The sequence below is a fragment of the Mangifera indica genome, chromosome 13, assembly GCF_011075055.1.
Source record: "Mangifera indica cultivar Alphonso chromosome 13, CATAS_Mindica_2.1, whole genome shotgun sequence".
Lineage (NCBI taxonomy): Eukaryota > Viridiplantae > Streptophyta > Magnoliopsida > Sapindales > Anacardiaceae > Mangifera > Mangifera indica.
This window is the reverse complement of record NC_058149.1, coordinates 6,016,017-6,088,105: the sequence shown is the minus strand read 5'-3', so window position 1 is coordinate 6,088,105 and position 72,089 is coordinate 6,016,017. Positions and strand designations below refer to the sequence as shown.

Below are 72,089 nucleotides of genomic sequence, written 5' to 3'. Positions count from 1 at the left end.
CCTAAACCGGTTGATGATTTAATTCAACTCAAACTTAACTTATAATTTGATTTGAATTATATCAAACAATTATCAAAGTGATATTATTTTGCCCATTCTTGGATAAAATAACATTGTTTCGTCATTGAGTTGCAAACTTGAGCCACGAATTCGAGTCACACTTTTGAATCATAAACTCAAACTAAACCATTTTTATTTAAACCGAACATTAAGTACCAATAATTTTGGGGAAATTAAATTGAATTCTCCCCAAACATAATGTTAAGCAAAAATGTCCTCTTTTCAAAGGTTTAAGCAAAAATGCCTCAAATTTTTAAAAATATCAATAATACCCTTCATCATTTCTATATAAACTCTCACCTTCATACCTTCCTCACACCATTTAAATTTTCATTTTTACTCTATATCTGACACTGTGGGTTTATTCAAAAAGAAACAAATTCATGCTTTTTAATTCGAATTAAAAAAATTGGTTTGTGATAATGAAGTATTTATACGAATCTTAATCTAAAACTTAATTTCTTCATTAAATCAAATATGTATATTTTATTTAAATAATGACATAGGAAGGATATTTGACAATATATAAGGGGGTTAAATATATGTTAGAAAAATATAGGGATATTTTGATATTAGATAATGTATAAAGGTTTTAAATGAAAAATGTTAGAAAAATGTAAAAACTTTTCAAGATCTGACCATGTATGAGGGTGGTAAATGAAATTTCAGATAAAAATAAAGCGTATTTTAAAATTAGACAAAATATGAGGATGCTAAATGAAGTAGTCCAAAATTATGGGGGCATTTTGATATTACAAGAATATCAAGTTCGTATACGTTAGAAAAATATAGAGGCATTTTGATTTTTGTTAATATAGGAGAGAATTAAATGAAATATAAGAAAAAAGTATTTTGATAGTAGGCAAAATATGAGAGTGGTAAATGAAATACACCAAAATAAGGGGCATTTAAATATTATAAAAACATCAAGTTCGTATATGTAAGGAAAATATAGAAGGTATTTTGATCTTTAATAATATACACAGGTTAAATAAAATACAAGAAAAAATGTAGGGGGTATTTTAAAGTTAGACAAAATATGAGGATGCTAAAAAATACACCAAAATTAGAAGGCATTTAGATATTATAAGAATATCAACTTCGCATATGTTAGAAAAATATAGAAGGTATTTTAATTTTTAATAATATATGAAGGGATTAAACAAAATGTAAGAAAAATATAGGGATCATTTTGTTATATTGGTAAAGTTTAATGTGAATTTTTCTAATAATTTTTTTTAATCAATATTGTTTATTGTAGGATTGATTATTGAAATGATGAGTTTAACATGATCGGAATATAATAAAATACACTCGAAGTTATAAACTAGTGGTTAAAATTCCATTACAAGCAACACTTGAGAGATTTATCTAGTTGTTGAGTTAAAAAAATGGTATCGATCCAATCCAAAATAGCATTTAGCTATGCATGAAACCAAAACATATCGAGCTAGACTCCCTTCTAAAAATAAAAAATGATAAATATGTCGAAGGTCTTATTGACATGGCAAAATATGTCAAAAAATGTGTTCTAGTTTTTGTTACATGTTTTGTCATTGAAGCATAAGGAGAAGAAGGAATAAGTGACAATAATGATGGTGAACTGAAAAAGGAATCCAATGAGGAAGAGTTGATAGATTTTCGTAATGATGCATTATATATTGCTACAAAATGGGTTCATTGAGACAATGAGAAGGTTTCAGATTAGGGTGACTTTGATGATAATGGAATGGTTAATGTTTCTTTTGATAAGTCAGACTTAAATGATACATTACCTATTAACTATAATATAAGTAGTCTCTAACTTGATATCATTTTCAAGGTGGCGAGAATTATGTTGGTCCATTTTTTGATAATGTTCCCACTAATTCATTTAATTGGCTACCCAATTTTTCTCTTCAACCTTTAACAACATCAAGTAGTGTAGAATCAGTGCGAAAGGGGATGATGTCAAAAATGGTGACATTTTTAGGGATCAAAACCACTTAAAAGATGTAATGACTCAATTTGCGTCAGAGAAAGGACTCTAATACAAAGTGGCCAAGTTAAACCCAAAAAGATGGAAGACTAAGTGCATTAATGAGAAATGTGAATGGTATCTATCAGGAAAAAGAATAAAACCAAGTGACATATGTCAAATCTATAATATGAATCATATGCACACATGTTTAAGAGATTAGATAAAACCACATCATAGACAAACTGGGGCTTGAGTTTTAGGTCAATTAATGAAATTGAAGTTTGTATTGATTGATCATATTTATTAGTCTAAAGAGATCATTATCAACATTACCAATATATAAAATTGATATATCTGGCAAGCAAAGAAACAGGCAATGCAGTTATTAAAAGGCTTACTGGAATACTCATTTATACTCTTAGTAGATTATTGATACAATTTAAAGCGTGATAATCTAAGTACCATGATGCATATACAAACAAACAAGGATTATCACTTTCAATACTTTTCATGGCATTGGGTTGTTCCTTCTATGCATTTCAACGATATCTTCAAGTAGTTATTTGTATTAATGCTACTTTCTTAAATCTTGGACTTTTATTTCTTGTTTTGGCCTTAGATGATAATGACCAAATCTATTTAATAGCTTTTGGTGTGAGAAAAAAGGAAGATCATCCAACATGGTGTCGGTTTTAATAAAGCATAAAGATTACATCTAGTAAAGTACCAAGGTTGGCAATAATCTCAAATCAATATCACATTATATACTCTACGATGACTAAGTTATATTCATATATACACCATGGATGTTATTGTCATCACCTTCTTTGTAACATGTGATCGAAGTACACGTGTAACTCACAGGTCATATGTTTATGCTAGAAAGTAGTGAAGGCCTATACAGAGGCACATGTTGAGGTCATGATGAGAACTATTGATGAGGTACATCTTGAAAAGGGGGATTACCTACATAAGGTAAGGTATCAATGATAGAGCAAGACACATTTTCCAGGCAACAGGTATAACATAATAGTAACTAATATCACAAAGCCATTTAATGCACTTGTCAGACACGCATAAGGTTTACCTATTACGATGCCAGCTGAGTTCATTCAAGACACCTTACAACAATAGTTTTATAAGAGGAGAAACCATGCAGTACGTATAGTGTTAATATTAATTATCTAATTGACTATTAATATTTACACGTACGTTTATTTAGTAACAGATGTGTTAATGCTTTTTCAAAATTACAGATGAATGCCCCCATTAGGTTACACCATGGATAAAGGAAAAGTTTGACCACCATGTGTTGAAGTCTATAAATTTTGAGGTTTATTTAATTACAAATTTTGGTATCAAGATATAGGTAAGGGCAGATACATGAGTATTGCGGACTTTCATGAGCAGACATATACGTGCATGAAGTTTCAGCATTCATGCATTCTATTTATACATGTCATTGTTGTCACAAGACATATGAGGCTCACCAATGTCTATACATGGGTTTATCCTTTCTACATTACCAAATTCTACCATGTAATGTATGCGAAAGTTGTCAATCCATTGAGGGATCAATCAGAATAGTTACATATCGAGGATGAAAGACTTATCCTGCCATCGTTTCTCAATTATCATTGACCAAGTATCTTTCAAATAAGAATCGATCTCTTTCATAAGGTGAGATCATTATACCAAAGTTTTACTATCGATGTAATCAATTTGGACATATACGATCACATTACAAAAGTCTAACAATGGTTTCAAGCTCCGTGTCATTAGATTCATTGAAAAGAAATGAAAGAAAAAGATCTTCACAATCTAAATCTTTTGTTTAGTTTAATTTATGTACTTGTTGAAATGAGATGTAATCATTGAAATCTTGCATCAATATTATTTATGTTTCAGATGTCTATTAATTAGTTTTACGTTTGATTTATGTTTGATTTACTCATGCATTAAAATTACTTATGAACTTCTAGTATACTCGTTTCAGACACCTCATAAAATAGATAAAACATGAAATCATATACATAAATAATAAAATATTGAAAAAAAATATACATACATAACAATTATGAAATCATATGAATAATAAAGGATAACTAAACACAATCTATTCGATGTAATGGAAATACAACTTTGAGGCCAAACACCTGTGCATTGAGGTGGAAAACTTGGGGGGAAATCTAAACTCTGCTCGAGTGTTAGACATTCTATGAAGTGCAACATGAAAACACCACAATCACCAAATCCTACACCTTACTGGAAGACACCCTTCGTTTGGCACAATGCTAAGTGATCTTGTTGTGTTGTATGACTTGCAATGGACTAAAAACTCATGGACACTAGTAATTCCGAGATAAAGGTGGTGTATAGATGCATCTGATGAGCAAACCCCTCATGGCTGCTTGTAAAAGTGATATAGGAGTCATATACAGTAATACTCTAATGGGCACAACCAAAGTTTATAAGTATGAAAACCTGCAAAAATTGAATAATTATAATGGAGACATGTGTTATATATAAATAGTTATAATGGAAACACGTATATACAATAAATACCCTATCGATTACCCTCTAAGGTTTGTAAAATAAACCCAACATATAATTTACCTTTACCATCTTCATGAAGAGCTCTGCCCACTTGTAGTCAACTTGTAGGGTGGCATTAATTACCTTATGTCATGCTGATAATGTGTGGGTTGTTGTCTAACTCTGTGGGATGACGACTTGGTGCTCGTGTTGATGTTGACATAGGAAGAACAATCATTCATCCTGAAAATACAAAAAATAAAAAGTTATCACCCTATTAGGAATGACTTCATTTAACTGACTTCATAATAACAATATACATACCTTCACGTTGGGGAATGGTGTATGTGGAGAATCATGAATCGATACTCCCTCAAAGATAGAACCTTGTACATAATGTAACAAAAAATTGTTTAGTAACATTTCATATAAAATGTCGTAAAAAACAATTACCAACCTCGATTGGGGAAGGAGTAAATGGAATCATAGCGTGTACGGGAGAGGGTTTACCATATGTTAAGGTAGATGCCCTAGAGTTAATCGAATTTGGCGTTTATAGATGTAATTTTATCTTAATAATTAATAAAGAATTTATTATTATTCAATCATATATTGTCTATTTACATGATTGTGCCAATAACATACCCTTATAATGGTAGAACTATTATGAGGGAATTAGATGACTAATCATGAGAACTCTATATACACTTTTAATGGTCATTCTAAAAACGTTCGTAATCCCAATATTACAATGAATTAAGGCATGCGTAATGATGATAGGATTATTATAGTGTTGAACAACCCAATCGAAAGTGGAGACAATTCTCACGTGTCGAAGCTGTTATAAACAGTTTGATGTAATACATGGTATACATTATAGACATATTCATCAGACTGATTCGACTAGAAGATATCCATATGGATGATTGTTTCAATGTCTATGGAATAAATCTTCTCAATATCACAGGTGTATATGATCCTTTGACCATCTCGTATAAAAATCAATATGGTTTGACACTACCTAATATGCTGCCATAATTGGGGTAATTATAAAGGTAGTAATTGATATCTCATGAGATATATGGAGGTTATAGTTAATCTATAAATGACCCATCATTTTTTAGCACAATAGAAGATATTTCACAAGAAAATATTGAATGACATCTATGATTGCTTAAATTTGTGGCCACATTGGGATAAAGTTGTAAACAAATCCATATTAGTTATTTATGCATATCAGTTCATACAAAGGAATTACTAAGATAGACACTTTTATATGTTTTAACCTTGAGAGATATTAGTTGACAAAATGATTAAATTGCAAGTAACTGTGATGTTGTAAAAGTTTAAGAGATGTTCGTTGACACTCTGTCATCTAGGTGGCCAAGATGCTTTGCTAGAGGCCAATTCTTGTTGACCATGCTTTGACCATGCCAAATTTTGTGTGCAAGTACTAGGTGGCAGCAAGCAATATAATAAAAGCATTTTGTCCAGTTGTGCAAGACTTTAATTAAATAAAAAGTGAAACATGCGCTAAAATTAAAATAAAACAAGAACACATACATAACAAAACTCTAGTTGCAAGTTTTATGTTTTTTATTTTTCTTTCGATGAACACAAAAACTCTAATAACCTTTTTTTGGATTGCCTCTTACTTGTTCGTGCTCTATATGGATACCAAGGCACCACCTCTCGAGGGTTGGATAATATTCAGTCTCAAGCTATTTGAAGGTTTGAAGAAGCCACCAATATAGGTACAAACCTAAAGCACCCTATAAGTGTTTTGTATGTTCATAAATATATGTTCTAAAACAGATATCTGGTTAGAGTTTTTAGGATTCTTTGCTTTTAAATTTTTTTAATTCCATTGTACTGTCAATTACCAAAGCCCTAAAAACCCCAATAATGGTATCAAAGCTATCATTTAGCATATTTTTATAAGAATATATACTTGTTGGTTTGTTTTGATTAATTTTATATGTTAATTAAATGTAATCAGATTAACAAAGACTAAAATTGGTAAAGATGATTTGTAATCGTATTGTTGTATGATTTGTTGAATATCATGTATTAAATAAATTGTGTTAAACTATTGAGTGATAATATCTGAATTTTTGTTTAAGTTTTTATTAAAATTTGCAAGTTGAATTTTGGTTGAAAATTATAGGTTTCATGTCATTGCATGAAATTTTCTTTGAATCTTGTTGACTGCATAATTTAAGGGTTGCCATTGGTGTGAGTACAGTTTAAATTTTATATTCACTCCCCAATGATTGGCCTACTGAAAACGGGAGTCTTCTGGATTTTTCGTCGTCGAAAAACTTGGAAGACTGAGTCTGGAAAACCATCTATGCACGACATAATCCAAACCATGAATGGAAGTGCTAAATGGAATGGTCATGCACCATGAGAAGTGCATGGCTAGACCAAGTTGGTACAATCATGATTATATCTTGGTACAAGCATGGTTGGACAAATTTTGGTCCAATGTGCCTCTTTATGTATCCTTACCCTAGTTGCAATCTAATCGTGCCTAAACAGTGACTTTAGTCGTGCAGTATTCTAAAATTTTGTTAAATTCTAGATATACAGCTAGACAACACACATGCATGTGTGGCAAAGTTAAAATTATGATCTAGTCATGTTTTGTTGAATTTGGACTAAATTGAGATTTTTTTGGAGCTTTGAGGGTTCAATTGTAATTATGTAAAACTTTAGAGACCAAAGAATTTAACACTTAAGATACTAATAATTGAAATCTAATTATTTAATTCATATGTATATGTATGGATGTATGTACGCATGATGCCCAGTATACAACCAGAGAATCTTTGTGAATGTTTTTAATTTTTGCCTTTATCCCCTTTTCTCTTTTTAAATTAGGTCATTTTTATTTTCTTAGAATCCTATAGTTAGGAAATAAAACCATATAATAATTGAAGATTGGAGATAAAAAGACAAGCACAAAGACTTAAAGATGAAGATTCACCTAGGTTAGCCAATCAAACTCCTTTTGGCTCGAGGGCTTGACATTAGTTACGATTGTGTATTAGCATATTTTTATTTTACTTTGTAGAATGTATGTGTAGGTTTTATTTTACAAATATCACCTAACACGTAGCTTAAAACCTTATGAGACTAAATAATAAAACTTTCAACTTAAATATTAAGTCTAAGATTTAATTAATGTCTTTCAACATGACCTCCTAATTAAGTCTCTATTCGTTGTAACCTTGTTTGTCAAAGCAAAGTGTACACTTCTACCAAGTGGATATTAGGTGATGAAATATTGGGTCTAACTTAATTAACATAATTTGCTTGCTTGTCAAAGCGAAGGTGAAATATGTTAGAGGCATGAGTAGGGAATGCATTTGTTGATGCAAGAAGATATGTAATATCCACCTTATTAATACCGAGAGTCACATTTGAGGTTGCATGATTTGTTGGGATAACACATGGCTTGAGATCATGGATTTTTTGTGATCAATTTAAAATTTACTTATTCAATTAATTCGAATTTATTTACCAAAGCGAAGAAAATAATTAATACGGTGAGATCTCGGTTCACTAGAAAGTTCACCGGAACTTCCTAAGTTCAAAATAAGGGCTATTCACTTGAGAAAAATAATAAGAGTATTTTAATTATTAAATCCATAATTAAAATGAATATTAATAAATTAGATAAAATTACTAATTCTTTTATCCTTAAATTGTAGATTACTTAATCACCATGTTAAATCCAACGTATCGATCAATTCTCAAAAAAGAAAATAAGCTCACTGGAACTAACTTTATTGATTATTACAAAAATCTACAGATTATTTTGTGTTAGAAGAAGATGTTGTATATCCTTAAGGGATCATTGCCTCCTAAGTCTGGTCTCGGTTCCATCTAAGAGTAAAATGATACTTTTAACAAATATCTTAATGACTTTGTGGAAGTTTAGTACCTTATGTTGACTTCTATGTCACTTGAGCTATAAAAACAACATGAGGAATGGATGTGCAATCCATGCTTACACACCTTTGAAAGTTGTATGACACTTGTACGAGGGTTGAATGATATAAGGTGTCAAATATTCTGTTTGATTATAAACTCTTTGAGGGAGGACAAGTTAGCCTTCAAGTAGTTAAGATGATTGGTTACATTAAACGGTTGGTAAGCTTGGGCTTTATCATGAACAATGAGTTTGTTATTGACCATGTGTTGAAATCCCTTCCCAAATATGGGTTAATTTCATCATGAATTCTAACTTAAACGAAAATGAGAAAACCCATGAAGAGTTATTATATATACTCAGACAGGCTAAACAAAAGGTATGAAAGGTAGCTTCGACTAATATATTTATGGTTGAAGCCTAAACATCAAAACTCAAGGCTAAAGGCAAAGGTAAGAAGTAACTTGATACTACTATTCAGCCTACAGGTGGTGTAGGAAAGAGAAAGGTTGTTTGCTTTTATTATGACAAGACAAGTCACTAAAGAAGACATTGCAAGGTTTTTCTAGAGAACAAGAAGAAGAAGGCAGCTAAAGCTTTTACTTTAGGTATGTTTGTCATGGAGATAGACTATTCTCCTTGTTCATCCTAGGTTATAGACATAGGATGTAGTTCTTATATTTGTTCTGATATATAAAGACTGCAATAGAGCAGATTACTCACCAAAAGAGAGGTTGACCTACATGTTGGAAATAGAACACGTGTTATTGCATTAACCGTAGTGTTTATTATCTTAGGTTGTCCACTGGGTTAGTTTTAGAATTAAAACATTGTTATTATATTTCTCCTATTTCTAGAAACTTAGTTTTTGTGTTTATTTTAGACAAAGAGAGATATTCATTTTTTATTACTGGTAGTATTATAACAGATGAATTGCATAATAGTTTATATATTTTAAAACTGAATAATGAAATTCTTAATATGTAAAATAATAAATAATTGAAATCAAATCATCTAAATACCATATATCTATGACATTGCAGATTAGGTCACATAGGATAGAAATGTATATTAAGACTTTTTGAACAAAGAGTCTTGTAATTATTTGACTTCCAAACATATGATGAATGAGAACCGTGTATATGGGGTAAGATAGTCAAAGCACCCTTCACTAGATATAATGAAAGGGTGACTAAACTGTTATGGATCATTCACAGTGATGTGTGTATGCTTATGATAATGTATAACAGTTATGGGAAAACTTACTTTGTCGTATTTACTGATGACTTCAATAGATATAATTGTGTTTTTTATGATACACAAGTTTAAATGCTTTGAAAAATTCAAAGAATTTAAAAATGAAGTAGAAAAACAACTTAGAAAACAGATTAAAATCCTCTAAAGTGATCACTAAGTTTAAAAAGTATATTTTTGTGGAGTACAAAAAAGTTACTATAGGATATTGCTTCTAACACTCAGAGAAGCAAAAGGTCTTTGTTGCTCTTATCGACGTGTTCTTGAGAGAGAATTTATTCTCAAGAGAACAAGTAAGAGGAAGGTGAAGCTTGATGAAGTTCCTATACAACAAGATCCATAGATTTTAAACAGGATAATGTGTTATCACATATGGTTGATTATGATAAGAAAGTTGCTTCACTTCAGGTGGAACAACCTCAATGTACACAAAAGCTACGTAGTTCTATACAATTATATCACAACCTAGAGTGTTTGTTTTTCTCATAAGTGAACACAGTGGCGTACTAGTCATCAATGGTGATGAACTTAAGACCTACGATAAGATTGTTTTAAGTCTGTATTTTATTAAATGGTTGGATGCTATGAAATCCAAAATAGACCTCATGTACCAGAATCAAGTATAGACTCTGGTGGATGCACTTGAAGGGGTAAAACCTGTAGGGTGCAAATGGGTTTTCAAAAAGAAACTACATACCTATAAAGTAAGATTGGTTGTCAAAGGTTTTAGTTAGAAATATAACATCAACTATAATGAAACCATTTCGTTGGTTGTTATGTTTAAGTTTATTAGAATTATATTTGTTATAGTTGTATACTATGATTATGAAATCTTTCAGTTAAAGGACATTTATATAGCGCAACCTGTGGTCGTTCTTGCTGAATAGGTAGACAAAGTATGCAAGATGGAAAAGTTATTTATAGACTTAAGCAAGTTTCAAGAAACTAAAATATTTGTTTTGATAAAGCTATTCGTGAGTTCTGATTCATCAATGTTAAACACTTTTGTAATAGTTAATATGAACCTAGAGGAGGATGAATATGTTCTTAAAAAAAATTAAAGGAAACATTTTCTTAGCAACCAAGTTTATGCAAAGTAATAATAAATACCACAACAAATTTTACAGAGCACACAACAACAATAAAATAGCAAGAATATAGTAAGATTTTACAAAAACATAACAGCAATAAATAACAATAACAACAACAATAATTTAAGCAATAAATGAACAAACACTAGACAAAAATTAAAGAGTTTGAGTTGTAAAAAAAGCTCAATTTAAAGGGGTTCAGAGTTTTCTCTTGCATGCCTCTTGCGTCCACTTTTCCAAGCAAATCACCTTGGAGTTCCATTATCTCTTGAAAATTTTTTACGTATAGTATATCTAGAATTATGTTTACTACACTAGTTAATATGAGATTATGCCTAAAGGTTTGATTACAAAAATATAAGAATATTAACTGTTTCTCTAAGACTGTAAATACAAGATGAGTGCACTAATTCTCTCAATAAATAAAATGAACACTTGGTAAGAGTGACAGAAAGAAAACATAGTCTTTTAGGTTTTTCTTTTTCGCTTTGTAAGAGGTCTTACCTTTTGCTCTTCAATCCAAACTCAATTTATAAGGCTAGTTTGCATTCCATTTGGATTGAGTTGTCATTGAGAACCAATTGAAAAATTCAGCAAAAAAGATAGACCTCAATCAAAGTTGCAACAAATAGCTTTAAAGGCTCAATAGATAGTTTTAAATACATTTAGCACGAGCGGCAAATCCTTGTAACGGGTGGCTTACTTCATTGCTATGCTTATTAAAAAAAATCCAAAAGCTTGAAAGGGTGTATGCCAGCTTGTGCATGGTTGAAATACGTGTTTGATTTTAAGAGGTGCACGGTTGCTGCAAGGTTGGAAGGTTTTGAAAAACCACATAACTGGGAAGATTTTATATATGTCACAATTTGATTGAATTATGTATAATGACTAGGAGGTTTTCAAAAACTACACAACAGGAATGAATTTACATGTGTCACACCTGGATTGGTATTCTATGTCAGGGCTGTGATAATTTTGAGAGTGTCACAAATAGAACACATGGCAAGCTGGAAATGTTAGCAATGCATATGGCTTGGACACGTGGTGTGGTTGGAGTGCAAAGTGTCATAGTTGGGACATTTAAGGCTTTGGACACATGGTAGCAATAGACAACTTGGACAAATTTGCTTGGACACATGACAATGATCCATTGGAAGAAACTATCAGGGGTGGGACACTTTTTAAGTGTCATGGTTGAGACATTTAAATGTTATGACACATAGCAGCGATGCAATGGCTTAGACATTTGTTTGGACCTTGCTTGGACATGTGGCAGTAATACATGAGCCTTGGACAAAATTGCTTAGACATATGGCACCAATGCATAAGAATATTTAATGGTTATGACTAGGACATATTTCTCATAGTTGGGACATTAAATGCATGAGTTAAAAAGATTTAATAGTCATGGTTAGGACATTAAATGTATTAGTTAAAAATATTTAGTGGTCATGGTTGGGACATTAAATGAATGACAATGGCATGAGTTGAAAGACTTTAATTTGTGTCATAGTTGGAACATATTTGTCATGGTTAACAACGTTAATTAAAATGAATGACATGGTTGGACCTTTGTTCTCCATGTCGCATGGTGTATATCTTTCGAAAAAGATGTATCCATGTACACAATCTGAAAGAGAAAAAATGAGTACGATCAATATGTTTTGGTTATAGGATCAGTTATACATGTCATGTTATGTACAAGGATTGACGTCTCATACACTTTGAGCATTTGTAGTAGATATTGATCTGATCTAGGTGAAAAACATTAGATGGTTATCAAAAACAACCTAAAGCACCTGAGAATGACTAAGGATGTTTTTTTAGTTTACATAAGAGAATCTAAACTCATTATAAAAAGCTACAGTGACGCTAGTTTCCAAACTGATTAAGATGATTACAAATCCCAATCAAAGTTTGTGTTTTGTTTGAATGATGATACAGTTAGTTAGCTCTAAGCAAAGTACAGTGATTGATTCTACAATAGAGTCTAAGCACATTACTCTTTCAAAAATGAGAAAAAAGATTGTATGGATCAAGAAATTCATAACTAAACTTAGAGTGGTTTCGAGTATAGCCAAGTCGATTAAGCTCATTGCGACAACAATTGAGCGATTACTTAGGGAAAAGAGCCACGATCTCATCAGAGGTCCAAACATATACTCAGATGATATCAGCTGATCAAGAGATTATACAATCATATGGCATACATATAACAAGAATTGATACATATGACAATTTGGTTGACTTACTAACAGAACCTCTGTCATAGCAGAAACATGATAGACATGTAACCAACTCAACATTAGATATATAACCAATTAGTTATAGTGCAAGTAGAATATTGTCAGAGAAAATGCCCTTGAGCCAATCGAATTTGACATATATGGATGTAATTTTATATTAATAATTAATAAATGGTTTATTGTTATTCAATTCAAACGTTGTCAGTTTATATGATTATGTAAATAATATGCCCTTAGAATGGTAGAATTGTGTGAGGGGATCAGATGACTAGTCGTGGGAACCCTATGTACACTTTTAGTGTCTATTCTAGAAACGTTCATAATCTCGACATTACAATGAATAAAGGCACGTGTAATGATGATTGAACTATCATAGTGTTGAGCAATCCCACCAAAAATGGTGATAGTTCTCAAGTATCAAAATTGTTATAGATAGTTTAATGTAACACATGAGTGTATATTATAGACTTGTTCATCAGACTGACCTGACTAGAAGATATCTATATGGATGATTGTTTCAGTGTCTATAGAATAAATCCTCTGAACACCATAGGTATATGTGATCTTTTGACTTAAAGTTGTCAAACCGTCTTGTGTAAGGATTGATATGGTTTGACGTTATCTAATGTGCTACCATAATTAGGGTAACTATAAAAGTAGTAATAAGTCATATCGTGAGATATATGGAGGCTATGGTTGATTAATAAAATATTAGTTACTCTTAAGTGTAAAAGAAGATATTTCACATGAAAATACTAAATGACATTCATGGTTACTTGAATTCGTGACCATAATAGGATGAGGTTGTAGCGTAATCCATGTTAGTCATTGATGTATATTAGTTCATAGAAGGAACTATTGAAAAAACATTTTTTTATGTCTCAACCTCGAGAAATATTGGTTAAAGAAATGATTGAATTACATGTAATTGTGATGTAAAAGCTTAAGGGATATCCGTTAACACTCTATCATCTGGAGGACTATGATGTTTTACAAGAGCCCAACTTGGCATGTGTTTGAATTCAACTCAAATTTAAACACTACTAGTTCGACAGAGAGGTTATGGGTCATACGTATATAGGGGGTTAATTTGAACCTAGAGGTAAATTTGGTGATAATATCGATGTTTAGAGAATGAGAGAATCCAGTTGACCATACTTTGACAAAGTCAAACTTGGTGTGCATAATGTTTGGTGGCACCATGCAATATAATAAAAGCATGGCACGACTAGACAAGACCATGTCTAATCGTACAAGGCTTTAATTAAATAAAAAGGTGGCACGACTGCACAAAAATTTGTCCAATCGTGCAAGATTCGAAAACTTGTTATGCGACACATTTATGTGCAACCCGTGCAAGTTATGAAACATGACTGTTGTGCATGTTCACATGTTAGTCGTGTATGTGTGTGAGAATGCCGAGTTTGGATGAAATCCTTGCTATAATCAGACACTTACACATATTTAAAGCATGTATTAAAATTAAAATAAAACAAGAAGAACACATGGATAGCAAGGCGCTGACTTTTGAGAGTTAGATAACGTTTAGTCTCAAGTCATGTGAAGGTTTGGAGAAGCCACCAATGCATGTATAAACTTATAACATCTTAAGAGTGTTTTGCATGTTCAAGAATATATGTTTTAAAATGAATATCTTGATTATGGTTTTTAGGATTTTTTGTTTTTAAATTTTTTAATTCCATTACATTACTAGTTACCAGTAACCTAAAAACCAACATCACAACTATCGGGAGAACCTTGTATGAAATTTAATAACAAATTATTCAATAATATTTCATATAAAATGTCATAACAAATAAATAACTACTAACCTCGGCTAGGAGAGGAGATGAAATCACAGTGTACAGGTGTGGCCCTACCAAAACCATCATGAGTATCCTATACAAATATATATATGTCAGACTAATAGGTAGAAAAATATTTAATAACGAATAAATAAACGTCAATATATATACACACACACACACACACATATACATACATACATATGACATTTTCACCTAAATAACTGTATCTAGTTAGATCCGTGTCACGATGTCTTTTAAATGACTCATCCAAGCCTTTAACAAGACATTTGACCAAACATCTCCTTCCGCAAAAGAGACATCTCATGCTATATCCTGTCCAATATAAGATTGCCCTATTTCATCAATGCAACATCAAATGTGGACTCCATAGGGGCCACGCCAATAGACACGGGCAAAATATGCTCCGCCATAAGGGCCACATTGATGGGTGAAAGGTGTTATGTCGTGATGGCTACATCGGTAGGCTATAGGCACTTTATCGTAAAAGACACACAAGAGTCACTGACAGTAGTCGACTCAACAATAAAGCACTCAACCAATGGACAAATAGAAGCGAACTCAACGAATGGAGAAATAAGAACGAGCTCAACGACAGGTGACATAAGAGGAGTAGGATCAATGAGTAGAAAAGCACCAACTGTAAGAGTCGATGATGATGTTGGTGGAGAAAAAGGATGTAGACCCGCTAGTCTAAAGTAGCCAACGACATCGATATACCATAACAACTACTCCTCGGTTGGGGAAGTATCCAATGGAAAGTTTACATCATCTTACTTATTAAAATATAACAATTAGCATTTTGTTAATCAATTAATTAATTTAAAGTTACTGACTTTATTTCCATTGAATAAATATCCTATATCACCTATCCCAAAAGGCCTTTCGACTTCCACTTGAACATGCACAAAAATGCAAAACAATCAACCAAATCCACCCACTTAGACATAGACTTGAGCGTCTCGTATATTCAAAACTGTAATAACAAAATAAAAGTTTAGATTCCATCAATTTACTGACAATTAAAAAAGATTATTTACTCTGATCCACTTACTTGAAAAGCCTACGATAACCCCATGATACCATGTTTTCTCTTGCTTGTGTTGGTTGGGTCCAATGATAACCTTGTAATGGCTTTGCTTATGGATCAGTACAACGTGTCCCATGTCTATTTGCCCTATGAGTAAACATTGAATCTATTAAGATGATCAACCAATTAGAGAAACCACATATCAACCTGTTTTCACTAGTCATTCCCTAGTAACATCACATAGAGACAATATAATAGAGCCAATTTAACTGCATCCTCATCATCAACCTCATGGCCTCGCGGTAAATACCTTTTCTACATCACTATGGGTCACAGGTTTAACACCCCTAAAATATGTGTCTCTGATCCTATTTTCGGGATCTTATGTCATAAACATCACAATGTTAGTAAACATGGAGAAATGAAAGCTAGCAATAAGAGGAAACTCACATAGGTTGAACCTCATATCAACTGCATTGATCTAAAACCATAACTAGGCTCTCATGTCACATCTGATACATAACTAAGTTGAATCTCATGTCTTTAAACCATAGAAAATATCCAAAGAACATCCTCTCAAACATTTCTAATTATGTCTGGGTTAAGGTAGACACGATTAGGGCCATGGGTTTTCGCTTTAGCAGGGTTGTTATCTTCATTGGGAAGTATAGACTCTTATCTGGAAATCTCAGTTTGCTCTTTTACTCCCCCCAATAAAAAAAGAAGTGTTATCATGATAATTTTCATAATATTATTATAATAATTTGAAAAAACAGATTAAGAACTCAAAATCTACAAATAAAAATACCTTAAGAAAAATCTATTGATTATTACAATAATTCGAAAAAACAGATTAGAAATTTGAAAACTATACGTCAAAAAACCCTAAGATAGCAAAATTTTAATTTACCCCTTAATCATAACAAATTTCAGTTTGCCTTCTCAAAAACCTCATAATTCAAAAAATTTGATAGAAAATTCAAAAAACTACATATCCAAAAACCTTAATATGAAATGTACATATCTCCTAAATAAGTAAAATTTATCAATTATTACAACAATTCAAAAAAATAGACTGAGAATTTAAAAACTACATATAAAAAAATCCTAGGATAGCAAACATTTCAATTTGCCTCTTAAATCATGACAAATTTTAGTTTGCCCCTCTTGTGCAAAACAATTTCAATTTGTCTCTCATAAACCTTATAATTCAAGAAAACCAATAGGAAATTCAAAAATTACATGTCCAAAAACTATAATATGAAATATACATATCCCCTAAATGAGTAAAATCTGCCAATTATTGCAATAATATGAAAAACAGATTAGAAATTTGATGACTGCACATTGAAAAACCTTGAACTAGCAAAAATTTCAATTTGTCCCCCAAAATCATGACAAATTTTAATTTACCCCAAATTCATGACAAATTCTATTTGCCCTTAAAATCATTACAAATTTCAACTTGCCCCCTCTTATCCATAACATTTTTTTTGCTCCCTTTAATCCATAACAATTTTAGTTTATCCCTTCATAAACATCACACTTCAATCTACCCCGCAACCCTAAAAATGTCAATTTGCCCACCTTAAACCCATTAAATGACAATCTACCCGTCAAATTCAAAAAATAGCAATTTCTCCCCTATTGCGAAATATCACAAAGAATTACTATTTAACAACTCACTTTTTCTCTCTTATCATGAAATATCACAAAGAATCACTATCAAAAAACACAAAGAGTCCATTTTTTCCCCTTATTGTGAAATATTTCAAAGATTACATATTGTTTAAAAACTTGCATTTCCCCTATTGCAAAACCTTGAAAAACCAATTGTTTTGAGATGCAATTACTCGCAATATGCAAGTCATATAACTTCATCACGAAATGGTGTCATCACCACAATTTATGACAAAATACATTTTTCGACCTCATTTTAACAACAAACAAATTAATACATATCATAAAACAAAATCCTTTAAGAAATTCATCCAAAACACACAAAAATCGACCCATACCAAAAACTGTAACTCTAAAATTTGAAAAATCTTCATTCAATCAGTGAAATATCAACACTAAAATGATTGAAAGTTGATAAAGAATAAATCACTAACCTCGTTGGCCATTTTTATCACTAGAAAAATGGAAAAATTTATCGGAATCAGTCAGTCTTGCGATGACTCATGGTGATGAACAGTAAATTTCATGACATGTGAAATGAATTTTTCAATTGCACAGTGACTTTGCAAAATTCTGTTGGCATTTAATTTAATTATATAAGGGGCAATTTGGTTATTTCACATTTTTGGGGAATTTTTGCTTAATGAACAAAGTTTGGGACATTTTTGTTTAGTTTTATATACAGTGGGGTATTTAATTAATTTTGGTTTAACAAACTCAAATTCAACCATTTTTCATTCGATCTTAACTTGGGTTAAAAAGTGTTCAAACTTAGTTGAATTTACATCCATCCCTAAAAGTGTTTACTTTGCAGAGTTTTTGGACATAATTAATATAAAAGTCATACTCTACATACTAAAAACTGTATAAATATAAAAAAAAATGTTGATGTGTAATTTAATGTATTTCTAATTTAAAATAATTTAATCATATAATTATATATTTATATTTGTATCCATCGTTAATATAATCCTAATATCATAGCATATTCGACTAACCTACAATTAATACTTGTGTGTAAAATAGAGAAACATGAATTTTGAAGTTCCCAAACTCGTATGGTGATTCCTCATCTCCAACACAACAACTACTCAAATTTTAATGTAAACTTTCCAATCAAAGTCCACCAAGACTTTTTTTTTTCTTATTCCTTCTACTCAGCCACCAATAATACTGATATGGACTAAACTAAATTGAGAAGAGAAAGAAGCAGAACAGGGCACAAAATAGAAATGAAGACAGAGAAACTTAGAATTTCAAATGAAGGAGAAGATGTACAGAGAGAAGAAGAAAGATTTCAGATTTTGCATAATGTCTGTCATCTTTATTTTCTTTGTTCAGTTTTTTTACGCTATAAGCCAGCTCATCAAGCCATAACGCATTACAATCTCTTAAATGGAAACTAATTACTACATTAAACGACACTGTATATAGACTAAATAGTAATTTTCGGATATCTAATAATTTGTCCACAACAATATCTCCCCCTTTAAAGTTCCTTGTCGTCAAGGAACACAAAAACAAAGCTTCTGCATAAGATTTTCCTTACCTTCCAATGCAATTTTTATACCATTTGATTTATATAATTTGTAACTTTTGTCATATATATTGTCAACATTTTCATGATGAGTCAACATTGCTTTACTAATCATCAGTTGGAATTTCAAAGGCTTAAATCCCAACTTTTAGAGCCACTTCTATTAAATGGCTCCATGCAATTTCTTTCATCAAGTCTACAATGCTACTCAGGACAAACAACTCTATGAAATTTCCTTTTGTTGCATTTTTTTTCTTATAACCTTGAAGGACAAGAATTATCTTAAGCAGCCTATCATCATGCCCTACCAATAGCTTCAAAGTTGTCTTGCATATCATAGTTAGCATCTTTTTGGCAACAAAATAATTTGGTTCAACTCGAAGATTTACAACTAAGGACTTGAGGGTTGTCTCAGCCACATGAGATCCTGATTTATCTAAAGCACTAGCAGAGAAAACCTTTGTGTAGCCTTGGAGGAAACCACAAAGGTGGTTCACATCATAACCTTCAAGGAGTGTTTGCCAAGTATGATTTATGATGTAATCAGTAAGAACTACCAACTCTTTCCCTCTAGTTTTCTCAAGTCCATTATAACAGAAAGCTAATGGCACATTCGACAGCACACCCAAACATGAGCTCAGTTCTCTAATTAAACTTTTGAGTTCATCTATGGATTTCCTTATCATCAATTTTTTAACAGAGCTTACCATCTATGGATCTATGATATAGTTTTATACAGAGCTTACCTGTCTCAAGTTTCTCATATTCGACAGCACACCAAAACATGAGCTCAGTTCTCTAATTAAACTTTTGAGTTCATCTATGGATTTCCTTATCATCAATTTTTGTCATTGTTCTGTATCTTGCACCCATTGCGAAAATGTTTGCCTGATTTCCAGGTTTTGGGTCACTTTTACAATGGTTGAGAATCACAAGCTCTAATATCAATTGACATGAACTAAACTAAATTGAGAAGAGAAAGAAGCAAAACAGGGCACAAAATAGAAATGAAGACAAAGAAACTTAGAATTTTGGAGGCAGAAGATGTACAGAGAGAAGAAAATTTCAGATTTTGCATAATGTTATCTCTATTTTCTTAGTTTAGATTTTTTTACATTATAAGCCAGCTCATCAAGACACAACACATTACAGTCTCTTAAATGGAAACTAATTATTATATTAAACGGCATTGTATATAGACTAACTAGTAATTTCCTGATATCTTATAATTTGTTCACAACAAATACTCTGATCAACTGCACGTAACTTTTCTTCTTGCTTTGTGAACGTTTATTATCCAAAGTTACAAAATGAATCTACAAAAATGAAAGGGAAACAAGAAGCATCATCCTCTTCACGCAGTCTGCAGTCTTGGTATTAAGAAACACAAGTCGGAGAAGTCTTTACTTTCACTCGAAACTGAGGTCTCCATCATCATCAAGTTGCACTTCCGAAGAATCATATCTGCCCATCACAGACAGAAAGAGCACAACTGCAAACAACTGTGCTGCCAAAAAGTATTTGGCCCTTTTTCTGAAAGTTTTCTCCTCCTGTGTTTTTTCCCTCTTAGGTTTTGTCTTCGGCTTTGATTCTAATAAACAAAACATTAAGTTTAAATATCACAACCAGAAATCTGAGGCTGGAGCTTCTTCAAACAAAGGGGCAAAACAGAAATTAAGCATACAAATTAGGAACTTAGCATAATAATCCATAAGCAGAACCAAAATTCTGAACACTCAGATGGTTTAGAGAGTGATTAATGCAAGATGCTAACCTTCACCATGATATAAAAAATCAAAAAAGGGATCTAAATCATTCATGGCATGTACTGTAAGAGAAATTGGCAGAATATCTTACTCCTCTCACAGTTAGTTGACACTAGAACCTCCTTCACTATTTCTTTTAGGCCTACATTTACAATTCTGAGTAAGATCTATCCCATAATAACCCAGAAGGAACATTCAATTCTAATACCCACCCCCTCTCCTTTGGGGGAAAGAGAAGCCCACTATATCATAGGCTATATTGTTTCTAACATAACCAATGCATCAGCAGAAGCCCCCTAAGACACTCTTTCCATCCAAATGCTAATAGACAACGAGAATTTTATACTTCTTCAACATTTTTTTTTTCCCTTTCACACCTTTTAAGCTGCAACTGGAGAAGAAAGGAGTTGTGTTTTCAAATAAAATGCCCCACAAAAAAAGGACAATAACAGAAAATAAGGTATTTTAAATGAATCTTCTTTTTCTTTTTTTTTTCACGTTGTGGGGAAGGGAATATTGCAGATGACATGAAATCCACAGGGAGATGAGATTCAGTCTGCAGTCTGGGCATAAGGTCACAATGAAATGCACCAACTAAACTAGTCTGACCCTCTTAACAATAATAACTCAACTTCCTGGTCAAAGTCTATTATATTAAAAAATATCTGCAAACAATTCATTCAAGATAAAATGACACTAAGAAGATTATACCAAGTAAATATATGAATCAGTATCCCCAAAATCTATAAATTCTTGGGTTTTGGGCAAGAACCAGTAAAAGAAATCAATTGAAATAATTTACCACCAGCCACATTTTTCAATTCCACCAAAATACAAAACCAAACTGGTTGAGTTAAGGCAAAGCAATCAAACATATGTCATTAATATATTAAGAAAAAGATGATGTTGAATAGCTTACTCCAATTTGGGGGACCTCTTTGGGGAGTTGATGAGGACGGGTTTGAGTGAAACTGTGGAACAGAAGATGATGGGCCATCCTCTATCAAGTCCACCTTATATTTTTCAGCATATCTTACAAGATTATCATGACTTAACAGTTTACTCCGCAGAACCGATGTTTCCTAATAATTTAGAATTGCAGGAACAGGATTAAAGTTACATTATAGAGAAAATTAAAATTCATTAGCAAATTGTAATACAAGGCAAGATAAAATACTTTGAAAAAGCAATGTTCACATCACCAAACAAATCTCAACCATTATACATATAATAAACGCACACAAAAAAATCATGTGGAGTACTTGAGTATGTGATAAATGATATACATATCTCAATTAATGTCACATCAGCTGGGATGTAAAAGTTTGGACTAAAAGTTTGTGATGTATACACTATTCTATCTTTTAGCCTACATACATAACAGTTGGATTGTAATAGATTACTAGCCATAAACTTATGTCAAAAATTAATGAAAATTTTAATTTACAAAAGCCTGGTTATTCCTTGGTGTGACATCTACACAGTTAAAATGCCAACCAACAACAAAACTATAGAAGACATGCAAGAATAAATCTATCATAAGCACCAGTCTGCATACGCTTACAAATAAAAAAGCAAGGTATGCATGATACAATTATAGTATTGAGACATACTCAAATCTCATGAAAAGTAAAAACGCACCTTAAGCCTACCCCAAACCTCACTCACAAGCTGATAATCAATCATAACAACTAAAACATCATGCAAAACAACATGATCAACTCGAATTAAGATAGTGTTAGAAAGATTTACAAGTGCTTCCAATGGAATCTTTGATCATATTTGTCTTAATAAGAAATTAGCTTTCAATCCAACAGAAGAAATCAGCTTTGACAAGGCAGCAGATATGGCATAGACTTTTAGGTCCACTTACTGGTAATACTTGAAGAGTAATAAGTACGTGAGCAAGAAGATCAGCATCCACACTTGATGGACTGCAAGAAATAATGGATAGCTATTAATTTGAAATTTTTTATAATAAATGTAGTTTCAATCAAAAAAATAAACAGAAATCCCTTAATACTTTTCTCAAACAACTATGCAAAATCTAAAAGGATCCAAAAGCTACCTGTTCTCAAACAGAAAATAATGCTCCCCTAATCTACTGGACAAAGCTCCGTATGCAATGTTTGCCCTCCTGTATATCTGAGCAGAATAAACCATATAAGGATAGAAGAGAAGACAGAGAAAGGAAAATTTACTTAAAAGAAAAGGTAAAAAAAAAAAAGGAAAAGCAAAGTAAAAAACTAATATCACTCCAGTCTATCAATTTGCATGTTTGCGTCTGAGAAATAGAGAGATAAACATAGAGGGTAATAAGGGTGCACATAGATAAAGTTTGTTATAGTAAGAAGCTTAAAGGAAAAAGTAGAACCTCTTTTTCCCTTCGTTCAATGTTGTCTTTAGTTATCCCGAAGTGCTGCTTTACTGTTTGGATTTGCAGTAGGAACAAAACTTTCCCAATCGGCCAGGCTAGATCAGAGTAATATATCTTGCGAGCAGAATTTCCCCCAGTCCCCACCCAAAGTTCATACATAAGTGCATCTGCAAGCCACGAACTAATCATTGCTTTTGTTGTTATCCAATCTGGGATCGACTGGAATTCACTGTCCAAATCAACAATGCCATCTTCCTTTAAACGTCCAATAACTCCACCATTCTCATTATTGTAAGCCACATAAGTCCCCAACTCAACATAAGGAATTTGATCTAACATTTAAGTCAAACACAAAATCGAGAAGTTACCGTTAATAACCTCAAACATTTGAAGAAAATGCGAAGACAACATACAGAATAACACCCATTAGACAATGACATAATCATACAAATGTAACAACATCAAACTATCAATGAGAAAGGATGGTAATAACCTAACTGTGACATTGAATTTTAGTTAAATAGAGATAGATCCCACAAATTTTGAAATTCATCATTAATTCTAACAATAAGGACATTGCAGAAATCATCAAAAACCTCAGAGAAGTTTCACAAAATTTATCGGATTCCTCCCCTATTAATTATCATCAAGACAAGGCAAGATGGCATGCAATTAGGCAAATTTCTGAAAACATAAACATTACAAAATTGCATTGAGTACCTACAAAATTCTAAGATAAATAAACATAACAAAGGAAACATATCAAGATCGCCAAGATATCAAATTTACCCAAATACTTTAAACAAAGAAAATGTGATCCAAAAACAAGCATATAAACGAAGTTTCACGCACAAAAGTAATTGAATGAAAAAATAAAACATTACCCATATATCAGATTTACCCAAATAAGTGAAAACAATATAATGAGACCCCAAAACATACATATCAACAACGCTTCACACCACAAAACTAATTCAATGAAAAAATTTAACATTATCCAGGTATCAAATTTATCCAAATAAGCAAAAACAATTGAAATCTAACCCAAAATAAAATTTAAAATGAAAAAAATTACCAGAGTCAGGGTAAGAAGAGTTGAAATCCAAGAGAAAGGGCAAGCGAGCGAGTTTGAGATAAATGTAAACGGGTAAGCAAGTTGGGCAGGCCGTGGGTAGACCAAAACATGGCTTTCTCGTCACCAGAGTTAAGTCTTCTCTTTCTTGAGATTGTTCCATTTGTTCCATTTGTTCCATTGATGGGTTTTATGGTTTTTAATGTTAGTAAAAGCCAAAGGAGGAGGTTTCTGATTCAAAGATTGGAGTTTTTGGTAGGGTTTTGCGGTGAAGAGGAGGAGACAAGGATTTTGTTGTGAAAAGATCGGAGGAAATGACAATAAATTAAGTGATTAAATGTTCCACCCAAGGTTTAGTATGAAATCATTTTGCTCCCACTAAATGAAAACATCACACTTTTTTCCCCAAAAAACGCCATTTCATCACAAAAAAGAGTCTTAATACAATGTTAGAAATTTAACTTTTTGAATTCCATGCCTACCTTGTTTCCTTACCACCTTTGAAGTCTCCTCCAACTACTCCCTCACTCATTATAGCTCTTGAATCTATCGTATATATGAGTCTTCTCATCCAACCCACTTTTTTATCAATATTTCCTCTATGGGGATTGTGTGTTCCTTCATCGTTTTACCAATGTCTAGTGCCCAATTAAGACTTTGTGTTTTATCAATGCAACCTCATGAGATAGGGTCAAGGTTCCATGCAACTTTCTTAGGGTTGGGTGTTTCACTCCTTTTCTTTGTCTACCTTTGCATTTGACAATAAATCTTATAGTATTGGTTGTTATTAGGCTTATCAATTCCATCTCCCTTCACTTTGGTGGCCAAATGGCAAAGCTTAGGATTTGGTGGACTTTTGTTATTGTAATAAATGGAGAAACGGTGACACAAGTGTTACCGTTTCCTCTATTCAAATTTTAGAAAATAAAATTTGATTATTGTGATGTTTTATGATAGAGTTTTCATTAGCAAAGTTAGATTTTGAGCGAAAAAATATAATTTATGCGTTTAATTGATGAAAAATGTTTTTACAACGGTAAAATATTAACCTTTCATAGATTAATAATGGGTTGTTGTTTGACCCAATTACAACTTCTAATGTTTATAGAGATAGAAGTTGAAACAGGTTATGAAAAGGTGGGGATATTCATTGTTGAACCTTGTGAACATCGACCAAACTAAGGAGAAGTACTAGCAGTTCTCATTGTATAACTGATTAAAGTTTACTTAGATATAATTTGACGTTGTTTAAGAACCTATTAAAACAATTGGCCTAACGGAACAATATTGATTTAATTTTCTTATACATTAAAAAATTAGACTAGGGCAAAAGGAGGATTGAACATAACTCCAACCAACCTCTCAAAGCCCAAACACTTAGAAATATTGATTAACTTAAGATTTGTATGCAAATGCAAAACCTAAATTAAGCCTTATGTGAAGGCTAATAGACAACGTTTCAGCTCATACTTTTCTAGTTTATGATTAATTTTATTTATTAATACTTTGATTTAAATTTTATATCTATAAAAAAGTAAAGAATAATTTAAATTTAATATATATATTTATATACTAAGTATGATACTTAGTACAAGTTGTTACTAAATCATGCATGTATTATTGATTTGGAGTTTGATGATTTAAAAAATACAAAGTGTAAATTACAAGTAAATGAAATAATAATTGAAATTTTGACAAATTACAAAATAAGTATCATCATCAATCATGTTAGAGTAGATTAGGTATCCTAAAATCAATTATCATGTCTATATCATTAGTAAAATGGCATCATTCTCTTTTCAAGTAAATAAATGAAAATAGTGGTTGAGTCGCAGTTGTGGTTGAAATTGGCTTAATACTATATTGTTAGAAAAGAAATGACATCTATTGGTGTTTGATAAGCTATGCTGTGTATTATGAATGAGCATTAAAGGTATGGGCCAAAGGACTTTTCCCCACCCAAAGTATTCTTTAATCTCAAGTTTTCACCCTTTAATTATGAAAATCCTAAACACCCACCCATGGGGGTTAAGTCTGTTAATTTTAAGGGTAAAATCATTATTTTATATGTAATATAAAAAATAAATTAAAATTTAATCTCCTTTTCCCTCCAAAACCCTAAAAATTAACCATTTCCCCCATAGCAAAGTTTTAAAAAATGACATTCCCCCCCTAAGGTTTAGTTTTCAAACTTTGACATCATTACTGGTGGTCTCTCCCTCTCGAAGTTTTCTCTCCCTCAGGTGATTTCTCTCCTCTTAGATGGATACTCGATCGACATCAAATCAAGTTTAAGAGACAAAACTTTTCATTTTTCGAGACGTCTTTTTCTGGGAAGACGATCTTCTTCCCAGACGAAGATGAGATCTTTGTCTTCGTCTCTCTAGCTTGTTGCCAGTAATAATATTGAAGTTTGAAAACTAAACCCTATGAGGGAAATGTCATTTTTTAAAACTTTGCCTATGGGGGAAATGGTTAGTTTTTAGGTTTAGGGGGAGAAATAAATAAAATTTTAAGGGATTAGGGTTTCGTTAATTTTAATCGTTTATGAATAGATAAATGAGATTTTCAAAATTAAGGAGTGGGAAGTTGAGAATAGAGGATACTTTGGGTGGGAAATAGTCCTCTGGCCTTAAAGGTCCTATAAATTACATTTTTTATAGACTGAACTTGCCAATTTTTATTTATTTCAAATGTCAACTTTATTCCTTACACCATTTATATAGCAAATTTAATAAAGGCGTCAAGAACTTTTAAGTTGTTCAGAGATTTAAAGGTATCCAGTCATGCCATGCTACCAATTTGATAATGCCATGTGACACCATACACGCCAAGTGATCTTGGTCAAACTTAGTCAACAAAGTTCTTTCCCTCCCTAAACACCAAGATTGTCACTAAATGATCCTCGTTTCAAAGCTTGAATCAACCCCTATATGTGTGCGATCTATAAGTTCTTTATCGAATCAATAATATTTGAATTCGGATCAAATTTATACACAAACCAAGATTGACCTCTAGAGCATCATGGCCACCCGAATGACAAAGTATCAACGGATATCTCTTAAACATTTATAACATCACAGTTACGTGCAATTCAATTTTTTCATCAACGAATATCTTTTGAGACTAAGACAGAGAAATGTTTCTATTTTAGTAGTTTCTCAATATGAACTGATATATATTAATGACTAACATAGATTAGACTATAATTTTATCGCACTGTGGCCACAGATTCAAGCAACTTAAAAGTTTCTTATGTGAGATATATTCTCATGTGCTCAAAAGTGACAAATTATTTATTGATCAACCATAGTTTCTATGTATCTCATGATATGGTTGTATACTACCTTTATGATACCCTAGTTGTAATGGTATGTTGGATAGTGTCAAACTATATCGATCTTTACACGAGACAGTCTAGCGACCTCAAGTCAGAGGATCACATACACCTGTGGTATTTAAAGATTTATTCCATAGACACTGAAACAACCATCCATATGGATATCCTTTGGTAGAGTGAATAAGATAAAAATGTCTATAATATGCACCCATGTGTTGCATCAAATTACCTACAAACAGTTTTGACACATGAAAATTATCATCACCTTTCGGTAGAGTCACTTAACATTATGATAATCTCATCATAATTGCATATACCCTTGTTTATTGTAATATTGGCACTACAAACGTTTCTAGAATGACCACTTAATGTGTACATAAAGTTCTTATGAATAGTCATATGATCCCCTTATCATAATTCCATCATTTTAATGACATGTTATTCGCACAATTATACAAAAGGATACACAAATAAATTAAATAAAAATAAATCCTTTATTAATTAATAAAAGTAAAATTACAATTAAAAAAGTCAAATCAATTGTTTATAGGACACCTACCCTAATATTACTTACATGTTTTAGCATATACAACATGTATGATCGGCTTTATGTTGATAAGATAAATGTTGTATTGTTGAATGAGCCTTTTGTTAGTGTATATGTTGATTGAGTGATGAAAAGTAATGGTATGGAGGGAATTTAATCTCTGTATACATTCAATTGCATGGTAAGGAGGATGACTTTCATAGGGATGAAATGTAGAAGTTTTGCTTGTTCATGTAATTAGAAATTCAATCTAGTTAATTGAATGCAAATATGAGATTTTTCTATATCGAGAAACCATATTGAGTGCCCAAGAGTGTGCTAAATTGATTATATTGGTTGGAATGTATTAGAATGGTCAAAAAACAATGAGTTCAGATGAAGTTGTCATTATGAAAAATTTAAGCTTTATGCTCGTGTATAGGGGATACACAACCATGTATGCTTTGGCGTAATATTTCTTGTGTTAGATTAAAGCTATATGTGTGTGGATTTGGGGGTGGATACACACCCATGTGATATGAGATACATAGTCGTGTATCTTACACAAATTGCATGCTTGTGTATATGTGATATTTATGTCACAAAAATTCACTAGTAAACTCTTGTGTATAGAAGATACACCCCCGTGTATAATTAGGGAAAATGGGAATAAATGAGTGTAAGTGGGTAATACTTTGCACGGTTATAGAAATGACTAAGTTACCCTTATAAGGGAGAAATATGAGGAAAATGTGCATTAATGAAGGCAATATAAGGTTAATATTGGATAAATATGTTGGACTATGTGGAAGATGACACGAAAGGAATTTGATCGAAGTAATTTCCAGTTGAAAATTGGAAATGATGTACTTGATATTATGACTTGTCATCAAGTTGTGTTTAGTATGATGTATCATCGAACTATGACGTATCATCGAGCTGGCGCTAAGATGATTTAGATGGGAATTTAGGGTGCCAGAGGAATATCCATAACACCATAAGGAGATTAATCAAAGAACACATACGAGATTGGGATTAACTATGATATGTATACATTTATTGGATATTATGGGGGCACCTACTTATTGAGTGTGTTTCACTCACTTTTTTTTTTTGGTGGTTTTATAGGTAAGATTATGAAATAACGGGGCGACAACAGGGAACCAATGGGGCAACACATGAGATAGGGGTATTTTGGTCATTTTTCATGATGGGTTGCATTTATGTAATTAAGTTTATTTGTGGTATTCATGCATTCTATTTTATAATTCAAATTTCAGACGCTAGGATTGGTGTTATAGTTAACATGTTTAATGTGATTTTATACACTATTGGGGATTGTGGGAGTGAACTATTTATCATGTATGTTTGTTATTTATGTTGAGAATCTAAGTGAGAAAGTCTTGAGTTAGCATGTCTCTTCGATTACCTATTCTAGGTGAGGTATGTATCTGAAAAAAAGTGTCACAAAACACATGTTGCATATATATATATATATATATATATATATATATATATATATATATATATATATATATATATATATATATATATTTACATCAAAATAATCATGATTAAAATAAAATTATCAACTAAATCTTAAGGAACTTCTCAATGAGTTAACAAATTACAATATCTCCTACCAATCCTAAATATCAAAAGACCCTAAATATCCTTATGTTTTCAACATGACTATATGGGCAACTGGTCTTAGTCATTTGGTTAGGGGGTTTAACACTGTAAACTCTATATTTATGTACTCTTTTATCATCATCCTCTTCTGTATGAGGTTCTTGACTACATGATATTTATTTTTTTAGATCATAATCTACTTGTGGCATTCTTGTTCTTAGTAAAGAACGTAGCTGCTTTGTTATCATAGTAGATCATAAATTTTCTAGAAACCCTTCAACCACACAACTTGAAACATATATTAGGTCATAAATTTCATTTACATGATTGAGAGCACTACTGACAACTACTTGGCTTTTTATCCAGAATATGACTCTTTCAATGAGGAGAATAACATATCTAGAGCTAGATTTTAATACAGTTTGAAAACAATTATTATTCTTGATCTTTTACAAATATCTCATTATCTCTATAGTTATAGCCTGAAGAGCAAGATCTACATCTATGGTTATTATGTAAATAGAGATTTTTGCAACAATTAAAAAATTGCCAACTAAGTCCACCAATATAAAAAGCAAAAATTAGCTACATTTTGAGAGACATGAACTCATTTGTGCTAAAACACTCCTTTCACTTTTCTCTCACTCTAAAGTTTCAACCAAGGAGGAAGAAGTTTAGTTTGGTGCAATCTTTTGGAGGCTTTGCACTTGGGAAGCTCCACTCCGTCATCTCCATCAAATAAACAAACTTGGAGACGATATAAACCCTAGCTTTCTGCATGTTTTTGTTTAACATTGATTCTTACCTTTATTCCTACCTGCATATGGTTTTCCATCTTCTTTTTTTCACCTATTATTTATAGTTAATATTCAGACTAAAAGGCTTGGTTGTGTGAAGTTTCAAATTTTGTTTTTTATTAATTCCAAATCAATCAACTCGTACAAGAAAATTCCCTTCTAATATAGTTGTATCACCACCCACTTTTTATATGAGCCTTGTAAATGATTGGAATCTAAAAGTTTCTGCGCTAGACTTTATCAGAAAATTATATGCAACCCTTTCCTTGTATGTCAAACCGATGTAACTAATTGATATTGCATTATTATAACATTTAATCACACTCTTCAGAAGAAAGGTGAAAATGTTTGCTGCTACTTTGTCCTTCATCTCCTATTTTGTCATTTGAGATTCTTTTCATTCTTTTTTGCAACTTATTTTTGAATGTGTAGTGTGTAATTTTTTGTTGGGTAAGTAAATGTATGTATTAATACAAAAGAAGTGCATGAGCCCTCCTAAGAAGGGTTCGGGACAATCTACGCTCATCCTTTTCAATAGAAAGGATAACACAAAAAACTAATATCTACCTATGCCTACACAAGCAAAACAAATGAACCTAACATCCTTTGCTCTTGAAGACCTATCAAAGTTCTATAATGATAGAATTCAAGAGTGAAGATAAACACATCCAAAATACTGCCTACCTTTACAAATAAGCGTGAAGGCCTATACATGTAGATTATACTATACAAAAAACCAATAATCCAGTCAGTATACACCTTGGAAATTTTATCCCTACTATGGTTGCATATCAACCTAAAGGCTCTAAGACGAAGCCAGTCTTTTATCCCTTCCAAATGCCTTACTGTAGATTTGTCCATACCTAGCTGCAACAACAGAAAAATTCCAAGGGAATGACTTGATACCCTACTGCCTTCAGTAAATAAATTGCCACAAGGATAAGGTGAGGCAGCAATCTCCAGTTGAAAGGAAGCTAGATTACGGATGGCAGTAGCAGCTACTGTCTTAGGAAACAGGAAACTAGCACAAAAACTGCAGAATTTGGGTAGTTTCCGCACAAAGAGATCACTTGGAATAAATCTAGATAGAGTTTGCCGAAGCCTGGAAATTGCTGAACTTTGGTCACTTCTTTGGATCAGCTTTGGACCAAATTATGGGCAATAAAGTTCTTGGCTGAACTGCAAACTTGTGTTTGCACCCGGATATCACAGAAAATAAGCAGCAAATCTGGGCAGAGAACTCAATTAAGAACTTAATGTGTCGTACTTAATTGTTATATCATATAGAGATTTGTCATAAATTATTCAATATCTTCTTGTTTCACTTAGTTTATTACTCATTCAATAAGAATTTATTCATAAAGTAGCACTTAATTGTTAAATCATATACGTAGCATATCTTGGGGTTGCAATAAAAATCAAGTTGAGCTTGAGCTTGAGAGGCTTGAGAACTTGATTCAAAGAGCTTGCAAGTTTAAACGAGTTGTATAATACCTTTAAAAGTTTAAAATCTTGCATATATACTCCAAAATCTTACATTCTCACCACCACCCCCACCCCCCCCCCCCCACTTACAACTTACAACTTACATTCACTCTAGTAAAAATTTATATTCTAGTATAAAAAAAAATTATTTGGTCTTTTATCTTCTAAAATTCTCACATACAACCCAAGTCAAATTTTGAATATGAGGGTGATTGAAAAATATATAAACTACAGGATTTTACTATAATTTCTCAAGTTGAATTTGAGTTAAGATTTTCCTATCTTGATCTAGAGTGTGCGACTTCTCAAGGTGTCGAGTTTGAAGTTGAACACCACATCCGCCATAAGTTTGAGCCTAAAAATACTTGGTTTGATTTAATTACAACCCTAGCATAAATTGTTTATTTTATGAATCACATTGTTAAATGAATTAATCAAATGTATTGATATCTTCTAAGTAAAATTAAGAATTTAATCATCTGGAAAAGGCCAAAAGACTTATTCCCACCCAAGATATAGTAAAATCTCAAACTCATATTCGTCAACTTTTAAAAACCTAAACATCTATTTATCACTTAACTTTCGTTAGAATTTTTTGGTTAGAACTAAGAGTAGAATCGTCATTTTATTAATAATACTATAAAAATTATAATTTAATCTCATTTCTTTTTCAAGTTTTAAAAATTGACAATTTCACCTCACTCTTAACTTTTCTAATTTTTAAAAATGACTCTCCCCCCCCCCCCCCCCATCCACCCCACCGCGCCCCACCTATCCTCGCCTTGCCCTACCCCAATCCGACAAATCCCTAGGGTTTCTTTTCTCCTTCTACAATGATTATGAGTGTCTAAAAATGAGACAAAGAGATGTCTCTCATCTCCAAGCAGACATCTCTTCGTCTCCTTTGATGAAGAGATGTAACAAAGATGTTTCTTCATTGATAGAGATAAAGAGATATCATCGTCTCTTCGTCAATGTCCAAGAAGAGATAGAGTCAGACATCTCAAAGTATTTACACTATATTTTGAGTGAGAACAAATCTTTTGGCCTCTAGAAAAATACAAAATAAATCAAAATTGTCATCATTTTAAGTGTTGTAGACTTGTAGCAAGAATGTTTTATATATATATATATATATATATCACTTAATGATGATGAAATATATCAATGAAAAATGTTTTATTGTTGATGTATCATAATTACTTGTATGAACCATCATTTTAAGATTCTTAGCGTCTTCCATATTTTGCAAAAATTTGAATTAAAGATCTCAATTTTCTGAAATATAACAACATTAAACATTTAGATCGTATTTCTTAAAATTTAGACAATTTCATATATTAGATGAAAATGCTCCTTGAAACCACAATAATTTGCTTGAAAGTGGTTGATATGTTAGTTTCGATTGAAAAATTAGGTCAAGATTAATGACAAATTTTGGCCAAAACTTACATTTTAATTAGATTTAGCCAGATTCGATCGTTTGAACAAAATATGTTTGGTTGAATTTGGCCAAAACTCATCTTTATTCTGGACCTAGTTTCTTGGTCAAATATGTAAACCCTAAACCCATACTCATATTTTGCCTAAACCAACCATTTTCGGTATGTCCATTGAATATAAGCTAAATCAACCATAAATACAACCGGTGATTTGAAAAATAACTTTGTTTATATGTTTTCTAGACATATATTCAGCATATTAAAAATAAAAATTTCTAACAATTTTCAAATATTAAAGCTTACTTTTCTCTCTTCCAGTCACTAAAAAAGCCAATATTTCAACAAATCAGTAAAAAAAATTGCTTCTTTTGGGTCACAAAATCAAGTTTCCAATCGAATTTAAGATTTTCAGCATGAGTTTTACATTAATACTACTGAATTTTTTAATAAGAGCAATTTAATTTGAAAGAATTGTGATATTCCTTGATGTATTTTCCAAAAAATGCTAGTAGACAAAGGGTTAAAATAGTGTTATTTACTATAATTTTTGGTTCCTATTTATTTTGAATTTAATTTAGAGTGAATTGGTACATCTCCAATTGTATTAATATTCAAAATTAATCACTTTTATAAATTTAAAAGTATATTCGAATTGAGCAAACCCAAACAAGGGTTGGTTTAAATTTAAAGTCAAGAGAAATTATAATAAATGTCTAAAATTAAAGGATGTTAACGAAATTACCCAAAATTCTAAGAATTAAGCAAAAATGCCCTTAATTTGGGAAATGACTATACTGCCCTTATATATAAACCCCACATTTCCCATGGATTTACTGTTTAAATTCAAAGAAAAATTCGGATCTCTCACAGGTCTCCCACAGACGCAACAGGTTTTCGTCTTTTCCATTGACTTTTCCTATTTTTCGACAATCGAAAATGATAAATAAAGACAATATATCATCTCACTTTTTGTTTGAATCAATTTATTGTTAAGAGAATTGAGATTTGAGGGAGATTTTGAGGTTTGAATGTTTAGGGTTCCGATTTTGAACAATGTATAAAATGTTTTGATTTTTGGTTGTTTTGCTTGAATTTCTTGAGGGTTTTGTGTTATTAGATGTGTAGATTTGATTTGTGTTAAAATTAGAGGTTGAAATGATGATTTTTTGTCAGAAAATAGGTTAAATCTGTCGGCGCTACGTTAATCTCCCACAGGTGATCGTGGGTGGGGGAAAAATTTAGTGTTTTCAAAATTTTAGGGGGAGGGGGAAGAGGGGGAGATCCACGAGGGTCCGTGAAAAATTTTAAATTGAACCATGGGGCAGTCCATGAAAACCGTGGGTTGGGTGGAATTTGACTTTTTTTAAACTATAGGGCTTGTAGGAGATAGACTTTAAACGACTATAACTTTTAATCCGAAAAGAGTTCGGGGCCTGTAATATATCAACGCAAAGCTCGTTTCGAGCTCTATAATGACAACCAACTTGACTGGTTGTGCCCAATTTGGAGGCCCATATAAAATTGTTTAGTGTGTATTATGTAGTTTTTTTGTTTTACCAAATTTAGGATTTTCGATTTTTATGATTTTGAACTTGTTTATGACCGGACTAGACTTTTTTGATATGTAGTTTTTAAATTTGACATCTATCTCTTTAGTTTTGTGCTTTTTTAGACATGTTTTACAATATAATTACAAAATTTTAGATCGATTTTTCGGTTTTTTTGTTCCTAAGAACATGTAGTTTTCGAAATTCAGATTTGTTTTTTCAGATTTTTGAGTGATTTTTTTATTGTTGAAATTCTAGAGTATTTCAATATATTTATCTATTTTTAACATGTTATTTAAATCCTTTATATATTGTGTAATATCAAAATGCCCCCATATTTTCTAACATTTTATTTAACCTCTAAATTATTATCAAATATCTAAATTCCCCATTTACATGACATATAAACTAGATTTAACAAATAAAATTAAGTTGTGAGTTAAGATTCATATAAATACTTTTTTTTACGAATTGATTTTTTTCAACTCGAATTCAGAAATACGAACATTTTTCTTTTGAAAGAATCTGTAATAATTGATATTAAGTAAAAATAAGAGTGAAAGTGAATGTTTAAGTGATATGAGAAGTGTATGTAATGAAAGTGAAAGCGAGAAAGTTTATATAAATGTGGTGAAAGGTAATTTCGATATTTTAAAAAAAATTTTAAAGTATTTTTGCTAAGGAATAGGAAAAATAAGCATTTTTGTTTAATAAAAAGGTAAAATAGTCACTTAATTTAATTTTCCTTAAATCAAACTTATTTGAATTGATTATAAGACTTTCAAAAAACATTAAAGAACAAAAAATAGTTGCCGAACGTTAAGAAGAAGAATGACTTGAGAAGATGTTAGAGAAGAAGGAGAATTGTTAAAGAAAATAAAAAATTATTAGAAAAAAATATTCTTTAAAGAAGATAAATTTGTTCATAACTTTTAAACAAGTTAATAGATTTGAACTTGGTTCGTTCGGGCCAAACACCAAAACCCATATACATTTTTTAAATGTTTAGGGGGCGTTTGGTTTGGGTAAAGTTTTATTACAAAAATAAAAAAATTACCTTAAAGATAGATTACTTAAAAAATTACTGGGTATAAATGATTACTATGTTTGATAAAATTTGATAGGTATAAATAATTATTGTGCTTGGTTAAAGGTAATATAAAATTACTAGTAAATTATTTTACTTAAATACTCTTGAATATAATTATTTTTAAATATTTTTATATTATTTGTCATATTAATTAAAAATAAATTTATTTTTGTTTCAAAAAATTAATAAATAATAATATAATTATAATAAAATCAAAATTACCTCGGTAATATTTAAATACCTAAGGTGAAAGTGGTAATCAGATTACCACCTATATTACCTGTCACGTCAGTATTGGTAATAGAAGATTACTGTAATCTTTTATTACTGACAAATCAAACAAAGGAATACAAGATAGATTATTAAAGTAATCTTAAAAAACTCAAACCAAACGCCTTAATCTTTTTACTCTCATCAACAAACTTAATAATTTTGTAAAACAAAACCAAATAAATTAATTTAACTAAAATTTAGAGGGCCATCAAAATTCAAATTATAAAAAAAAATTAAAAACTTAAATTAAATTATCCTTAGAAAAATAAAAACATTAACAATAAAATTAAGTGTACGTATTTTAAGTATATAAATATATATATACTTTTATATATCATCATGTGATTATATAATTTTAAATTAAAAATAAAATAATATTTAATAATATGATTATATATATAAATATATATATTTATTTACGTATTTAAAGTGGGTATCTATGACATTGTTCAAAGGTTAATGTGCATGTCTTTTATCTGGTTTGCGTATCTATAAGTCTGTACAAGTATCCTATTTTGGGAATTTCTGAGCTTGTCATTTTGCATTACCAAAAAAACCCAAAAGCAAGCCCACAACACAGCACTGAAAATCAAGTACAAAAACAAGAACAATTCAACTAAATCCAACTCCAAATTTTGGAAATTTTACTCATTTCTCCTCTTACGGCAACTCTAATAAATAAGCCAAACATGTCATTTTAGAGTCAAACTTAACTGAACTTGGCTAAACTCTACACTATACATTACCCACAACGCTCTAGGGTTTTCAACAGTGAATCCCCTTTCTTCTTAACTTTTTGGGTAAGTAAAAGTTGTAAATTTTCATCCTTTGTGTTTGTTTCACTGTTTGCGGCATGAATCTTTATTGGGTTTTTTTTTGTTTTTACAATTCTGCTGGTTTAAGTTGCTGTTCTTGTAGTTCCTTTGTGTGTGTGGTTGCATAAATGGGAAGAATGTGTAAGCTTGTTCTTTTTCAGTGAATTGGTTTTGTTATAGTATTTGATTATGCTTTTCGACTTTCCCTTTTGGTTGGGTTCTTGTTCTTTTAGAATGAATTGATTCTGAGTTGAAAAGGCTGGTCTATGTTTGGGTTTGATTATGCCTTTGACTTACGCTTTTCTTTGGTTCCTGAGAAAATTGAGGAAAACAGAAGTTTCTTTTTATTTTTAATATTATTTTTATAATTCAGCTAGTTGAGTGGAAAATTATGTTTTCCCTGGTTTGAGAAGTTGGATTCTTTCATATATATTTTAACTTATTCTACCACCTACAAGGATTGCTAAGTCTTAGTTGTATCATGTTGATTCTTTGAACTTGTTGTGCTTATATTCTTGGCACTATTTTGATTAGCTATTCAAATGAACTTGTGTTTTCGAACTTGTTTCCAACTGTTTTTATGGTTATTCCTATCATGAAGTAGGCTTGATTGGGTTTATATGAGCTATGTTATTCCTGTCATTTTCTTAGTTTTGTTGAAGTTTCTGTTTATGTAGTTGATATCAAAGTTAAAGTACTACATTGATACTTTCTTCGAGGATTATGTTTCATTGTCTGCTGCTATTAGACTGTTTTCTTTTCTGATGATATGGTCTGTATTTTTGGCTCCTCTTTTGGTGCTGTTAATTTTTCATCTCTTGATATGCTAGAGAATTTTTTCTTATATTGTGAAAATCTATTGTGCTTTTCAAGGAATATGTGAGATCTCTGCTGACTTACAATTAGAATAAAGGGAATAGTATCTTCATGTAGAATGGCTACAGAGAGTCTGATTAGAATCTCAGAAACAAGTGCAAAATGGCCCGCCCCAAAGAATGCTGCGACATTTGCACCATCTTCTTCCAATATGGCAGTGGAGGAGTTAGGATTGCTTCCAAAGGGTCATAATGTTCATGGCAGTGGGAGAAATGCTGTGCCTGATAGGAGTGGAAGTGCTCCTCCCAACATGGAGGGTTCCTTTGTGGCTATAGATAACCTTATATCCCAGCAGAGCTCTGGTTTGAGTGTGAGCTTTGCTAGCTTAGATGAGATTTTAAAAAACTGTGTGTCCGAGGAGTTCTTACAAACTGATCCAGCGTATTTAACATGTTACCGATCCAATGTCAACCTTAACCCTAGGCTTCCTAGACATCTTTTTCACCGTATGAATAGATTTGGAAATAATAGGGGTTCAACTTCTTTGGATGATTTTGCTAATAGTTCCTCGCATTTATCTCAAGTTTCCCTTTCTACGCACAATGAAGAGTCTGAGGACGATCACTCTTCCCAACATTCATTTGATGATCTGGCTGGCAGGAAAAATGGGCTCTGGTCTGGAAAGGATGCAGCTCAATTGTCAGGCCAAAACAATAATCTGGTTGATACAATGCTGGTAACCATTTTATGGATTAAAACACATCCATTACTCTGAAGTTGATTTTGCAATTATATTGTTGGTCTGGAAAGGAAATTGCTTAGATATATCCTGCAATTTGTATTTTTGATGTTAGGATGTTCAAATTTCAAACTCCTCAACCCCTTGTTTGTAGACTTTTTATCAAATAAAATATTCATATACTGTACTGTAAAACACAGAATTTTTTTTATGGTAAGTAACACAGAATATATATATATATTTTTGGTGATTAGAATTCTGAAGTTGATTCAAATTATCAAAATTATTTCTAGTTTCATTCCCTTAATAGCATGACTGTGAACACATAGTTATGTTTTCATGTTTCCATGTTTACAGGAAGTCTTTCCTTGTACTCCATCACATGCATATAATCAGTCTCATTCTTTGGGCTATGGAATGGCAGAGGAAGCAGTTGACCATATTTCTGGTTCCAGTACCTTGCAAGATCTCACTGTTAGCTCGTCAAATGCTGTAAGATCTACCATTGATATTGATGATACAGTGTTAGCATCAAAAGCTGATCTATCGGCTTCCCATATTTCAAGCTCATCATCTCTGGACAGTGGAGGAACTCTACCTTTCACTCCACCTATTCATGAAGGAACTTTGAACAATACAGATGTTCAGCTAAAAAATGAAGTCTCTGTCCACAGTGTCAGTGATGCTGATGTTACTATTATGGCATCTCGTATGAAGGATCTAAATTTGAGCTTGCAAAATTCAGGGAATCAAAAAAGTCAAGATCAACACCAAGCATGCCAACAAGAGAGCAGTTCATCTCAAGTTCGAAGTTCTAAGTCTCAATTAGATTCTAAAGGAGTAATTGGCAGATATGTTGGTGCGGATCACTTTCTTCATGGCCCTTCTAAGTTCACAACAGTGGTACAGCCGGTACTTCAGTCATCTGGTTCCACACCACCATTCTATGCAACTGCAGCAGCTGACATGACTTCATCACATCCATTTTACCCTAATGGTCAAGTCCCAGGATTTTATTCTCCTCAATATGGTCTAGGTGGTTATGTGAATTCCTCTGTTGTTCCTCCATTTATTGCTGGATATCCTCCCCATGGTGCTGTTCCATTTGTTTTAGATGGCACTGCAGGTCCCAACTTTAGTACTCAAATGTCTGGGGTTTCAGCTGGAGCAGGCTTAGGCTTTGTTCATGGATCTGATGCACAACATCTTAACAAGCTTTACGGGCAAGTTGGATTTGCACTGCAACCATCTTTTTGTGATCTCTTTCATTTGCCATACTTTCAACAGCCTTTTGGGGAGGCATATAATTTTACTGGTCAATTTGACCCATTAGCTTCCACAAGTGGTGTTTTTGGGAACCAAAATATTGCTCATGACTCGAAGAAAGGGTCTGACTTAGCTGCTTCTGATGACCAGAAATTCCAACATGAGAGAAGTGCAGGACCAAAGAATCCAAACTCAGGTAAAGGGGTGATTAGTTCTCACTATTTGGGGAATCCAACACATATGGGCATTTCAATGCAGTACACTTCTTCACCAATTGCTAGTCCAGTTTTTCCTGGATCACCTTTAGTGGGGACTGGATTTCCTGGTGGCAGAAATGATATGAGATTTCTCCCTGGTTCTGGCAGATATTCTGGTTGGCATGGGCAAAGGGGATATGAGAATTATAATGATCCCAAAATCTTTAATTTTCTTGAAGAGCTGAAATCTGGCAAAGGTCGAAGATTTGAGCTGTCTGATATTGCAGGGCATATTGTTGAATTTAGGCAAGTTTTACTGCTTGTAGTGTGCCTTTTCGAATTATTATTATTATTCTTATCAGTTTACACTAAATAATAAGTCACCAAGCATCTCTAATTCCAGTGCTGACCAACATGGGAGTCGATTTATTCAGCAGAAGTTGGAGAGTTGTAGTGGTGAAGAGAAGTCGGCTGTATTTAAAGAAGTTCTTCCTCATGCTTCCAAACTTATGACTGATGTTTTTGGTAATTATGTTATCCAGAAGGTGTGTTTTCAAAATATATGCCAACTTTTGTAGAAGTTCTTTTTTGGGACTATTGGTGATTCTAATTCTCTTTTTCTTGTCTGTTTGCAGTTCTTTGAGTATGGAAGCTCTCAGCAGCAGAAGGAACTAGCAAATCAACTTGTAGGGAAGATCTTGCCTTTAAGTCTGCAAATGTATGGCTGTCGTGTAATCCAAAAGGTGTGTGGCATTATTGTGGTTCATTAGTGTTTTATTTAATTCTAATAGAGATTACAAGTACTTACATTTTGTCTAGCTTTTGATTGGATATCTTTCTTCACTGCTTATGCTTTGTGAACAGTTTTCAGCTTTTCTTTTCTTGTAATTATGGCTCTCAATTGATTTGCTTAATTTCTTTTCTTCCATTTTGTATAATGTTCCATTAAAATTTAACACCCAATACCTTCATTTACCATAAAGAAACTATTTGCTGTAAAAGCAAGATAGATTTTGGATGTTGACTGGAAAGCTTGCTAGTTGCAAATAGTAATAATAATAACTGGAAACATGTACAATTTGTCAGAGGTAGATTTCATGGATTATGTGTGCTTTTTTAGAGTAGTTTTGAATTTAGGATTATTAAGTAGTTAGCATGTCTTTGGGAACTACTTTAGATGGTCTTTTCTTGGTTTATATAATAAAGATCTTATCTCATGTCTCCTATTTAAGAATTTTAGATGCCAGGTATATTATAACTTGTGACTTTCAACTGATTGGTGCACTGTGTGCAAAAATGAGTCTGAAACTGTAGGTTGCCTCTCTTCAAAATGACCTATTGCTTGACACTATTGGATGCATATAATTTCTGCCTTTAATCTTTGTTGGGTGGCCCATGCTTCATGTTATTCTATGTTATTAGAAATATCAGTTCTTGAGAGTATTACAAAGCTAAATTCATGTGGTGTTGTGCTTTAACGGCTTTTCTTTGGATTCTCTAGCTTGTATGACATAGAAGAATTTTTTATGAGAAAATAGGAGGGGATGCCTTTTTTAAAAGGATTTTGGGGATCTTTTATGGGCTCAATATCTTCTGAATATCAAAATGTGGTTTTCTTCTTTTTTTTTTTTTTTCCAGTTGGATGCAACAAAACTTTTAAGAAGCACCTAGATTCAGCCATCCAAAGTCGTCAAAAAATCACTTGCTAATTTCATGACCGTTTCAAAATACTCAAGAAATAACAATGAGATGTGTAATTGAACAGAGAAGAAAAAAACTGAATTTATACAAAATCAAAATAGTGGACTTATAGTCCTGCTTTGCTCTAAGCTTAAAGCTTTCTGCATCAACGCTATTCCAGAAGAATTTAAAAGCTGTATTTCTTAGCACAATTTTTAGGTCCATAAATGCGTGTATGTGAACCATGGTTTGCTGTCCTTAAAAAGTGTTTCAAAATATATGTAAGTCAATTTGAAGCTAATATTTATATTCTACAGATGCATTAATATGTACAATTATCTCTTCTCCCAATATAAGTTTTCTTCTGTTCTTCCCCCCGCTCCCGACAATTCTCCAACTCTTTTTCCTTCCATAATGTAATATTAACTTTGATTCTGTGATATATTAGGCACTTGAAGTTATTGAGCTTGAACAGAAGGCACAGCTTGTCCATGAACTGGATGGGCATATCATGAGATGTGTGCGCGATCAAAATGGCAATCATGTAATACAAAAATGCATTGAGTGTATCCCAACGGAGAAAGTTGGGTTCATTATTTCTGCTTTCCGTGGCCAAGTTGCAACACTTTCTATGCACCCCTATGGTTGCCGTGTTATTCAGGTTAAAAAAATGCATCAGTGGAATTTCTGATCTCTCCTCCCTTATTTCTTTGTTATTCTTCAAGAAACTGAAGCTGTTTTTTTTTTTTTTTTTTTGTCTTCTAGAGAATTTTAGAACATTGTACGGATGAGTATCAATGCCAGTTTATTGTGGACGAGATCTTGGATTCTGTTTGTGCTCTTGCTCAGGACCAGTATGGCAATTATGTTACCCAGGTAGGAATATCTGCTTTGGGCTTTTCATTCAATTTTTTGATATTGGATTCCAGATGCTATATTTGGTTACTAGTACTGTTCAGAATTTGTGCTTTAGTATTCTCTTTTGAATAACAGGGGTAAATATAAGCTTTTGTTATGTAGCTGGTTTAGTGCTTTTCTGTTTCTCAATTTGGTTAGTTACAGTATGGACTGCTATTAAAGATTTTGAGCTCTTCAAATTCACTAAAACCTTTCAGTTTGTTGAGATTCCCTCTATTGGGAATTATGCCTATTGAAATAAAATAGGAGATAACAAGTCTTGACAGGCTGTTAATGGAAGAATTTTTGAAATTTCTGATTTTGCGTTTGATTGTAATATCTTTTCCCTTTGCAGAATAGCTTTGTGCGTGAGTGTTGGCTGCTTAATGAAGCTCTGGCACTTCATTTATTTATTTATGACAATTATTATTAATTTTGACAACTTTTTTTCTTCTAATCCATAAAGCTGCTTTGCTTTCTGAGCTTGCTTCTCTCCTCCCCACCCCAAAAAAGCATCATTGTAATGCATACATTTGTCAATATGTATACATAAGGAGACCTTATTAGTAGTTCAGACTGAGATAATGTGATAATCCTATGTGAATAAGGTTTCCTAGTTTGTTCCCTGAAATGTATTATTCTTGTCTGCTAACTGCACAACTGACATTTTTTTAACGGTTGAATGCTAATAACTGACTCTCTTTACAGCATGTATTGGAGAGGGGAAACACTGTTGAAAGAAGCAAAATAATTGGCAAATTGTCTGGGCATATTGTACAACTGAGCCAGCATAAATTTGCATCAAATGTCATTGAGAAATGCTTGGAGTATGGAGGTATTGCCGAGCGGGCTGTAATTATTGACGAGATTGTTGGACAGAATGAGGGAAACGATAATTTATTGGTAAGTTGGAATTAGTGTGTTGCATCTTTTTGAACTTTATAATTTTCAGAGCATTGACCTGCACTTGCAAAAGGGATATGTTAATTTTTTCTTTTGAAGCTGTTGTGAGAATAGTTTTCCTAATTTTTTGCCTAAACTTCTTCCATGAAGCAACTTTTTCCTTTCAATCTCACAACAGATGTTTGTTACTCAGGTTTCTAGCTTTTTCCTGATAAAGTGTGTATGCTTAAATAAGGCCTTACTGCTTAAAGTTATTTTGATATTGAATTTGAACCAACATGTATCAGTAGTGTTGTTTGAGGGGGAAGTGATGCAAGCTCGATAAGTCACCAGAAAATCTGAAATCGACATAGGAGGGCAAAGTGCCTTTTTGTGTAAGTCATTTAGCTAGGAAACAAAGTGATACTATCTTCCTGATCAGTATTGATCAATATTTAATGCTGTGGTATTTTGATACGAACCTTAGGAGAACCACACCTCAAAAGCTAGCTATTGAGATGGGAGAGCCCAAGGCCATATAAACCCCACACTAGTAGCCCATACTTTCCAATGTGGAATCTAAATCTCATACCTTGCACTTGAGATCCTAACATACCACTACGCTCCGCAGCCCCGACGCCCATGCTGGCTGGCTGTGCGCTAGCTCCCTGCTAGCCCCGGGCGAACACTGCAATGCCGGCGTCACCACCCGCGCCGCACGATTGCAACTGGGAGACATGGTGATGACTCTGATACCAAATGATACGAACCTTAGGAGAACCACACCTCAAAAGTTAGCTATTGAGATGGGAGAGCCCAAGGCCAAATAAACCCCACACTAGTTGTCCATACTTTCCAATGTGAAATCCAAGTCTCATACCTTGCACTTGGGATCCTAACATATTTCCTAATTATCTTCTTACATGATGAACTGTTTCATTGAATCAGTGTGGATGTTTATCTGCTACAGAAACTAATTTGGAGATTCCACTAGAAAGCTTTATTTTGTTTTACACTATATGTCATGTTTCACATTTTAGCAATTGAAGTAAGATCTTTCCGCCAAACAATCCTAGTGTTCTGTTTACGTAGGTGGACACTTCTCCTATTTTCAAAGGTTAGGTTTTATTATATATAGGGGTAGTTAGGGTTATCAAGGGGGAAAGAAAGAAAAATTACGGATGATTGGGCTACCTTATGGTTGTGCGGAGCCTTAGGGCTGCTTGTGAGAGGTTTCTGACTTCTCAAATGGTCGGAAATGGGAGGCTCTTGCTCTTTGAAATTTTGGTTTATCTATGTAAACAACCTTTTATGAATAAAATAGCTTTTGTTTATGTTTTTCAGTACTCTGTGTTGAAATTGGGAATAATGGGAGGCTCTGTGAGTTGATTTATGATTTTCTTCTTCAAGGTTAACACTTACGTTGGATCAGAGAACTTCTTGTTAATAATGTCGCTTACTGATATAACACTTTTCTAGAGCAGCAAATAACATATAAAGACTCATTATTTATCATCTTGACATTATGTGATTTTGAAGCTTGTATTCTGGTTAGTTACTGGGTTTCCTGTTTACTTAACAGATAATGATGAAGGACCAGTTTGCAAATTATGTTGTCCAGAAGATTTTTGAAATATGCACTGACAGTCAACAGGCCATGTTGCTTAGTCGTATTAGAGCACATGCTTATGCTTTAAAGAAGTATACTTACGGGAAACACATTGTTGCTCGGTTTGAAATGCTGCTAGAAGGTTTGCACTCGTACATATTAATTTGCTTTGCTTGTGCATTAATATTTGACTTTCTGCATTTAGCCTATTCTTTATCAAATTGTTGAAATTTAGTCTGTGTGAAAGATGTTATTGATTTTTAGAACATCTATTACAGATAATCAGTCATCAGGATCATAATGTCAACATGCCATGATCGTACTCGCCCCAGCCCCAGCCCCAGCCCCAGCCCCAGCCCCAAGCATTGGTGTATGAAAGCAGGTGACTTAAAACAATTGAAGAAGGCTTTCCTGTGACTAAAGCACATGCAATTTGGTGGTATGTTATGTTCCAGGATTTGATGAAGCAGTGAATATGTAAATATTACAAAGGTGTGGTTTATGCATCTGAAATACAATTATTGATTATGAAAATAGGTTTGATTGGTGGGTTATATAAGTGATAAGATATTATTTAGAAAGAAACCTGTAAATTGTGTTGTTTATGGAACTGGGAATGTTAAGGTAGAATTTACTTTGCTAGAAATACAAAGTAGAAAGGTTGGATATGATATTTGTCTAAGAGAATATGGATTTTTTTTTTTTTTTTGGTCAGGGCCATCTGTTAATTGGTATTTTTGTTTGAAGAAATACGGGGGAGGTTCTTGACAAATTAAGGAAATTTTGAATACCCCGCATCCTTAAAACTTGTGCTGCTGTTGTGAGATCAATAAAATTAACAATGAACGAAAATAATGCAAATTCTACCTAAATCTATTTTTAAGGCTCATGGAAAAATGGTTCTCCGCAAGACAAATATCCCTTAAAATCTGTGTTGCTGTTATGAGATCAATAAAATAAAACTCCCAACTCAAGCCTAATAATACCATGGTTTAAACAATACCAGCTTGCCTTCTGCTTCAAACTTACCCAACATCCTTAACCGGAACATTTAACAAAATTGTGCCTCATTCACTCACCTGACAAGAAATAAAATTTTTATGCTGGCTTTTCAGTCGGTGAGACTGAAACTCATCAGGATTTGAAGGAGTGGATGCTGATATATATATTGGAATGTTCAAGGAAAGTATATAAGGTTTTCCTACTTAATGGTGTCCAAAGCGGGCCTTCCGTTTTCGAGCTGTGTACTTAGTGTGGTGGCACAACATTTCCTTTTCTTCTCATTTGTTCCTTTTTCTTCAGTACCCATTCTCTACCTTTCCCTTTCTTGTTTATTTTCTGCCTTTTTCTGGGCCTATGTCGGTCTGAAATGCAAACCTACATGGGGTCAAAAAAGATTAAAACAACTCATGACAATAACTTTAACAGCCCCTTTCAATTGACGTTAGTTCGTACATTGCAAGACAAATTAAAGCTTTCCAAATGAATCAAACATCAAAGATAATTTTCCAAGAAATGATAATAATTGTCAATTACCATAATTGAATATTCAATTTCTGCCTGTTAATTAGTAATTGATTAATTGTTTGGTGGCCACATGTTAAAAGCAAATTTAAAATGAAAAAGAAAATTGTACTTGGTCAAGAAGAAATAGACATGGTGGAAGGTGAATAAAAAATACTAAGGCCAGAAAGGCTGCACATTGAATGAACTTCCTAAAAAAATGCCATTCTTGAAAAACATCCCGGTTGATTGCAATGCTCTCTCACCAGACCTCTAGCATTACCTATGTGGGTAGTCCACGACAACACCACCGGCAAACGCAGCTCGCATTGCCGAACTTAATAACAACTCCCGCTGTGCAACAGTTTCAGGATATACTTGAAAAACAGCTCTTGCTCCCCTTGCCAAGATTCTATATAAAGATCCAAAGAAAGCCCTAAAGAAAGAGATTGAGCAGAACATAATTAGCTGTGAAACTGAAAAGATGACCTAAGGCAATGGATATTTCACTTGATTAAACCATTGAGAATTTTATCATAACAGTGGAAAGAGTGGCATTCCAATCCATTTTTATCCTGATTGCAACTCATAAAAAGATGAATGTGGAAAAATAGAAGAGACAACTTAACATACTTCAATCTTAATCATGGCTCGTGAGAAGACTTGTCGGCATTGCATAACCACTGCTTGCCAATTAAAGGCCAATAAGGGGAAAACTTAGCACAATGTCTGGAGACAAGTAACAGCTAACACATAACACATTTTTGTCAAGTGAAGCAAAAAGCAAACCTAAGCAGCTGATATACTGATAGCCCCATCAATAACTCCAGGGCGAAAACCTAAACCGTGAAACATAAAACAAACATATTAGAACTCATGCTAACTCCAGACTTAAGATTTTTCTATCACACTGCAAATTAAGATTATACATTAAAACACAAATACAAAACAAGCTTTAATTAAATAAATGATCATTGAAGCCAATTCCCTAACAAGCCAGAGCAAGCAACAAAATTAGAAAGATAAAAATGCACAGGGGACTAGGATTCAGTAATGATCATCATGTAGCACATATATCTTGGTACCAATTGAGAAAATATGTGAGAGAGTGAGTCAGAATTTTTAGTGAATTTTGAAATCAATTGCATTGCAAGCCAAAGCAAGCAAAAATAATTTGAATGATAAAACACACAGATTCAACAATGATCAATAAGAATCACAACCATCTATCTTGGCACAATTGGAAACACGCATGAGGGGTAGAGAGAGAGACTTAAGCATCAGATTTTTAACTATTTTTTTCTTTCTTTTTTTTCAAAGATCTTTTTCTGCAAGAGACACAATAAAAACGAATATGCAGCACGTAAATTTAGACATCAAGCCCTAACAATCCTTAAATTATCAAATGAAAGAGACTCATTAATTCAGCATTCTAGTCCCAGCGCTCTATCCCCAAGCACTATAATAGACATCAAAAAACCTATTTACAAACAATTATGCTATTTACAGTGACATAAAGATGTCACAATTATAGACAATGAGCAAAAGGACTTGGTTGGTACCTGACCCATGTCTCCAAGTAACAAATCACCCTCAACCTCCCGCTCCAATGCAATATCTAGATTCAGAAAAAAAATTGATCATGAAACACATACGAATTAGAATAAAAATTCTCCAGCAGAAAGATTTCTAATTTGACTCAATTCAATTGTTACTTACCAAGCATTGATGGTGAAATGTCAAGACCGATCCATTGATGTCCATTCTCAGATAATGTCTCCCCACTAAGACCTGATCCACAACCTAATGAATAGTACCAAACCCAATTAAAGTTGCGTCCAATAGTGTAATAATAATTTGGTATACTTATAAATTCCATAGCTTAAAAAGTTACTATACATACACCGTGTGAGCCAGTAACAAACCAAGACCAGGAGGCAAATGAAAATCCAAGAAAGGATCTATATAGAAGTTTACTTTACACTCGAGTAAATGACACAATGACCTGGATTGATTTGATTAAGCTAATGAGATGAATCATCTCAGCTACTTTATGCACAGATAGAACGAGTGTAATTATTACCAATATCAAGGAGCAGTCTTGGGACTCCATCATCAGGCAAGGCAAGAAGCTCTATAGCTCTCTCTGAAAGTTGTGCCTGTACAAACAGACATGCTTGAATTCAGTTATCTTTATTCTATCATTGTAAAGACAAATAATTAAGATAAATAAAAAATGAAATTAAAAAAACTGAATTCCGATTATACGAGAGGATGAAGTGTATTTGCAAGCCTCTTCAGCATCATAGAATATCTCAGGTGGTGCTTTTAACTCTGGCCGGTTCGACACACACACACTATTAGGGAGAATATATAGCTGACCCCCACAGCCCTGCTAAGCCGTCAAATTGTATTCATCTGGTTAAAACACTTGGAAGGTTTTTTTTTCCTTTCCTCATTTTTTTTTTTTTAAATAGTTATCTTCAAAATTAATGCTATGGTTAAATATTTCAATGCATCTGAACTCGTTCTCTCATGTTGACACTCAGGTTTTGGCGAAAGCCAGGCCAATCCACACCCATCTTTAGGGTTTAGCAATCCAAAGTTTCAACTACCAAATTAGCAAGCAAAATTAATTGTAACATAAAATTACTTTACTAGAATACAACATGTGACTGGAAAATGATCACGAAAACATAAGTTAGATTTAACAGCAAAACTAATGACATCACAAGAGGTACGTTGATAAGGTTCCTCAATTTTGAAAACAAATTTCAATCCATTTCAATTTGACTCAAATTTAGTTAATTAGAAATTCAAATGGAGTTCAAAATTATTTTTGAAACCAAATTGAACTTGAGTAAAAGAAAATTAACTCAATCTAATTCACGAGTAAAAAGGTGATTAAATTTAATTTAAATTTGATTAAAACTTGATTTAATTTATGTTAAAAAATAGTTAAAATAATATCATTTTATTTAATATTAAATAAAATAATATAGTTTTATAATGAATTGTGAATTTGAATTATAGGTTCGAGTTATAAACTCAATCTGAATGGATTAAACAAGAATGAATTTAATTAAACAAAACTGAGCAAGGGAAGACCTCTAAACAAATCATCAATCCAGAATGAATGCCTCCAACAACAAGATTTTCATAATCAACCCTTCTGAAACCCTGCGTCCCCAATCATTGATGCCAATTTCCCCTGCATTCATCAATTACAAAGTTGAGCTTAGAATTGGACAATCGTACGTGAACATGAATCATATTGAATAAAACTACATTTCAAGCAGCTTCTTTTTTGAAGAATACATGATCAGTCTTTGTCCAGGGGAACATAAAATCGCCATAACAATTTCAGCATAAAGCCTCATTTCACTCATAGAAATTACCAATTACAACCAATCTTGTAATTATCTCCCACTTCCTCGCATGTTTCTTCCTTGAAAAGACAGAAGAAACATAAGTTGCAAATTTGAAAGCACAAGCAGCATTTAAAAAAGCCTAACCCATTTACATTAAAACATTTTTTCATCCTTCCATCTTTTCCCAACTTCCCTAATGTGAGACCCAAAAATTCAAACATCTACTCTTTATGTTTTATTGCACATATTTTATCTAACAACTAGTTTCTTACTTTTCAAAGCTCCAGTGATCACCAAGGAAGCACGAAAACGCACAGTATAGTGCGTTCCCGAGTTTCCGAAACGTTTCAGTTTCTGAAACGGCCAGAAACCGGTACGAAACGTTTCGGGGCCGTTTCGGTTATTTTGCAAAAATATGAAACGCATTTCTTGACATATCCCCAAGCATAGGAAACGTCCCAAAGCAATATGTTTCTTCCTCATTCCCAATTTCATTCAATTTCCAGTAACCTAACATCTCTCCATCCCAAGCATATATGTCTTGGCTCCTCACAGCCTCTGACCCCGACTCCAGCGCGGCATCTTAACTCCTCACTGCCTTCGGCGGCTCAAAGTCTCAAGCGAATCTGTTACGTTATTCTTCTGCAATCTTCATATTTGTCTTCAATATTCAATTTGACGATTAAACTGTAGAGATATGAATCAGTCTGTGGTAAAAAGAGTTTCTCAAGTAGTTATTAAAGGAACATATGATGCATCTTGTTGTCAGAATTTTGAATATCAAAAGAAGGTTAGAAGAACAAGAAAAAAACCCAGAGAAAAGTTTGAAATATGCAGAGGGAAAAAAGTAAGAAAATAGTGGACAGTAAATATTCATTCAGAAATTAGTGCTGTCTGGTTTAAATTTTATTCATGTTAGCATTGGATTGTAAATACTTCCTGGAAGAATTGGAAAAAGTGTCCCATTGTTGTGTTATTTATTTTTTCAAATGCAGAATATTGTATTTTCTTATAAAAATTTGGTATTTATAAATAATCCTAACATTTTTAATATTTATACATTTTTCCACGTTTCCGTTTCCTATATTTTTGCAAAAATGCGTTTCGACGTTTCCGTTTCCGTGCTACTTAGGTGATCACACTTGATAATGAGTCCAACCATATAATCTACATTCAACCGATGAGAATGGCAACACAGTAGAAGGTTATAAGTGAGCGTCAATTTGCTCCCTCAGGATGTAATATATTCAACTCTACACTTGCTCTTTGGTCTTTCTATATGTTTGGCATTTCACATTTGGTTATCTTAGGGAAAAAAAAAATTATGGCTTTTTTCCCTTGTTGGGCACTGGAACACAATATTTCGTTAATTTTTATGTTGTTCATGTATTAATGTGTGTTGTGCTGAAGACAATACACACTTGCTAAATCCTCCAAGAGATTACCACTAAGATAACACTTCAAAAAAACATTGGAGAAGGAAACATACAACCATTAGCCTAAGCATTCCATGGGTTCAACCTCACAGCAGACTGCTTGGCATAAGGATGCAAAAACAAAATTGCAGTTGATTATTAAAATAATTAACTGACAGGTTGAAAATTACTTGTTACCAGCTCCCCTTCAGCTTGAATGACTTGAAATGAATAATGGTCGTAGCTGCATCAAGGGAAAAAACCAAATAATATAACATTTTATTTAGTACATGAGAAAGAGAAAAAGTATTTGTAAAAACAATGCCTTCCAAAGCCTATCAGATAGAGCTCGGTACACTGGGTATTTCTTTTTCACATTGAATATCCAGTTTCTATAAGCTATGCATATCCCTAAACAAGGAACTTCAAAGGCTGTCACCTGTTATATAGAAGACCATGCAGCTAATACAGGAAATTTCCAATTTTGTGAACTCAGCTATAAAGTATATACTATGATCAAGAGAAACTAATATGTGTCTTTCATTATGAATATGGGAAATATGTGAATTACCCAAAAGTAAACATGCTTAGTATGGTTCAATCAAGTATTAGAAGTAACAGAAACTGTTGTTAAGCTTCTGTCTGTCAGCTATGTTTTGATATTAATGATTTTCCAAAATGATATTGAGCTGAATTGACAAAGAGATCTTTTGTTCGAGCTCCCATTAAAAAAGACGTCTTAATGTTTGCAATTGTGTATATGTTTGAATGCAGACCAGCTAAAGCTATCCATGTGAGGGCCCTTATTACAACCTAAAACATTACTACTGAGGCTTATTTAATATCTTATATTTTTGAGATTAATGGTTTTTCTGTTAGAAATTATCAGATGTGGGCTACCATTAATTATATTTTTGGTTTAACAAAATTGAGTAATTGGATAATCCAGTGTTAGTTTACAAATGAGTTTAAGTGATCCATAAAGATAAGTTCAATACATTTAAAAATTATGATTTGTATAGACAACATAAATATAGGTCTTAAAGTTTATTACACCTTGATGGAAAGTTAATTAACTTACTATATATTGACTAAGTCTCAGCTCCAAAAATGCATGCAGTATACTTATAGTATAACTTATCCATTCAAAGCTATCATTGAGGGAGGTTTATGGAGTAGAAGACTAAGTCATGTCGAGAGGTGATCTCGATAGATAATTTCAAACACTTTAAGAATTTAGTTTGTATGGTAATCTAGATATTCCTAAAATCTTAAAGTTTAATTTAATATTTTATAATTCATGCGTAGATCTTAAGATTATAGTTGATTTATTTATTTATTCAGTTTATGTAAAATAAATCTTATATGTGGTATCAGAGCAAACGCATTAAGTTATAAAATCTAGATATTTCTGAATTTAAATTTGAAAATTCTAATTCTAAATTAGGGTTATTGAATCAAAATTAGGGCTTAAAATTTTAAATTAGGGACTGATTTAATTTCAATTTTAGGGTTTTAATTGATGAATTAAATAATGAAATCAGGATTATAGAGATTGAAATTAGGGATTAAAATTTCAAAAATAGGGTTTTTTTTTTAATTTGGGTTTAATTTATTTTTTAAAAATTATGTTTAAAAATGAATATTTGAAATTAAAATATGACAATCCCTAATCTGGTCTTCTGTAAAATACTGTTGCGATTAGCAGTGGAATAAGGGCGGATGAACCATCGACGACGTGAGTGTTGTTTCACTCCACTTCTTCGTCAGTCAAAACCTCTAATAAGTGAATAAAATCTGTAGAAAAAGACCATTGGTGTTGTTGGCTTTGCCTCCTCTGTCGTGACGTACTACTTTGAATCCGGTGGCTAAGTCTTTAGTAAACCAATCGCCTTGAGTAGACTTTTGTTTCCCCTCTTGTATTGGACAAATTGGACAATCAAAACGAGAGATAGAGATGTCAACAATGAAGAGATCTTGAACCTTTGGTTTTTCTAGATCTTAAGTCAATTCCGGGTTGAGAAAACCAGGATATTTGACCCATATGTAAATAGGCTAAGTTGATCAAGTCAAAGTCAAACCAGGTCGCACCAAACTCGGAACCACCCTGGGTCCATCTAATCAAACCCAACTGAGGGCACTTGTGTACATGCGCCAAGGTAAATTATGTATATTGGTAATTCGCGCATGTGAGCTCATCCAGATGCGTGAAAAGAGTGTGCAAAGAGGAGTACATTCAAGCATGTGGAGTACATTTTGATACGTATGGGAGTGTGTGAACAATATTTCAAAATGCATGTAAGCGCATGAAGCAATCTTGGAAGCACAACAAGGCAAATGTGGCATTTCTAATGACATGTGCGACACATGAAACCTTTCCTAGTGGCATGTGAGTGCGTGAAATGGTTTGTTTAGTGTGTTGGCAGTCTTTGAAGGTGTTTGTACACTTATAGTCAGTGCAAGTAACTTGTAGGGTCTTGTAAAAGTGTGTCAATGCTTGTGAATAGTAAATTAAATCTAGTGGTTGCACGTAATTGTATGTAATCAAGTATCTAGTAGGGGGTATGTGCATGCATAAAGGATCATTTATGCACATTAGAGTGTGTAAAAGCTTATAGTAGCATGTGAATGGTTGTGGTGGCATATAAAGACATATTAGACACCTTGTAAGTTTCCATTTGAAGGTGAATTGAATTTTATGTTAAATATTATGACATTAGGATTATTAAAGTACCTTCCTCTTATTAGGATTGATAAAATATAATAACAACTTTACTATGTGTGGTTAAATTATTACATTAAATCAAAACTATTGTTCACTAGATTAGATGCAACAATTTTAAGAAAAATTTTCAAGGACAATAAAGTATAGTGTCTTATGAAATCTTAATTAAGACAATAAAATTTAGCATCATTGGAGTAATTTTGTAAGTTTTCAGTATGTTAATCGCTAAAGTAGTACATCATTGAAACTTAAAATATTTTTCATTCAGTAATGATATGTTCTTTGTTTTTTTTTTAAGGTTAATTTTACAAATACACTGGTTGTGGAGAACTCAATACACCCAAAGGTGGTTGGGCTTATTCAATTAACATGTGTTTTCCTATTAAATAGAGGAGAAATAGTGGCCTAGAAAGTTTCATTTACCCAAAGGTGGTATTTCTTTCAAAAACTATACATTCCAAATGTCCTTATATAACTTAAACTTTGTGTTTGAGATCCTAATAGCAAATCATTTTCTCTATCCAAAGGTGATTTAATGATGATGCACTAGGAATTCCTATAAGGTGTGACGTATATAGTTTTAAAGCTACCTTAATTATTGTCTAATACAAATTTATTACAATACTTAATTAAGATTGTCAGAGATAATTTAGTGTTGTTTCTCATAAAATCTTAATTTTGACAATATTATTTAGTCTCAATAGAAATTGTTGTAAGTTGTTAGAATGTGTAATCCCCAAAGCGATACATTCATTAAAACTTGCAAAATTTCTATATTTGGTGAAAAAGGCATTCTTCTATTTTATACATATAATTCCTACCCAAAGGTGGTTATTATGTGTGTAAAAATTGATAGTTGCATAAGGTGTTCATAGAATTACATTGTTTGTAAAAATTTCAATTTACCTAAAGGTGGTTATGAATTTTCAATTAACATATGTTTTTCTCCTAGTACAAAAGAGAGCAGTAACCTAAGGGGTCTATTTGCCCAAAGGTGATAGACTTTCCAAAAGTTATTTGTTCTCCTTGTAACTTTATGCTTGAAGGTCCTAATTACATGTCGTATTCTCTACCCAAAGGTAATTATATGATGATATGTCTATAACCCTCAAGGATAATAACTTATAAGGTTTGAAGCTATTTATTGTCAATAATGATAAAACCATAATTGAAGTCTTGATTGATTCTAACTTTACAGAATTAGAGATAAAATTTGAATTTGTACTGTGGGCTGAGGATATAGTTTTGGCCAAACAAGTTTATGGAGCACCTAAACCCAAGATAGCAGCTCAATTAAATAAAAAGATTTCTATGGTAAGTGGGAGAAATCCATTAGTTTAAGGTTGCTAGCCATAAAGAATCCATTAATGATTACCTCATTAGAGGTTTACCTTAAGGTTACTAAAACATCTTACAATATTAGAGATATTGGTTAGTGAGTGATATGGATTTAATAAGGTATGATGGTCATAAAGGACTCAAAAAATGATAAGTAATTATTAAAGTTTAAAAGGCACCACAAGTCTCACATTTGACTTCAATCCAATCAAGACTAGTATATGGCTTAGAATTAGATATGAAGCATTGCTAATATGATTTCTAAATGTTCTTGAATAAGAGAAGCAAAAAGTGAAGAAGTTCTAATGGTAGGCTTGGTTGTTTAAATGATGCCCAATTATAAAGGATGAACAACAATAAGAAATATTAGTCTTGTTACCTAAAAATGGTTATGGTTTTTGGATGTGAAGTTGGTCAATAGATAAATGGGACTCCACATTTAGGTTTGCAAATTATATGGACATTGAAGTCATTAATATGGGCATGATAAATATTTTTCTATATTTCCAAGATTTTGAGAGTCTAAATGGTGTAGTTGAAAAAATTTAGTCATAGCTTGAAGTTTTAATGATAAACAAATGTGATTGAATATGTATGGGATAAAGTAGTCAAGGTGGCATAGTATGTTCTCAATAAATTTCTTTGTGAATCTATACTAAAGATTTATTTGAGTTTTGAACATGAAAAAGAACTTAGGCTAAAGTTTTGATTGTTTTAGGGATAGTCCACTTAAGTAAATATTTATGATCCTATTGAGAAGAGACAAAATCCAAGATAAATTCATTGTTATGTCATTGGCCATATAGAGTATTCCAAATAATATAGTATATATTACCACAATTATGGTGACATCTAATTTTTGAAATGTCTATAAGGTTGGATAATGTCACGGCTAAATCAATAGTAGGAGTCAATAAAGTTTACAAAGTCTAATAGAATTTGAGATCACCTTAAAGAACGTTCCTACTAAAGAATTGATATTGGTAGTTAACCTCATAGTTGATGAGTCAAATACAATTGATATAATGGTGGAAACCTTAATGAAAAAAGTCTACTATAAAAGGACAATTTGCTATCATTAAGAATTTTTATGTATATCTTAATAAGGAAGATTGTGTTATTGAAAGCTCATTTGGATTAGAGTTATGAAATGTGAATGACAAAGTTGTCTTTTTGAATGAAACTCTTGTATAAAAGTTTATATGGTGCAATAAGAATTATCAAGCACATAAAGAAAGAAGTTTTTAGTATGCAATAATGAAAAGTTTATCTATAGTTCGAATAGACTACTTAGTTGAAATAAACTTCTTGATAATAGTGTCTTAATTTCAAATAACTTTATAAGGAACAAATTGGACTAATATAGGCATACAAAAATTAGTGGGAACAAATTTGTCTTTATGGTATGGTTCAATATATTGGTAGTAGTGATGTTAACTTGGTTCATATGAATCAAGTTAGTTTTATTCAAGACTTATGATGTGAAAGATCTTAAAGATACATAATTTATTTTTGATATTGATATCCACTGTGAAAAGATTCATGGACTTAGTGACTTATCTCAATGCATACTTGAAGCATGTGCTTAAAAGGTTCAATATACAAGATTGTAGGGTGAGTGATGTGTCTGTTGTGAAAGGAGATAAGCTTAACATCAAACATTGTGTAAAGATTGAGGTTGAAGGGGAATTTATATGAAATGTCCCTTATGATAGTGTTATTGGAAGCTTGATGAATGCATAAATATGCATGAGCCTAGTATGACTTTTGCATTTAAGGTTTTCAATTTATACCTCTAGAATCTAAGTTTTGATTATTAGGTTATGGTTTAAGCGGTAATGAGACTCGCAAAAGATCAAGATTTTGGTGGTTGTAAAGTTATGCTAAAGTTTATTTTTTGATATATTATTATACTTGTTGAATGGGTCATACTTTGAAAAATACTAAGTAGTCATTAGTAATAGTCTCAACCATAGACATTGGATTTGTAATTTGCCATGGGGCAATTTCTCATATGTGTGATTAAAGGATTACTTGGTTGAACTATTTGGTGTTAACTCTATTAATTATGATAGTAGTATAATTAGGTAAAAGATCACCGATTAAGCTAAAGTCATATAAAAATAAAATATCTTACAGCCAAAAATCTCATAAAGAAGTGAGACATTAGACTAAAATACAAAATACAAAGATAATACAGGTTAAACCTTTGACCAAAGGAATAAGACTTGTAGCTCATAAAGTTATATTGAGAACATAAAAGGTGTTTAGGGCTTTTGATGTCTAGGAGTAGTGGGAGTTTTTATTATTATTGTTTTTTGTTGATATATTTATTTATTTATTGGTCATGATCATATTGACATATTTATTTGTCTGTGAATGTATGCACATATATATATGGTTAAGGTACAATATGTGTCTAAATATAAGGTTGTTTTGAGTATAACAGTTATATGTGTATGTTTCATAAGTCTTAAGCAATGTTGAAACATACAGATTTGGTTGGAAGCAAAGAAATTTATCTTGTTTCTTTTGAAACATAAGGTTAAATAGAAATCATAAAGAGGATTAATAGAAATATAACACATGTTTGTGATCACTTTGTTGGGTGCTATTTCTTCACACTCTCAAATTTGATCCGTATTGATTTGATTATTAGTAATTGTGATAAAAGACAGTCTTTTGTGATAGAGAGTACAAGTAATGTCTTGATTCGTTATTGATAATCATATTAACTAGATTGTTTATTAAAGTATAATTTATCTTTGAATTATTTTGTTTTCCAAAATAACGATCATTTAAAGTTAAAAATGTTAATTACTCAAGAATCAAAATTTTTTTTTTCTTAAAATAAAATAAAAATACTTAACGTTGCCCAACTGAAAGAATGTTAGAAATTTCAAGATACAGGCTAACATTAATTATATTTTTAGTTTAAAAAAAGGGGATAATTGAATAGTTTCTTATCAGTTTACAGATACGCTTAAGTAATCTATAAAGATACAATAAAGCTATGTGTACCCAATTTTGGTACACAATTTGTGTACACAGATGAGGTGTCATCATGCGATTGGATATTTTTTTATCATATGATGACACATCATTGTGTACATGAATTGTGTACCAAAATTGGGTACACATAGCATTGCTCATAAAGATAAGCCCAATATATTTAATAAATATGGTCTGGGTGGACAACATAAGTATGAGTCTTGAGGTTTATTGAAGCTTGATAGGGGGTCAATTAACTTATTATATATTAGTTAGGTCCCTACTCCAAAATCGCATGTACTATGTTTGCAATATAACTTACTCATTCAAAAATGTCATTGAGGGAGGTTTTTAAAGTAAAAGACTAAGTTAGGTTGAAAGGTAATCTTGATAGGTAATTTCAGAAGTTTTATGAATTCAGTTTACATGACGATCCATGTATTTTTAAACCCTAAAGAATAATTCAGTATTTTATAATCTATACATAGATCTTAGAAGTATAATTGATTGATTTATTTATTTAGTTTATGGTAAATAAATCTTACATTCTCAACATTAACTATGAATTTTTCCATTGCAAAAAATGAAGAAGATACTCAAATTCTTTAAAAACAAGAATTTCCACACGGTTCAATCTAGGCAAAGAGATCTTCCTTTGCATTTTTGTAACCTAATGAACAATCATTGATATATGAAATCTTTATTGGTTCAACAAACCAAAAGAATAAAATTAATATGATATGCTTAAAAAGATTCAACTAGAATATCTTTCAACCATGAAAGTGGTCAAAGGTGAAAAGTATACTACAAGCTAGTTAAGTTACAAATACTAATTGCTGTAAAAAATCTCTATATAAAGTGAAAGACAATTAAATCAGTGAACTGAAGATAAAGATTTACTTATAATAGCTATATAATAACCAAATTAGATGAGTCAAAGAGCCTAGATTTCATTACAATTAAATATCTATTTTGACTATGAGACGTGAGACTAATGCCTTAGAGGTTATGAACATTACATTTGTTATTAAAAGATTTTATGCTAGTATAGGAAAAGGGTCTTTATTTTAGGAGATATTAATTAAATTACCAATATTCTATGGGTCATAAAAAATTTACCTATAATTTTGTGGCTTAAATAAAAATACCCATATTTTAAAGGAGGTAAATGAAAATCCCCTAAATATCCAACAAAATATCAAAACTACCATTTCTTTATTCTATATAAATCATAACTCTTCCTTTATCTTTCAACATATACAGTTTTACTCATTATCTGAGAGAGATTTTAAGAGAAAGAAAAAAGTTCGTGATCATGATTTCGAGCAAGATAAAAAAGTTTTTGATATTGACGTATTTATACGTAACATAACTCCAATCGTTATTACTTTTATTAATAATATAATTATATGTGGTGTTTTATATAATAACATAGAATTGTGTCTAAAAATTAAAATAGTAGAAAATTATAAAGGGTATTTTATGATTATAGTAGTAAGCAGTGAAATTATATTTTACAATGAACGGTGTTAGATATATTAAATAATATTTAAGTATATAATGATAGTTGATGATATAGAGATAAAGTGATATTTCTTAAAAGTAATACCAAATTATTCAGAGTATATTAACAGTTATAATATATAGTAGAATTATAGAATATGTGTAATCAAACAATAGAAATAAAATCATGAACTTTGAACTTATTAAAATAATGTAACAAAAATCTTTCGATAGTATTTTTGGTTATGCTATTTATGTTGATTATATTTGTACACTTTTTGACGTCATTGTAGGATTGATCTAAATGGCGGGATATGTTTCAATTTGATACTAGGGAGAAAGGGAGGGGAATGGATAAAAATGGATAACAATATAATAAAATATATTAGAGGTAATAGGAAATTGATTAAAATTCTAGAGCACATGACATTCGAGGAATTAATCCAAATGATAAGCGAAAAGTGTAACATAGTAAGCAACATTAAGATAAGTATGAGACCCAGACATCTTGATGATGACATCCCAGTTGAAATTTTAAATAATAAAATGTTGAGGTTTTTAATAGTCTGTCTAACCTTTTTAAAGAATATGTTCCCATTTTTGTAACAACTACACTAAATGATGACTAAGTTTATAAGGTGATGAGTCCAATAATTATCCATAAAATCATGACATTGGATTAGAAGGGATTCAAAATATCAGGATCAATCTAAAATAAAAATTTTCTAAGGAAGACTTCGTATATTTAAATGATGTTCAAGTTGATGTATTTTATAGTGTAAAAGAATTTGCTTGTGGTAATGAAAAGAAATTTCCAAATTGGAGTGAATTTGATAGGAAGGTTATGCATGATATTTCCATTGAGAATGGAGATACAAATAGTTTTCCACAAGCAAATCCTGATATCAGGAATGTTTGTATTGGCACATTTCATTGGTTACCTAAATTTCCTGACCAATCATCTACATCCATTAGCTAAGGAGTACAAAAGATATAGATGATTCCATATCCACAGTTTCAAACTATGTCGTTTTGATAGCCAGCACACATGTTCTTGAGATCAGGTAATGCCTCATCATAGGCAAGCAGTGACCTGAGCTTTAAGATAAATTTTGAGGACAAGATTTATATTGGTTAATCATGTGTATCGACCTAAAGAGATCATTGTGGACATTGTTGACTGATATAAAATAGATATATCATATGCACAAGCATGACAAGCAAGAAATTGGACACTTCAATCATTGAAGGGCACACCAGAAGAGTCGTTTATATTGTTGTCAGAGAATTGTTATAATTTAGTACGTTGTAATCCAGGGACTATGGTGCATACACTAATAGATAAGCATGAATGATTTAAATACTATTACATCACAGTGGATTGTAATATCTATGTATTCCAACAACATATTCACCTAGTAATTTTTATTAATGCTGTCTTTTTAAATAGTAGATATCTAGGCCAATTATTTATTGTTGTTGCTTTGTATAGTAACAATCAGATATACCCATTAGCTTTTGACATTGATCAGGGGAAGCTCATGACACGTGGTGTTGGTTTTTAACAAAGTTAAAAGATTGTTTGAGTGAGCTACTTCATTTAGCAATAATTTCAGATTGACATGTTAATATCTTCTCTATAATGGCTGAAGTCTTCTTAGGTATGCACTACAACTGTTATTACCATCACCTTTAACATAATATGCGATCTAATTATAAGAAGAATACAAAAGTCATATAGATGTATTGGAAAACAGCTAATACATATACAAAGTATGAATTTCGAGAGATAATGAAGTCGTTGTCTCATATGCACCCTGATGCAGCAGTATACCTGTATGAGGTAAGTTATGATCGATGGGCAAACGCATGTTTCCTAGGCCATAGGTACAATATAATGACTATCAATATTATCGAGTCATTCAATGCACTTGTCAAACATGTTTGGGGTTTGCTCATTACTATACTTATCGAGTTAATTAGAAGTACATTGCAACAATAGTTTTATGAAAGAAAAAATCATGCAAGTAAGTACATATTTAATAATATAACATATTATAAATGTGTTTATATATACTTAATTACTTACCATATGTGTTGATATTTATATGATTTGCATATGTTTGCACCAAACTGATAACAACTTCAGCAGAGGAGAAAATTGCCAACTATATGTGAAAGTCTTCAAACTTAGAGGTGCGTTCTATTACATCTCAACAATACAAGGTTTTTGGGTAGTGCCCAATATGATGGTGTGGTTGACCTTACGGAGCAAACATGTACATGGCGAAAATTTCAACTATCATACCTTCCTTACACGTATGTCATCATCAATTGTAATATTTTTTAGGAGATTATTTTCCTCAAATCACTCCCTAATACCTATGTAAAAATAATACAACAGGACCAACTTTATTACATCAATGTCATCCTCCCCCCAACACTTTTGTTAAAAAACGCAACTCAACTCAATGTATGTAACTGACTTATGCGCAAGGAAATATGTATGTTAGATCCTTTTTGTGGTCGTCGATGGAAGATACATGTCAATGTCCAATAGTCGACTAAATCAAAGGTCTGTCATAATGGCAAACTTGTACAAGCTAAACTTGATGTCAACCTTACTAACTCTAAACCATAACTCATCACTTGAGTTTGCCTTATTTACCTCTCTTAGGATGAAAGAGTGTACTAACACTCTACTGAATCGACTATTCTTGAGGTTGAGGAAGTGTCCAAAATAGATACGACAAAACATTTTTAACTGCTTCTCTATCAATATTTTCTTAATCATAACTCCTACATCTTTATACCTATGCTTAGTAACTTGAGCTTCGAAGTGCTTTTCGATAGAAAATCTCATTTCACTATTTTTATCATCCATTCTTCTCTTTTGTAAAACTCTCTGTAAGAAAATTAAATTGCAATTATATCAACTTTATATCAATTTTATATTAAAAATGAGTTAATTCTCAAAATTGATACATTATTCAAAAAAACAGATCACAAATTTGAATTTTTCACATAAAAAAAACCCTAAAATGAAAAAATTTTAATTTACCGCCTCATATGAAAAATATCAAAAAACATGCAAAATTTAAAAATATCATTCTGCCCCCAAACCTTATCATGCGAATTCATATGGTGGGAAAACTTAAAAAAATCGTAATTTTCCCTTCACCATACGAATTCTTGTGTCACCCTTTTTGCAAATTTGCACTTTTGTTCTACCACATGATTCACTGTTTAAAAACTCGCACTTTGGCCCCCAATTACACAAATTCGTGTGGTATAGAAGGTTCGAAAATTGCCCAATACCTCTTCGTCTCCAAGAAATCTCACCATATGAATTCGTGTGGTGAACAAAAATTTCATGTGGTGATAGCCAAATTCATGTGGTGAGAGTTCACCTTCCAAACTTTGTTTTTTAAATCCTATTTCATCAATAATCAACTTTATACCTGATCTAACACAAAAGCCCTAAGAAAATTAAACCAAAACATCAACAAATCAAGCAATTTTATTAAATGTTTCAAATAAAACTCTAAGTCTAAACACCTAAATACCACATCCAATCGATTAAATCTTATAATAAAATGCATAAAAACATGACAAGGATTATATTACGAAACTTTTCATCCATTTTGATCGTTGGAAAAGTTTCCAAATTTGCTTGAGAAAATCAATCATGCGTTTACGAAATAGTGCACATGAATAAACGTTTTCATGTGGTTGGGAAGGATATTTCATTCTTTTTATTCGCTTTTTTCAAAAAGAGCAATTTTGTCTTCACTGTGAAATAGGCATTTTCGTTTATATTCAAAAATTTTGTAAAAATTTCTTTTGACCCATCAAGTTTGGGAAAATTAATTAATTTCCCTTATTTTAGGATGTGAAAATACCAAAAATAAAAATACCCAGTACGTTAGGGCCAAGACATGCCTAAGGGTACGCAAGTAAGTCTAACATAGAAAGTCTCTAATAAGGTGATCGTCTCAGAGCATCTCACCTCAGTAGAAGTGCTCTTCCATAGGCACCAAGAGCAAGCATCACATAATAGTTTTGTTGGGTTTTCAAGGTACTAGTAACCGACAATGTAGCAGAATTAAAAATTTTAAGATAAAAAATCCCTAAAACCCTGACCATGATACCTGTCTTAGATCTATATTCATGAACATGCAAAACACTCATACAGTGTTATAGTTTTGATTTATAAAGACTTATAGCTTTGGAACGTGTTCTTACTATTTTGTTAAATAGGTAAACACGGAACCTTGACCAATAATAATTTTGACTTTTCTAATACTATCGCTTTTCTAATAATATCATAAAGATATAAAATTATCCTATGTTATTAACTTTTAGTGCCAATGAGCAAGTATTTCCTATCAAAGGATATACTGAACAAGAAATCAAGTGTACAACACTTTGTTGAGGGTTTTATTCATAACTTTGCAATTAATTCTAGAAAAGAGTTCTATAAGGACAACCAGAAGTGAGGTCATTCATCCAAGATAATGATGATATTTTTCTTGGAGGACATACAATCTTATTCTAGCAATGCCAAACCTTTTTAAAGTCAGAAATGGCTTTAGACCCAAAAAACTGTAGCTTGAATGGGAACACATTATATTCTCTGTAAAGTCTAAGGAGAAATGGTTGATCAAGTTTCCTAAGTTCAATAAGCTTGAAATGACGTTTCATTTGAATTTTCAAAAATTTAATCCTCAAAGTCATATAAAACAGATCGCATAAGGTAGATCACAAGAGGCTCAACCCTCTGGTGTATGCCTTGAGAGCACAAATAAAACAATAGAGAGGAACAAAATAGTAAAAAATGGTAGTCATATAAACTCTTAGATTCTTGAAAGAATTAAAAATTTTAAAGAGGAACTTTTTCTATGTTTTGATGATTTACCACTAAAATAATGGGAAAGGAGCAGAGTATTTGCTGAAATAAAGTTACTAGAGCATAATGATCAAGTAAAATAAGAATCTTATAGATACTCCCTTGATACAGAGGAAGAATTCACAAAGCAAATTCTAGAATTGCTATAAAAAAGATTAATTTGAGAGAGCAATAACCTCATTCTTCTTTAGCTTTTATGACAATGAATAAAGCTATGCAAATAAGAGGAAAGGCTAGATTGGTAATCGACTATGGGCAGCTAAATAGAAAAACTACAAATGATGCATACAAAATCCCTAAAAAATCAGTTTTATTAAACAAAACCAGATTTGGAAAGATATTCTCACGCTTTGATTTGAAATCAAGATTTTAACAAATCAGAATAGTAGGACAAAACATTCCTTAATGACATTTGCTTGCCCAAAAAAGATTGTTTGAATGGTTAGTGTTTTTGTTTGATTTAAAACAAGCACCTTCTATAGGAAAATGGATAAAGTCTTTTTCGACTTATCTGATTTTTGTGTTATTTATATAAGTGATGTCATAGTTTTTAGCAAAACTAAGGAAAGACATAAAAATCCTCTAGAACAAGTAATCAAAAAATTCCTTGAACACGAAATGGTCTTATCTAAAAAAAAGATAGATTGGTTTCAAATTAAGATTAAATTCTTAGAGGTTAAATTTGGAGAAAGAGAAATCCACCTCCAAGATCATATTACAAAGAAACTGTTGGAATTTCCTAATATGCTTTAAGATAAGCATATGTTACAACAATTTCTTGGACTTACGAATCAAATGAGGAAATACGTCCCAAATTTGGCTAAGGTAATAAATAGATTAACAAAAAATGTAAGCTCTAAATATAGAAGATACCAACTACATTATCAATACTAAGAACTTGACTCAAAACCTTAGGACATTAACACTCCCTATAAACTCTAATTCTCTAATAATAAAGAGTGATGTGTCAAATCATTATCAGAAAGGAGTTTTGAAAGCCAAGGGCACCAATAATATCAAAAGAGTAGTTCGACATGCATCAGGAAAATTCTCACCTACATAAATAAACTATCATGTTTATGAAAAGGAAGTTTTAGCAGCAAAAGAATGTGTTAACCAATTTCGATTGTTTGTTATCAGTCAAGAGTTTACTTTAAGAACTTATTTTAAATATTTGACATCATTCATGAAGCTAGTTTTAAAGGATGATAAAACTAGATTAATCAGATGACAAATTTAGTTTACGGAATATCGTTTTAAGATTGAATTTATATATGAAAAATCTAATCTTATCGTTGATTTTTTGTCTAGATCATTGCAGGATAATGGATAAGAAGGATCAAACTGGAAAAAGATTTTTATGCTCCAAATGTAAATCAATAACTTATTTGAGGCATAATTTCCCTTCTAGGAAAAATGTAGTAATGTTGGAAAATTTGGGTCTATGACTAGCAGCTCTAAAAGCAAAAAGTTTGAAACCAAGACTATTAATTCAAAGAAAGTGGATGATACTCTGTAAATAGGGATGTAAATATTGTTGTTTTAAAACAAGTTCTTACAACATTACAACATACTACTGTAAATCAATTACAGGAATCTATTGTTGTTCTTCAAAGTTTAATACTTTATAGATATCAACAATCTCTGGATACGATTACTTCTAAGCAATGTAACTCAAAATATCATAAGGTTATTGCAACAAGTGCGGTGACACAACAAAACTCTGACAAGAGGAAAAACTTTGAATTTAGAAGCACTAGTAAAGGGAATTATGAATATCCTTTGAATTCCAATAAAATAAACTTTCAAAAGAAAAAAAAAAACTACTGCAAAGTAGGATACTACCAAAAAACACGATATTACCCAAAGGCAGGATAAAAGGAAAGAAAAAACTACATGAAAAATTAAACACTGTAGAAAGATTCAAAATTCTTGAAAACTTGAAGCCAGTAAAGCAATATTGGAAGATCTGGATCTTCAATGTCATATAACTCTAGCTATGGGACAAGGCAAAGTAGAACTCGAGCAAATATTGCGAAGACTAGTCAATCGACTAGCTTGGCTTGTAGCAGACCAGATTTACTATAAATAAGAAGAACTTTTAGGAAGATCTATTCTTCAGAAACAATCACTTTTAAAGTCAAGACTACTAAAAGATATAGCTGGTTTTGAAATGTCGTATCTAGAAATAATTACTTTAAAAAGACTTATGACACATCTAAAAGACAAAGACATTAAAGATCTTCAAGAAGACTTTCTGTATTTTCAAATGAACTTATTAAATTACATGTTCCATGGAAACGTTTTCAGAAAGGATATTACAAATCATTTTTAAAGAAAGGATGGATAGATGTAATAGAGATTGATGTGCAAGAAGTGATGGTAAACCCTGAAATACCAGATGTAATTAAACAACCACTCTGTGTATTTGTGTTATTGCTTTCTCGGTTCAAAAAGACGATAACATTCAACCTGTACAAATCTAGGAATTCGTTATAGGAGAGTCATGGTATAATATAATGGTTCAAAAAGACATCTTAATAGGGCGAGCAACACTTCAGCAAATTCAAGAACTTAACAAAACAATGGATATTTCAACTTGGTCACAAAATGTTATGAATAAAACCAACTATAACCCTCAACGAGTTATGAATAAAACTGATTATGAACACTATTGTAGATGGTGGACAAAATATGATCACAGAGTATGTCCAAGATGTCACAATATTGTTAAATAAGAAGAAATTTGTTCTAAGGAAGTCCTGCTACTAGATTACTTAGAAGTAGATTTCATTCTTGAAAACTTGTTTCTACAATGATAGATAGAAATGAGGTTGTTCATCTAAGATAATGATTATATTTTTCTTGGAGGACGTACAATTCCTATTCTAGCAAGGTCAGACCTCTCTAAAGTTAGAAATGGCTTTCGACACAAAAAACTACAGCTTGAAAGGGGACACATTATATTCTCCATAAAGTCTGTAGAGAAATGGTGGATCAAGTATTCTAAGTTCAATAGGAATGAAATGATGTGTCATTTGAATTTTTAAAAATTTAATCCTCAAAATCATATAAATTAGATTGCATGAGGTAGATCACAGGAAGTTCAACCCTCTGGTGCATGCTTGAGAGCACAAATAAAATAACAACGAGGAACAAAATAATAAAAAATGATAGTCATATAAACTCTTGAATTTTTGAAAGAATTAAGGAATTTAAAGAGGAACGTTCTCCATGTTTTGATGATTTACCATTAAAATTATAGGAAATGAATGAAGTATTTACTAAAATAAAGTTACGAGATCCTAATGATCAAGTAAAATTAGAATCTCGTAGATACTCCGCTAATATATAAGAGAAATTCACAAAGCAAATTCTAGAATTGTTATCAAAGGGATTAATTTGAGAGAGCAATAACCCTAATTCTCCTCTAGCTTTCATGGTAATGCATAAAGTTGAGCAAATGAGAGGAAATGCTAGAATGGTAATCGACGATAGGCAGCTAAATTGCAAAACTATAGATGCATATAAAATCCCTAACAAATTATTAGGCCTGTACGGGTGAGGAGACCAAATCCAAAGTATTTGGATTAGTTGGATGCTAAAGAAGTCAGAAGATGCAGTCAATAATAGGCTGAAAGATAAGAAGTTGGGTGCTAGGCGTGAGTTGGAAGTTTGCTGCAAGTGGTCATGATTTTAGGAATGAAAGTTATCATTAGGATGTTGATTATTTACTTATTCTTAGGAGTTGTTGCTGTTAATTAGGAGTTTGTTATTTTAAGAGTTATACATAACGGTCGTTGCTTAGTCTGTAGGGGGGAAATTGATTAAGTTTGTAAGGGGTTGCCAATTCCATAAATTGGTTTGTTTATCTTTGAATATAAGCTACAAAGTTCCTTCTGTTCAACACCACAAAAGTCAATTTTTTTACAACAGTAATCACATACTTAACAAATTTGGTATCAGAGCCGGTTATAGGTACCACTAAAGAAAGGATTGAACGCCTCAAAGAGCAACTCAACGAAGTGTGAGGGATTGTGAGTAGGCGTTACCACTCGCATCGCACGATTGCAACTGGAAGACATGGTGATGGCTCTGATACCAAATGATATAAACCTTAGGAAAACCACACTTCAAAAGCTAGCTATTGAGATGGGAGAGCCCAAAGCCATATAAACCCCACACTAGTTACCCATACTTTCCAATGTGGGATCCAAGTCCTATACCTTGCACTTGGGATCCTAACATACCACCACGCTCCGCAGCCCCGGTGCCCACGCGGACTGGCTGTGCACTAGCTCCCGCTAGCTTTGAGCGAACACTATAATACTGACGAATGATACAAATTTTAGGAGAACCATACCTTAAAAGCTGGCTATTGAGATGGGAGAGCCCAAGACTATATAAACCTTACACTAGTTACCCATACTTTCTAATGTGGGATCCAAGTCTCATATCTTGCACTTGGAATCCTAACATACCACCACACTCTGCAGTTGCGGTGCCCACGTGGACTGATTGTGCGTTAGCTCCTTGCTAGCCCCGAGCGAACATTGCAATGCTAGTGTCACCACCCACGTCATACGATTGCAACTGGGAGACATGGTGATGGCTCTGATACCAAATGATACAAATCTCAGGAGAACCATACTGTAACATCTCCTAACCATTGGGTGTGTTACAGAAAAACGGCATGAGTTCCCCTATTGTAGAGGGCCCGGGGAATATTTTTCTCTTTTTCATTATGCCCTGTAACACTCCCAATTTATAATTCACACAAACCAGTCTTACCAATCGACTGGATTTTTATCAACTTAATCACAATTAGTAAAAATAAATACATAATAATAATAACAATTATAAAAATTATCACCCACAGAAACTTTATAATCAATTTTCAAATCTAGTCGTATATATATATATTACATATACATCATAACATTTAAATCACAAAATTATGGTGCCTTCCTCCCTTAGCCTCATGTCTCATTAGTGCTCCCCGGGAACCTTTGCTGCATTTCTTTACCTGTAAAATATTAAATTAAACGGAGTGAGCGACTATGGCTCAATAAGAAAATCATACTAAACACTTAAAGTATTTCATACCAGTATTAATCTTTTATAATCTTTTCCATACTCAGCGTGTCTGAACTATTTAGAACAAAATAATTGACACAGAACACGCATTTAACACATATCATAATTCTTTTTTTTCACACATTTATTCATTTTCTTACTATACAAATATGATTCATTCGTTATGATTTATGCATGTATGAGTGTCATGACTTTTCTATTTTCTGATCATACATGTTTCTCAATTCTTTATCGGCCACATAGGCTTGTATGTATGATTCTAATGCAATTTACTTTCATAAAATATTTACTAATTTGTTTCTCTCTCTTTCTCATTGACTGGTCTAGACTACATATGACAGTACTTGCAGTCACCATACAAAGTATAATTCTCTCTTACACGCATATTTTTTTTCTTTGCTGTCCATACAGTACAACTAATATTTTTATTTTGCTGTCCACACAGTACGGCTGATATTTTTCTTTTGCTGTCTATACAGTACAGCTGATATTTTTTCTTTTGCTGTCCACACAGTACAGCTGATATTTTTCTTTGCTGTCCACACAGTACAACTGATATTTTTTTTTCTTTGTTGTCCACACAGTACAGCTGGTTGTCCACACAGTACAACCGATTATTTTATTTGTTGTCCACACAGTACAGTTGGCGTGTAAGGATTTTAAGTATGTTTTCTGCTTTCCTATATCATATGAGTCATTGGAAAAACATGCATGACTTAGAAAATATTTTTTCTCTTTCTTTATTTTTTCTAAATCATGCATATGTTATGATTCCTCGTGTATGCATATATAACCATAATATGAAATATGCGCATTTGTTATTTTCCCTTATTCTTTTCATTCCTTCTCAAATATCATATTATTTTCTCATGCATATTATATATATATCATGCCTCAAATTAATTTCAATTATACAATATAGGCTTAATATAAGAGTTATTTCACATAACATGCACATAATTAAACAACATTAACCTATATCGCATAAAATGACATTTTTGCCCTTATGGCCAAAATTACCTTTTTACCCTTATGGCCAAAAATTACATCTCCTAATGAATTTCTTTATCCTTTTAAGCATAAATCACTCTAATTCTAATATCTTACACACTTATATAAGTAAAGTTTATTTAAATAACCTAACTCAAATTTACTTCAAGTATGTAAAGTATGAAATTCTTACCTTTTCTTTGCCAAATAGGTGATTTAAGCTTATTCACCTTCTTTTCTTCTTCTTGGCAAACTTAATCAACCAAAAATATAATCATTCATCAAACTCCCAAATTTCACATATCTTAAAAATTAAATTTTTTATCTTAGAACTGATCAGAATTGACAGATCTACACTTTTTATAACTGGGGCCTCTGGAAATTAGGTGGTTTAGCTAGGTTTTTGGACGAATTTTGGTTAAAGGGAAAAGCTTAGCTAAAACCATGGAGTTCTCGGCAAAAATGAAAGAGAAAATGAATAGCATAAGTTTATAAGCCTTTTGGACCATTTTGTCCTTAACCTTTTCCATAAATTACTATTTTATCCTTAGCCAATTACCAAAAACCCTTAGCACCACCATATAATTTCAAGTGTGCCCTTCAATTTTAATTCCCACTTTGTCCCTTGAATCTTTATAAAATGATCATTTTACCCCCTTTGAAAAATATTGCTCATTTAGTAGTTTTCTATAATTCTTTTGCAATTTCTTTACACAACAAGTTATAAAATCCATTCTAGGGGTAATTTTGAAAGTGGAGTTTACTGACACACCTGAATTCGGATGTTACACATACCTTAAAAGCTAGCTATTGAGATAGGAGAGCCCAAGGCCATATAAACCC

At 32.1% G+C, this 72,089-nt stretch overlaps 3 protein-coding genes across 5 annotated transcripts; 1 reads left to right on the top strand and 2 right to left on the bottom strand.

Moving 5' to 3' along the window:
* Nucleotides 1–20,310: 20,310 nt before the first annotated feature.
* Nucleotides 20,311–24,668, bottom strand: LOC123194065 (mitochondrial outer membrane import complex protein METAXIN-like). Its single transcript, XM_044607195.1, has 6 exons — nt 24,375–24,668; nt 23,297–23,631; nt 22,991–23,067; nt 22,796–22,856; nt 21,842–22,004; nt 20,311–20,747 (listed from the first exon to the last, which is right to left on the bottom strand). The coding sequence occupies exons 1-6, from the start codon at nt 24,550–24,552 to the stop codon at nt 20,566–20,568; spliced, it is 996 nt and encodes a 331-aa protein (XP_044463130.1). The 5' UTR covers nt 24,553–24,668; the 3' UTR covers nt 20,311–20,565.
* A 12,364-nt stretch (nt 24,669–37,032) lies between these two features.
* LOC123194747 (pumilio homolog 6, chloroplastic-like) lies at nt 37,033–46,075 on the top strand. 3 transcript variants are annotated; one of them, XM_044608124.1, is made up of 10 exons: nt 37,033–37,303; nt 38,192–38,870; nt 39,231–40,642; nt 40,740–40,881; nt 40,972–41,079; nt 42,465–42,677; nt 42,782–42,892; nt 43,622–43,816; nt 45,378–45,546; nt 45,683–46,075. In XM_044608124.1, exons 2-10 carry the CDS (start codon nt 38,253–38,255, stop codon nt 45,703–45,705), a joined length of 2,991 nt encoding a protein of 996 aa, XP_044464059.1. In that variant the 5' UTR covers nt 37,033–37,303; nt 38,192–38,252; the 3' UTR covers nt 45,706–46,075. The 3 variants fall into 3 exon arrangements, with proteins under 3 accessions (XP_044464059.1, XP_044464061.1, XP_044464060.1); XM_044608125.1 differs by lacking the exon at nt 37,033–37,303 and adding an exon at nt 37,340–37,459; XM_044608126.1 differs by lacking the exon at nt 38,192–38,870 and having other exon boundaries at nt 37,039–37,303.
* Nucleotides 46,076–46,920: 845 nt separating this feature from the next.
* LOC123194139 lies at nt 46,921–50,761 on the bottom strand. Its single transcript, XM_044607306.1, has 9 exons — nt 50,551–50,761; nt 50,048–50,118; nt 49,159–49,299; nt 48,991–49,066; nt 48,627–48,710; nt 48,470–48,525; nt 47,697–47,746; nt 47,541–47,590; nt 46,921–47,343 (listed from the first exon to the last, which is right to left on the bottom strand). Exons 1-8 carry the CDS (start codon nt 50,759–50,761, stop codon nt 47,548–47,550), a joined length of 732 nt encoding a protein of 243 aa, XP_044463241.1. The 3' UTR covers nt 46,921–47,343; nt 47,541–47,547.
* Between the last annotated feature and the right edge of the window lie 21,328 nt (nt 50,762–72,089).

Bases quoted from the DNA above. Each gene is read 5' to 3' on its own strand.
- LOC123194065 (XM_044607195.1), bottom strand. From the start codon at position 24,552: ATGGAACAAATGGAACAAATGGAACAATCTCAAGAAAGAGAAGACTTA. The intron at 23,632-24,374 runs GTAATTTTTTTC...CTTAAATGTTAG, and splicing joins CTCTTCTTACCCTGACTCTG to ATCAAATTCCTTATGTTGAG. The intron at 22,857-22,990 runs GTAGCTTTTGGA...TATTTCTTGCAG, and splicing joins TATTTTCTGTTTGAGAACAG to TCCATCAAGTGTGGATGCTG.
- LOC123194747 (XM_044608124.1), top strand. From the start codon at position 38,253: ATGGCTACAGAGAGTCTGATTAGAATCTCAGAAACAAGTGCAAAATGG. The intron at 42,893-43,621 runs GTAGGAATATCT...CTCTCTTTACAG, and splicing joins ATGGCAATTATGTTACCCAG to CATGTATTGGAGAGGGGAAA. The intron at 45,547-45,682 runs GTTTGCACTCGT...CATCTATTACAG, and splicing joins GTTTGAAATGCTGCTAGAAG to ATAATCAGTCATCAGGATCA.
- LOC123194139 (XM_044607306.1), bottom strand. From the start codon at position 50,761: ATGAGGAAGAAACATATTGCTTTGGGACGTTTCCTATGCTTGGGGATA. The intron at 50,119-50,550 runs GTAAGAAACTAG...TGATGAATGCAG, and splicing joins GATCACTGGAGCTTTGAAAA to GGGAAATTGGCATCAATGAT. The intron at 49,300-50,047 runs GCATTCATTCTG...ACGGCTTAGCAG, and splicing joins TGAAAATCTTGTTGTTGGAG to GGCTGTGGGGGTCAGCTATA.